At 48.9% G+C, this 70,066-nt stretch overlaps 3 protein-coding genes across 12 annotated transcripts; all 3 read left to right on the top strand.

Moving 5' to 3' along the window:
* The first annotated feature begins 4,077 nt into the window (after positions 1–4,077).
* Positions 4,078–37,814, top strand: LOC119042595 (leukocyte immunoglobulin-like receptor subfamily B member 3). Of its 10 annotated transcripts, none has more exons than XM_053656672.1 (13): positions 4,078–4,204; positions 4,380–4,537; positions 4,658–4,693; positions 4,883–5,167; positions 5,313–5,621; positions 5,845–6,141; positions 6,389–6,691; positions 8,314–8,439; positions 25,506–25,558; positions 26,579–26,687; positions 30,359–30,480; positions 37,497–37,579; positions 37,760–37,814. In XM_053656672.1, the coding sequence occupies exons 2-13, from the start codon at positions 4,435–4,437 to the stop codon at positions 37,785–37,787; spliced, it is 1,854 nt and encodes a 617-aa protein (XP_053512647.1). In that variant the 5' UTR covers positions 4,078–4,204; positions 4,380–4,434; the 3' UTR covers positions 37,788–37,814. The 10 variants fall into 10 exon arrangements, 9 of the variants coding, with proteins under 9 accessions (XP_053512647.1, XP_053512644.1, XP_053512649.1 ...); XM_053656669.1 differs by lacking the exons at positions 25,506–25,558; positions 26,579–26,687; positions 30,359–30,480; positions 37,497–37,579; positions 37,760–37,814 and adding exons at positions 8,792–8,834; positions 8,911–8,948; positions 9,186–9,238; positions 10,039–10,203; positions 10,283–11,507; XM_053656674.1 differs by lacking the exons at positions 25,506–25,558; positions 26,579–26,687; positions 30,359–30,480; positions 37,497–37,579; positions 37,760–37,814 and adding exons at positions 8,792–8,834; positions 8,911–8,948; positions 9,186–9,238; positions 10,039–10,203; positions 10,283–11,507 and having other exon boundaries at positions 4,482–4,537.
* Positions 37,815–43,396: 5,582 nt separating this feature from the next.
* Positions 43,397–54,161, top strand: LOC119052744 (putative killer cell immunoglobulin-like receptor-like protein KIR3DX1). The gene is made up of 9 exons (XM_053656679.1): positions 43,397–43,453; positions 43,597–43,632; positions 44,643–44,918; positions 45,722–46,018; positions 49,663–49,959; positions 50,582–50,632; positions 52,941–53,063; positions 53,503–53,555; positions 53,668–54,161. The coding sequence occupies exons 1-9, from the start codon at positions 43,420–43,422 to the stop codon at positions 53,839–53,841; spliced, it is 1,341 nt and encodes a 446-aa protein (XP_053512654.1). The 5' UTR covers positions 43,397–43,419; the 3' UTR covers positions 53,842–54,161.
* Positions 54,162–58,985: 4,824 nt separating this feature from the next.
* On the top strand, positions 58,986–62,700 carry LOC119052745 (leukocyte immunoglobulin-like receptor subfamily A member 5). Its single transcript, XM_053656685.1, has 6 exons — positions 58,986–59,041; positions 59,206–59,241; positions 59,399–59,674; positions 59,820–60,122; positions 60,416–60,466; positions 62,306–62,700. The coding sequence occupies exons 1-6, from the start codon at positions 59,011–59,013 to the stop codon at positions 62,413–62,415; spliced, it is 807 nt and encodes a 268-aa protein (XP_053512660.1). The 5' UTR covers positions 58,986–59,010; the 3' UTR covers positions 62,416–62,700.
* Positions 62,701–70,066: the final 7,366 nt, after the last annotated feature.

The following is a 70,066-nucleotide window of genomic DNA, read 5'->3' on the forward strand; positions in this document are numbered from 1 at the left end:
AACAAATGTGTATTGTCTATCTTCAAGATAATATCCAAAGCCTGTATGAGTTCTCCCAAGGGCAGAACTAATCAACTCATCGCCATTCCCCTCTGCATGTTATTTTCACTTTCTTGGTTTTACCTAAAATGTAGACAATAATATTCTATGTAATAGATAATAAATCTTTCTCTCATGTAAGACCCCAGGAAAACAATAAAAGGCTGTCTAGGCAAGGGTCGAGGTGCTCCCCTCTTGAGGGAGTGGCCGAGGCACCCATAAGCACTCTCCCCTTGAGAGAGTACTCGTGCCTGTTCCCTTTCTCTCCACAGGATTGTTGTCACCTGTGCATTCATTCTTATCATCAGCCACAACAGGTGGAATCTTCTGGACAGGGTCCGCCACACCTGGGGTCTCTCTGTGTCTACTCAGGGGGGAATTTCCTCCCTATGACTCATGGTTGGTCCCAGTCACATGGGCCATCATTTTCAGTCTCTGTTCTCCACTAGGCTTCTTTCTTCATTTGTGTAAATTTCATCTCTTTCCTAGACATGTCCATGACTACATAATGTAGAGCTATTATGAGTAGTTGTGCTTGGTATTCAGAGAAAACAAGGTGTCAAGTGGGTGCTACCACCCTGCCCTTGACCCTGGACACCTTGATCCTCTCATGTCCCAGCCCACTCACGTCCTCATCTGGTCTGGAAGTGGAAGCCTCCCTCCCATGAACCAGCACCACTGACCCACAGCCTCTGCGGGGACTGGGCTTTGTGACAACAGAATCTAGATGAGGAGACTGAGACAGAGATTGGACATTACCACTCGAGAACACATGGACATTGGATGATGGGTATTTAAGTAAATATCTGCTTTAAGTAAAAATCAGGACTCTAACCCAAATCAATGTCCCCTGAAGCTTGTAGGCAGGACCACAGCTTGAGGAGCAGGTTTGAACCAGGAAACAAGGGCACTGAGGGGGCAGGGGTCACTCAGAGGCTTGTCCCCAGGAAGGTGGGTGGACACTGTTGACAACATAAAACGATGGCCAAGATGGAGACGTAGGTGAAATAATGTACCTTATCGCACAACCAGGTTTAAAAAGAACAAAGAGTTAGAAAAAATACAACCAAAACAGAAAATTGAACTGTACCAAAGTCGAACAACAACGAATCATTCATATGGACTGGTAAGAGAGACAGAGTGGGCGGCTGGCAGAGAGGGATGGCGGCAGGAAAAAGCGGCCAGACGAACTCAGGCTCACAGGCGGTAGTTGGCAGATCCCAGGTTTGGGGTGGCAATGGGCAGACCCAATGAGGGCACAAGGCAGCTGGCTGACCCCAGTCACACATTCACACGGTTTATTATTGCAGATAAACCAGGCAAAGGAACGAGCAGTGAGACAGACCGCATAACCCAGGGCCCCAGCAACGGGAATTAAAGCCTAAAAGCCCAATTGGAGAAACTTTCAGGGGTTGAGGTGCCAGGAGAGGCTCCCAGCCTCACAGGAGAGTGAGTTGGAGAGACCCATAGGGTTGTAGAACATACACAAGCCCACCCACCCAGGAACCAGCACCACAAGGGTCCAATTTGCTTGTGGGAAGCAGCAGAGAAGACCGAAATCTGACAGAGAGTGGACGAAACACCATAGCTCCCTCTCTGACCCGGTCCCCACTCACAAGCCTGTGACTGGGTTGCCCTGCCCTGGTGAACACCTAAGCCCCCCGCCTCTCATATGTAACAGGCACTAACAGACCAAAATATTATGGCTCAAGCAGAAGAACAGCTAAAAGCCCCAGAGCCAATACTTCTAAGTGACCAATAGATACCCAACCTATCAGAAGCACAGTTCAAAACACTGGTGATCAGGATGCTCACAGAACTGGTTGATTTTAGTTGCAAATTAGATGAAAAAATGAAGTCTACACTAAGTGTAATGAAGGAAATCGCACAGGGAACCAATAGTGGTGGAAACACGTCTGGGACTAAAAAGAATGGAGTGGACCAGAAGGGAGAAAGAAATGACCAAACAGGAAAAAATGAAGAAGCAAGAACTCAAGAAAATGAGGAGAGGCTTAGGAACTTCCAGGACAAATTTAAACATTCCCACATTCGAATTATAGGGGTTCCAGAAAGGGAACAGGAAGAGCAACAAGTGGAAACCTTATTTGAACAAATAATAAACGAGAACTTCCCCAATCAGGCAATGGAAATAGACTTTCAGGAAGCCCAGGAAGCTCACAGAGTCCCAAAGAAGGGGAACCCCAAGGAGAAACACACCAAGGCACCTCATCATTAACATTACCCAAGATTAAAATGAAGGAGAGAATTCTAGAAGCAGCAAGAGCTAAGGGGACAGTCACCTACAAAGGAGTCCCCATCAGACTGTCAGCTGACTTCTCAAAAGAGACCTTACAGGCAAGAAGGGGCTGGAAAGAAGTATTTCAAGTCATGAAATCCAAAGACCTACAACCAAGATTGCTCTATCCAGCAGAGCTTTCATTTAGAATGAAAGGGCAGATAAAGTGCTTCTCAGATAAGGTCAAGTTCAACGAGTTCATCATCACAAAGCCCTTATTATATGAAATGTTAAAGGGACTTATCTAGGAAAAAGAAGTTAAAAAAACATGAACAGTGAAAGGACAGCAAACTCACAGTTATTAACAACCACACCTAAAACAAAAGCAAACTAAGCGGACAGCTAGATCAGGAGCAGAACCATAGACATGAAGATCACAAGTAGTGTTAGAAACAGAGGAGTGGGAGGAGAAGAAGAGGGGAGAAGGTACGGAGAATAAGTAGCATAGATGGTAGGCACAAAATAGATAGGGGGAGGGCAAGAATAGTATGGGAAATGAAGAAGCTAAAGAACTTATAACTTAATCTCCAAAATATACAAAGAACTTACACGACTCCACTCTAAGAAGACACCCAACCCAATTAAAAAATGGGAAAAGGACTTGAATAGACACTTCTCCAAGGAGGACATACAGAACATCCAGAGACACATGAAGAGATGCTCAATATCGTTAGCTATCAGAGAGATGCAAATTAAAACCACAATGAGATACCACTTTACACCAGTCAGGAAGGCTATCCTAAACAAAGCAACAAACAACAAATGTTGGAGAGGTTGTGGGGAAAAGGGGTCCTTAATTCACTGTTGGTGGGATTGCAGACTGGTACAACCATTATGGAAAACAGTATGGAATTTTCTCAGAAAAATAAAAATTGACCTGCCTTTTGACCCAGCAATTCCACTGCTGGGATTATATCCTAAGAATCCTAAAACATCATATCAAAGAACCTATGCACCACAATGTTCATAGCAGCACAATTTACAATAGCCAAGAGTTGGAAGCAACCTAGGTGTCCATCAGTAAATGAATGGATCAAAAAATTATGGTACATATACACAATGGAATTCTATGCAGCAGAGAGAAAGAAGGAGCTACTACCTTTTGCAACAACATGGATGGAACTGGAAAGCATTATGCTGAGTGAAATAGACCAGGTGCTGAAAGACAAATACCATATGATCTCACCTTTAACAGGAAGCTAAACAACAAAACAAACAAGCAAGTAGAAAAAAAAAGACACTGAAATAGAGAACAAGGGGATAGTGACCAGAGAGGAGAAGGAAGGGAAGTTAAGGGGGAAAAGGGGGAGGGATTTTGAGGAACAAATAGGAAGGACACAGGGACGAGAACTAAGGGGGGTGGAAATGGGAGGGAGGTGGGGAGCAAGGGGCGGGGGAGGCTGGGATGGGAAAAATAGACAAAAACTGTACTTGAAAAATAACTAAATAAAATTAATTAAAATAAAAAAAGAAATACTAAAAAAACACAAAAAACTTGGATGTGAACTAAAGGGGGGAATGTGGGTGGGGGGAGTGTGCAGGGTGGAGGGGAATGAAGGGGTGGAAATGGGACAACTGTAATGGCATAATAAAATATATTTTAAAAAAGAGAAAAAACAAGAAGTCGATGAGGGTGGCTGGGATAAACAGAAAGCCACACTCTGGGGCCAGGGGAAGGGTGTGTTTCCTTCCCTATCTCCCTGTGTCTGTTCTTTGTGCTCATTGTCACAGTGACACTCGCCTGAACTGCACAGTGAGGAGGGGACAGTGTCTCTGCTGAGCTGAGCTCTGCGGGCACAGGGACCCCCGTCTTCCTGACGCGTCTCCTGTAACTGGATGCCCACTGTCCAGGGGAAGAACCACAAGGAGGTACTGAAAGCTGGCAGAGAATGACGGGGCCCCTTGGGGGAGGCTCTGACCTGGAAGGACATGCTCTGGGTCACCTCACCTGCAAGGAGCCTCTCAGGAGGCTCTGGGTCTATTTCTTCCTCCATCATGAGAATGATGGTGGACTCCTGGGGAGACACCGTACCCTTCCTTACAGGCTACTGACGTGGCAACCTGGTGAGAGATGACCAACCTCCCAGTGACCACGCCCTATGTGTCTATCACCCTCAGGACACCCTGGTCTCTTCCTTCTGCACAGCTTGGTTCAGAGAGGAGACACCATGCCCCCCACCCTCATGGCCCTGCTCTGTCTGGGTGAGATGTGAGGGGGAGGGGAAGCCCTGCTCTGTCAGGACCCCAGGGCTCAGGAGGCTCCTGGGGAGGAGGGTTCTGCTCAGGACTCAGGGCAAATCTCTCACAGGGACTCTCTTGCAGGGCTGAGCCTGGGCCTGAGCACTCCAGTGCAGGCAGGTGAGTCTGTCCCCAGGGATCCCCATGTCCCTCTCCACATAAAGGACAAGGTGTTTCCTCATGAGGCAGCTGTGCATGGAAAACCTAAGTTCTTGGTTAATGGATGGGGACATAAGGGAAGGTTCTGGGGCTGCGATCTGGGCACTGGGGGTGGAAATGTCTTGTGACTCAGGTTCTGATTCCTTCCAGGGACCCTCCCCAAACCCACCCTCTGGGCTGAGCCAGGCCCTGTGATCTCCCAGTTGAGCCCTGTGACCATGTGGTGTCAGGCGTCCCTGCAGGCCCAGGAGTTCCATCTGGATAAAGAAGGAAGCCGAGCACCCTGGGAAGAACGAAAGCTACAGGATCCGGGGAACAAGACCACGTTCCCCATCAGACAGATGACAGACCTCACTGCAGGGAGATATCGCTGTTACTATCTCAGCCAAGGTGACTGGTCAGAGCACAGTGATCCCCTGGAGCTGGTGGTGACAGGTGAGAGGACACCCAGAGGTCATAACTTCAGGCTCTGCCCTCAGGAAGGGGGATGCTCTCAGGGGGCCTCCCCCTCACAGCCCAGCCCTGGCGGACCTGAGGGAGGTGTGAGCCCCATTTAACATGCTGCCTCCTACTCTCCTAGGAGTCTCCTACTACAGCAAACCCAGGCTCTCAGCCCTGCCCAGCCCTATTGTGACCCCAGGAGGGACCGTGACTCTCCAGTGTGGCTCATGGCAGGGATTTGACAGGTTCATTCTGACCAAGGAAGGAGAGGACAGGCTCTCCTGGACCCTGGACTCAAAGCAACACCCCAGTGGGGAGTCCCAAGCCCAGTTCTCTGTGGGTCCAATGACTCCCAGCCACAGGTGGACATTCAGATGCTATGGCTATTACAGGGACAGCCCACAAGTGTGGTCACGGCCCAGTGACTCCCTGGAGCTTGTGATCCCAGGTAAAAAAATTCTTTATTTTGCCTCTTGTGTGGATTGAGTGTCCAGGCAGTTTCCTGGGGTCTTTGCAGGGAGGGGAGCCCCACGGGGGAGGTGGGATGAGTGGAGCAGGGGCTACTGGGCCAGAGACACAGAGAGACCAGGGGATCTGGGGGCCTGGGGGCCAGGCCAGGAGGAGGGTTCATGGGAGGAGCAGCCCTTGTCACTCCTGTCTGGTCCCTGCAGGTGGCTCAGGGAAACCCTCCCTCCTGACCCAGCAGGTCCCCATCGTGGCCAATGGACAGAGCCTGACCCTCCAATGTCACTCTGACATCAGCTATGACAGATTTGCTCTGTTCAAGGAAGGGGGACAGGGTCTCCTCCAGATCAATGCTCTGCAGCCCCAGGCTGGGCTCTCTCAGGCCAACTTCCTCCTGGACACTGTGAGCATCTCCCATGGGGGCCGTTACAGGTGCTATGGTGGACACAACCTCTCCTCTGAGTGGTCAGCCCCCAGTGACCCCCTGGACATCCTGGTGGCAGGTGAGAAAGCAGTGGGATCAATCATGGACCCAGAGTCTGCTCAGGCCTGGCTGGGGGTCTCAGTGTTGCTGGCCAGGACCAGGGGTGTGGGTTTCCCAGTGAGAGAGGCAGAAAGGGAGGGGATGGAAGGTGGAGGGGAGATGCACAAAAAACAGAGACAGAGAGGAGGGTCGTCAGAAAGGGGCCTGGTGACTCTCAGGTCAGGACATGGTGGGCAGCAGCCCCTCACCTGCCCCCCTCTCTCTAGGATGGCTCCCTGACAGACCCTCGCTCTCGGTGCAACCAGGAGCCATGGTGGCCTCAGGAGAGAATGTGACCCTGCTGTGTCAGTCATTGAGCTGGAGGGACACTTTCCTTCTGTCCAAGGAGGGGGCAGCCAGTCCCCCGCTGCGTCTCAGATTACAGTCCCGAGCTCAGCAGCACCAGGCAGAATTCTCCATAAGTCCTGTGACGTCTGCCCACGGGGGGACCTATAGGTGCTACAGTGCAAATCATGATAGTCCCTACCTGCTGTCACAGCCCAGTGACCCCCTGGAGCTCCTGGTCTCAGGTGAGGAGCCCCGAACTCCGCCTTGCAAGCTGTTAGCTCAGGGTCGTATCTGCAGAGGAATTATGGGCTGAAAACGGAGGTAGAGGGCTCTGGGGATGCTCACCAGCAGGACATCTGGCCCTTGGGGACCCTGCTGTACCTGTCCACCCCTCCCCCTCACCTGGGATCAAAGGTGGTAGGTGGGGCGAAGGCATGTCTTAGGGGGCCCATAGAGCAGGTTCATAAAAAGAATCTGGGTGCTCTACTGAACCCGAAGTTAAGTCCCTCACCCTCACACCAGTCTGTGTCCTCACTCCCTGGACCCTGGACCCCCACCCACAGGGCCCATCCCCACAGCGGGTGAGGCCCTGGGAACTCTGCTCAGAGGGGGCACAGAGCAGCCCGGGGAAGTTCTGAGGGCCCATCAGGGGGTCTTGTGACCCCCAAACACTGAGGGTGGGGACTTTGTCCCAGGAGGTTGGAAGTCAGGCAGAGTTTCCAGAACCACAGGAATGCCAGGTCTCTGAGGCTGACAGGTGACAGGAGGGGAGGGCATGACAGATGAACACATTGGGCCCAAGCTGGGGGAGGAGCCAGGCTCAAGTGGGGAGAAGGCAGCCCCTAGCCCTCACCCCCATCTGGAATCAGCCCCTCCCCAACTCAGAGTCAGGCCCACAGAGCAGTAAGTGAGGGTCTCTGTGGGGAGGTGGTGGGTGAGTCCATGGGGACAGGGACTGAGTCCTGTGCAAGTTCAGGCACCTCTGGAGGCTCTGACTTGGACACATCCTTCCCCTCTCTGTGCCTCAGAGTCTCCAAGTGTAAAAGGAGAGAATCGTGGCCCAGAGGTTAGATTTCCTTTCAGTTCTGGCTCAGACCTCCTGGGAAAAGGCCTCACAGGGAGGCCCCCCAGGATATGATGCTATGGGGACTGTCCTCTCTGCAGCAGTGCTGGTGACAGTGCACAGGGAGGGACAAGGAAGAGATGGGTTTAGGGAATCCAAGTCTGTTCCTCAGCTCAGGTGCTCAGCTCAGAAGGGAGAGAGGCCAGGAGTCAGACCTGGGTCAGGTCCCGGGTCTGCTGCTCCCACTGTGGGTCCCGAGGTCCCCTCTCTTCTCTGAGTGTCAGGTTCATGTCTGTTTGTCCCTGGTTCCTTCCTGCTCACAGGCCTGTGGTGACATCAGGTGACACAAGGGGACTCACAGAGCTCAGGAGGGCAGAGCCCCAGCCCAGCCTGATCATGTGAAGGGGGCATCAGGGTTCACCACACACCCCTGCCCCTCCTGTGTCCCTGCTGTGCTGGGGGCAGGTCATAAGGAAGGACCCTCAGCTCCAGGTGAGACAGGACAGGCCCCTGCAGGTGAGGAGCCCAGAGCTCGGAGCTGGTGTCCACCTGGGGCAGCATGAGGACAGCACAGGGAACACGAGTTCCCATGGAAAGTCCCAGCCCTGCCTTGGCCAGTCTGGGTGACCCGAGGCAGGTGCTACCCCCCTGAGCTGCAGTGGACTGGTCGGTGGGTCAGCCACCCCTGGTGCACAAGGGCTCTGAGGTCAGAGGAGATGAAGGACAGACCCCAGCACATGCCTCGCACACAGTAAGTGCTCATTAAATGACACCTTTGGCTCATTCATGACATCACTCCAGCCCAAGGTCTCCAATGGTACTGGAATGTGGTGATCGGAGTCTCAGTGGCCCTCGTCCTACTGCTCTTCCTCCTCCTCCTCTTCCTCCTCCTTCGACACCAGAATCAAAGCAAAGGCAGGACATTGGGTGAGTAGGAAAGGGGGTGACCTGGGTCACAGGAGAGAAGGGCTCAGCACACCTGTCACAGGAAAATCAAATAGATGGGGAAGGTGAGCTGAGAAACAGATTTCTCCAGAATCTCACGTCGGAAAATCTAGAAAGAAAACACTCAACATGAGCATCGATGTAGAAATGTAAAGTCGTCTTCCACCATTTTCAATCTCCTGAAACTTGAAACATATGCACAAGCGTGTTCAGGTTTCCTTCTTTCCTCTGGAATCACACAGGGAGGGGGAAGAAGGGTGGTCCCTACCCTCCCAAAGCTGAGAATGTCGTTCTTGACTAACCCAGAGGAAGGCTGATATCTGACCTCCTGCAGGGGCCACAGACCAGGATTCCAAGGACAGAGGCCTGCAGACCAGGTAATTCCTGCCCTGAAGACTCCCACCCACTCCCCGAGGCCCCACTCTGCCCCTAACTCCCTGTCTCCTCCCCCAGATCCAGCCCAGCTGCAGATGCCCAGGAAGAGCCCCTCTGTGAGAGGAAGGGACAGCTGCCCTGGGAGAGGGGGACACAGGGGTTTCAGGAAGCAATGGGGGGGGGGACAGCCTGGAAGTGTGCAGAGTCAGGGGTGAGAAGGACTAAAATTCATCAAACCTGACCTGACCCCTCACCTCACTCCTGGGTTAGTGACCCATCTAGGACCAGGCAGGTCTGCAGCCCTGAGATCTCGGGGACCATGACAGGAGACACTCCCTGTTCTGCCCCAACAGATGCTTCTGTGAAGGACCCACAGCCTGGGGAGGGCATGGAGCTGGACCCTCAGGTGAGACCCCTGCTCCTGTCCAGGCCACCAAGGACCTTCCTGTTCCCCAGTTTACTCCAGTGGTCACCCCCTTGTCCTCACCTCCCCTGGTTCTCAGCAGCATCTATACTGACCTCTCCTTCTGGGCACCAGGTTGTCCTGCTCTGACTCACTCCTCCCACTTTCCTGTGACCTCATGTCCCCTCCTCAGTGGTCCCCTGTGCTGGCCCATCACCCTCTGTCTGACCTTGCGCAGCTCCAGGTCTCAGGAGGAGGCATGAATGAGGGAATTACCCGCAGGTCCCAGGGTCCCATCACTCACTCATGCAGCAGCCGTGACAGGAGCTCACTGGTTACCAGCTCCATGTCGGTGCCCCAGTGCAGCCCTGAGCAGCCTATCCCCACCCTCCTCGAGCTCACCTGTGGCTGAGGGAGACACCTGCAAACAGGCAGATGGCATCCTGGAGAGCCAAGTGCTGTGAAGGAGAATAAAGCAAGAACGGGGAGTGGAGTCTGTGGTGAGAGGGGAAAGAACAGAGAAAACAGCAGGTGCAAAGGTCCTGAGGCAGGACCTGCTGCTTCAGCCAGATGGGCCCTGTGGCTAGGGCTGAATGAGCAGATATAGTGAGTTAGGTTAAGAGTCAGATTTATAGAAGCACCAGATACCCCAAGGCTCAGGGAGTCCCTGCAGACTCCATCAGGAGAGTGACCTCATCTGATCTGAAGTTTAAGTTGTCATTCTGACACCATGTGGACAGGACTGGATGGTTTCAATTATGGGGTCAAGGACACACTGGTTCTGTTTCACTGTCTCTCTGCAGCTGAACAGGACCCATGACGATCCCCAAGGAGAGACGTGTGCTCAGGTGACCCACTCAACATCAAGGCAGATGCAAAGAATGGCCTCCTCACCTTCCCCCCTGTCAGAAGAATTGCTGGACATGAAGGATAGACAAGCAGAAGAGGACAGAGAGGTGGACAGTCAGGTGGGTCCCGTCCTCCCCAGGCCCCAGGCTTCCCCAACCCTAACCATATTTCACCCCTCTCACTGTCCCCCTGGTCCAGGATGCTGTACCTGCTGCCCCCCAGGATGTAACCTACGCCCAGCTGACCCACTTGGGCCTCAAACAGGAGGCAAGTGCACCCTCTTCCTCCCCATCAGAGGAGCCCCCAGATGTGCCCAGTGTGTACGCTGCTCTGGCCGTCCACTAGCCCCAGAAGGACCCTAACCCCACAGTCCAGGGAGAGGGCCTACAGGGACCCCAGAAGGCATAGGAGCTGCCCCAAGGACACTCACTAGTGACCCAAGTCGGCCTGGAGACCTGACATGGACCCCCAGCAGCTTCAACTGATTTTTCTGTTGAAGATAAATGACACCCAAACATTTTGTAGTCAAAGCAGTAGCCTTATCAATAATCAGAGTGTTAACTGATTATTGAGAGGAAGCGAGAGAATGTTTAAATTAATAACATAAATATTATATACTAAATGTATGAAATAAGAAAATTAAGAAGCACGAGAAATCTGTTAGAAAATAAAAGCCTAAAATAAATGACCTAGTTTGTTTTATCAAGTACATAAAATTAACTGTACACCTGAAACCTCTATAATTTTTATTAATAAATGTCATGCCAATAAATTCAATAAAGAAGAACTTAGAGAAAGAATAGCAAGTTAGTATAAATGGCAGTAGAAGGAGGGATATAATAATGAGCAGATACCAATGAAGACAAACAAACATAGAGAAAAGGCAACAAAACCAAAAGTTTTCATTCTGAAAACGTCAATCACACTTCCAAAGTCTACTCCATTGGACATGGGACAGAGAGAAGACACTTGTCACCTCTACTAGGACAGCATTATAGATCTTACGGACTTGGAATAGCTAACAGAACACTATAAACAATTTGATACCAATGTATTAGAACACATAGTTAAAATGGACACCTTCCAGTGGACAATTTACTAAGGAGACATAAAATTAATGGAAGTTTTGTATCACCTTATGTGTACATTAAATACACTGACTTTGTAATAAGAAACTGTTCTATGACTGATCACTGTGGAATAGAAAAAAAGTCAAAGTAGTAAAAACAAAGAATAGAGTGTGAATTACCAGCAGTGGAAGGGAGGCGAAATGGGGAGATATTGGTTAAAATGTACAAACTTCCAGCTAAAAGACTGACAAATTCCAGGGCTGTAATGTACAGCATGGTGATTGTAGCTACTAACACTGTATCATATTTCTGAGTGTTGTTACTAAGAGAGTAGATAATAAACGTTCTCACCAAAGAAAGAAGTGGCAACTGTGTAACAGGAAGAAGGTGTTAGCTAATGCTGCTGTGGTCATCATTTTGCAACATATAAATGTTTCAGTTCAGGAGGCTTCCTTGGGGATTTCTTCCAAATGCTTCTGCATTTGTAACACACACACACACACACACACACACACACACACACACACACACACATCAAAGTTACACAAACATTTCCTGAGAGTAGAAAAATTAGAAGCACACCCAAACACATTCTATCAGGAAAATATTGACTCCAAAATATTGACAAGGAGATTACAAAATGGAAAAGCACAGGGAGATCATTCTCATGAACTTAGATGAACACCACTAAAAATATTCACAAATAAGATTCAGTGATTTTATATATATATATAAAAATGAAAAAAAAAAAAACCGAAACAAAAACAACAAAAAAAAGAACAAAAGAAAAATTAACACAAACCAAAGGCCGGCGCTCAATCCACTGAGCTACACCAGACAGGGCCTTAGACATCTTTCTTTAAGTTAGGGCCTTGAACTCCTGCTCTCTATAACTGGGAATGAGCCCAGTATTGTCCTTACGATCTATTCTATTTAACAGAGCCCTGGAGGTACCAACCAACTAAATAAAATTAAATTATAAACATGGAGTAGATGGGACTAGTAGATACACTCTCTGAGTGTATCACTCAGAGATTAAACAGTGGTTTGCATAGAACATTCAAAGTAATATGAAGATGTATTACTCAAATTAAACAGGAGTTTTCCAGTATAACTGGCTACATGGTCAGTCAATAGCCATCAACTGCATTTCTGATTTCTGGTTCTGGACCAAGACAAAGTAGTTAAATGTCTCCTTATCCTCTGACTTTACACCAAAGACTCTGACTTTTGACTTTTCACCCCCAGAATTGTAAGATGATACATTGGTATTGTTTCAGGCCGTGAAGTTTGTGGTGACTTGTGACAGCCAATAAATTCAGCCACTTAAATTTCCTCTCGATCGCTGTTTGCATGGTACAGACATCTTCCTTTACCATTGTTCTCTTCTGTTATCGTGGGAAAGTACACATAACACCAAATTTACCCTCTAGCCACTATTCAAGTGTACAGCTCCGGGGTGTTAAGTAATACACCGTGTTGGGCAACGGTCCGCACTATCCATTTTCAAAACCTTCGCATCATCCCAAACAGGAACTGGTACCCAATCAACGCTAACTCTCGTGCCCCCTCAGAACCAGCAGTGGGTAGTCTCTATATCCTGCGCACCGCTTCTCGGAGTCCGTTGATTCTGTGCGGTTCGTATAAGTGAAGCCTCACAACAGGTGGTCTTTTGTGTCTGGATAATTGCACTTAGTCCAGTGTTTTCAAGGTTTAGCCATGTTGCTCATTCTTTTACTTTTTTTTAAATATATTTTTTAAAGGTTTTATTTATTTATTTTTAGAGAGAAGGAAAGGGAGGGAGGAAGAAAGGGAGAGAAACGTCAGTGTATGGTTGCCTCTTGAGTGCCTCCTACTGGGGACCTGGCCCACAACCCAGGCACGTGCCCTGACTGGGAATTGAACCACAGACCTTTTGGTTCACTGCTTGCGCTCAGTTCACTGAGCTACACCAGCCAAGGCTGTTCTTTTGCTTTTAACCTTTTCACATGGTTGCATTTCAAGTGAATTTCTTATAGACCGCACGTAGCAAGGTCTTATTTGATATTTCATGTCAACCCGTCTTACAAGCTGTGTCTTTCAATTATTGTGTTTAGACCCTTTAGATATAATGTACTCACTTATAAGGCTACTATTTAGGTTATTGCTTTATTTATTTTATTTTTCTACCTGTCCCTTTATTGTTGGTTCATCTTCTTTCTCTCCCCTTTCCTTGTCTTTAGAGAATGTTTTTAATATCCCATTTTAATTTCTCTATAGGTGTGTTAACTGTATCTTTGTATGCTGCCTAAGCAGCTGTTCTACATATTCTCACACATCACAATCAACCCAACTCAACACAGTCAAGTGTGGGCTAATAAGTTATCGCATCCAGGGCCATACGGGAACCATATAAACATGCAGCTCACATATTTACATCGTCGTTGTTGTGTGCGTTATATCTACAAACACTTCCGGGGCTCTGTCCGAGCTCATGGGACCTGCTACAGGTGGGCGATCCTTCCCCAGACCTTTTGTTTCAGCCCAATAACCCTGCTTTGCAGTTGGGGAGGGTGCAGCAGATCCAGGCTGGTGGAGATGGGTCAGGGAGGGGACCTCGGGGTGGCAGCTGAGGAAGCCAAAGAGGTGAAGGGCACCCCAGACACTTCAGGCAGGTCTGATTCCTTTCCAAGGGTCCCCGCCCCCAGCCCTCCATCTGGGCTGATGCTCGGAGGAGCCTGTGAGCTCCTGGTGTCCAGGGGCCTCTGCCAGGTAGTGACTCTACAGTTTGTGTAAAGAGAGGGGCTTTGGACACAGCGCTGGGAAGCCCCCACAGGACTCCAGCAACAAGACCAATCTCCCCGTGGGATCCACAAACTCCCACAGTGCAGGGCGGTAGAAGTGTACATGTCACGGCTCAGAGAATAGTGACCCCCTCCCTCTGGCGGTGACAGGGAACAGGGAAAGGAGCCAGGCCCCCTCCCCACTGTGGATTCCTCCTCACAGCAAAAGGGAACAGAGTGTGGCCCCTCAAGGTCCACATCGGGTGCATGCAGGAGAGTGGTTACCCTTTCAACCTCAGGATATTTATTTATTTTGCATTTTTTTAATCCATGCTCCTATCTAGACTACCAACAGAACAAGTAATTGGGGCTTACATTTACTGGGATGATACTTGCTCCTAGAAAGATTGCATGGTGCATTGTAGGTCTTCCGTCCCCTCTTTTTTTCTTTTACATTTTCTTTTTAATTTCTTTATTGTTGTTCAATTATAGTGGTCCCCATTCCCCCACCCCCACCCCAAGACTCTCTCCTGCCCTACACACCCACCACCTTCCATCATGTCTTTTAAATTTAATAGGTAGCCCTGGCTGGTTTAGCTCAGTGGATTGAGTGCTGGCCTGTGAACCAAAGGGTTGCCGGTTTGATTCCCAGTCAGGACACATGCCTGGGTTGTGGGCCAGGTCCCCAGTGAGGGGCACACAAGAGACAATGACACACTGATGTTTCTCTTCCTCTCTTTCTCCACTGTCCACCTTGACTGTGGAGCCACAAACTTTGATGTGCTCATGTCCCAACCCACACATCTCCATCAGATCTAGAAACCAATGAGGACTGATCCCTCCCAGGACCCCAGGCCCAATCCCTCCACAGCCACTCTGAGGAATAAGGTTCATAACAACATGTTTCCCTTGGGGAAACTGAGGCTCAGGGATAGAATATTATTGCTTGATATCAAAGGGATGATGGAGGAGCATTTAAATGAGAATGAGCTTTGTCACCAACATTTGGACACTAACTCCCTCATTGTCCCCAAAAGCAGAAGACCAGAGGGTAGGACCGCAGGACGAGGGGACAGCTCATGTCTAGAAAAAAGGGCTCTGAGGAGGCAGGAATGAGTGAGACTTGCTCCCAGGAAGTTGTGGGTGGACATTCTAAGAAAAAGGAGAAGTGTGTGAGGTGGCTGTCATAGAACGAAAACTGCACTCTGGAGCCAGAGCAAGGAAGGTACATCCTTCCTCATTTCCCTGCATTTCCCCTTTGAGCTCATTGTCACAGTGACACTCGCCTGAACTGCACAGTGGGGAGGGGACCGTGTCTCTGCTGAGCTGAGCTCTGCAGCCACAGGGACCCTCGTCCTCCTGAAGCATCTCCAGGGCCTGGGTGGCCACTGTTCATGGGAAGGACCCAGAAGGAGGTACTGAAAGCCGGGGGAGGATCAAGAGGCCCCTTGGGGGGCAGGTCTGACCTTGAAGGGTGTGCCCTGGGTCAGCTTACCTGCAAGGGACGTCTCAGGAAGCTCGGGATCTATTTCCTGCCCCATCATGGGAATGAGAGGCAGACTCGTGGGGAGACTGTTCCCCTTTCTGAGTGGCTGCTGACATGCTGCACTGTGACAGGGACCGCCAGCCTCCCAGTGACCACATGCTGAATGTCTGTTCACCCTGAGGACACCGTAGTCTCTTCCTTCTGCACAGCTGGGTTCACAGAGGAGACACCATGTCCCCCACCCTAACTGCCCTGCTCTGCCTTGGTGAGAAGTGAGGGAGGAGGGGAAGCCCTGCTCTGTCAGGACCCCAGGACTTGGGAGGCTTCTGGGGAGGAGGGTTCTGCTCAGGACTCAGGGCAAATCTCTCACAGGGACTCTCTTGCAGGGCTTAGCCTGGGCCTGAGGACTCCAGTGCAGGCAGGTGAGTCTGTCCCCAGGGCTCCCAGGTTTCACCTTGTCATTGAGAAAAGGGCTCTGTCCCATCATCTAAAACAGGAGAAAGTCAGTCTTGGCTGGGTGGCTCAGTTGTCGGGCATTGTTCATAATCAAAGTGAAATGTTGTAGGCTCAATTGCTGGTCAGGACCCCAGTGTTTCTCTCTCTTATTCATGTTTCTCACACATACACACACATACACACACTCTCTTTCCCTCCTCTGCCTTTCCTCTCTCTCTAGAAGCAGAGAAAACTGCCCTTTTAAATTAAAGAGAGAGAGAGAGAGAAATAGATCTGGGCTGACAGATGAGAGACATCAGGGAAGGTCCTGGGGCTGAGATGTGGGGACTGGGGTTGAATATCTTGTGACCCAGCCTCTGATTCCTTCCAGGGACCCTCCCCACACCCACCCTCTGGGCTGAGCCAGGCCCTGTGATCCCCTATGGGAGCCCTGTGACCCTCTGGTGTCAGGGGGCCCTGCAGGCCCAGGAGTTCCGTCTGGAAATAGAGGGAAGTCCAGCACCCTTGGACATCCAGAAGCCCCTGGATCCCGGGAAGAAGACTAAGTTCCACATCACCTACATGACAGAGTTCACTGCAGGGAGATATCACTGTTCCTATCTCAGCCAAGGTGTCTGGTCAGAGCGCAGTGACCCCCTGGAGCTGGTGGTGACAGGTGAGGGGACACTCAGGGGTCCCAGCCTCAGGCTCTGCCCTCAGGAAGGAGGATGCTCTCAGGGGGTCTCCTCCTCACAGCCAAGCCCTGGGGGACATGAGGGAGGAATAAGCCCCATTTCACACACACTGCCTCCTTCTCTCCTAGGAGTCTACAGCAAACCCAGCCTCTCAGCCCTGCCCAGCCCTGTGGTGACCTCAGGAGGAACTGTGACTCTCAAATGTTACTCAGACAGAGGATTTGGCAAGTTTGTCCTGACTAAGGAAGGAGAAGACAGGCTCTCCTGGACCCTGGACTCACAGCAAGACCTCAGTGGGCAGGTCCAGGCCCTGTTCCCTGTGGGCCCTGTGACCCCCAACCACAGATGGAGGTTCAGGTGCTGTGGCTGTTACAAGAAGACACCCCAGAGGTGGTCAGAGCCCAGTGACTCCCTGGAGCTCCTGGTCTCAGGTGAGGGACTCCTGACCCTGTCCTTTCTGTGCTCCCTCACCCCTGGACCCTGTCCTAGGAGCTTCAGGGACAGAAATACATGAGGAATGTAGAGGTTCCACAGAGGGGGTCCAGGTGCTGAGAGGTGGAAAGAGACAGGGCCTCCCACCCCTGAGCCCCCTGTTCTGAATCTCAGCAGAGAGAAAGAGCAGGGAGGGAGGAGGGAGGTGTGAGAAGTGAGGAGAAAGGTGATTAGACTGAGCAGAGAGGACACAGATCCCCTCCCCCACTCACTTTCTGCATCTTCATCTCAGAGTCTGAGCCCCTGGGGTCCCCCCTCCCCTGGGAGCCCAGCTCTGCAGGCCCCTGGGCTCACCTGGAGCCTCTAGCACTCAGTGCTCACCTGAGAGTAAGGAGGGGCTGTGCCAGGCTCAGGAGGAGCTGGGGGCTCCAGCCCACACTCAGGGCTCCCCTGTCTGCTCCGTAGCTCTGGGGGCCCCTGTCTGTTCCTGCTCCTTTCTCACAATTCTTAGGCAGTACTTGCATGTATAAATTTGAGGTACTAACATTTCTGCCTTCAGAAAGGAATTCTATTTCTATTTTCACTGGAATTATGTTAAATTTGCCCGTGTATTATGAATGCAAACTTTCATTATTAAGAAGCTCTTTACACATGCTCTAAAAGGTTTATTTTTGACTTTAGATGCATTTTGAAGTTTTAGTCATAAAATGATCTACTCGGAGCCCTAGAATTGTTCGAGTACCACATATATGTCTGTGTGTATAGATAAGACCCACCCGTGGACTCTGAGGCCTTAGCTGCTGAATAAATAAAAGCTCTCATTTCCAGAGGAGTGAGCTTGGATGGTCAGTCTCCCACTGTGAGCAGAGAGATTACAAGGACATCCTCTGATCTGTAATGAGAGACCACATTTCTCACCAAACCTGAATTCTGAGGGCAAAGACAACCTATGTCCCAAGGGCCTCAGGACCAAAGTCTACACTCAGAAGTCCCCAGGAGACTGACAGGACCCATGACAGCAGACAGGACCCCCGAAGCAGACTAAGGATTCGAGAAGGGGCTGGAAACAGTCACATCATGAGGAACAGGAGAGTTTTGAGGACAGTTGGCTTGAGAGGGATCAACTCCTCACACACCCACTTCTTTATGTTTTTCAAGGAGCAGCCGACACCATCAGCCCCTCACACAACAGCTCAGACAACTCTAGTGGTGAGTAGGAGAGTCCTCAGTTGTGGGGCTGGTGCAGAGGGTCCTGTATGTCAGGGGGAGACTAGTGTGCTGGGTGGGCACCCAGGATCTAGAGCTAACTTTGTCTGCTATGACCTCTGTGACGTCTTTGTCCACATTTCCTAGACTCCCACCCCCAGGACTACACAGTGGGGAATCTCATCCGCATGGGCGTGGCTCTGCTGGTCCTGCTGGTCCTCGGGGTGCTGCTGTCTCAGGCTCGAGACAGCGAGAGAATGGCCCAGGCTGCAGCCAGGACGTGAGGACAGGGCATCATTCAGAGTTGGGGAGCCATGGAGCCCCTCTGATGACCCAGGAGGTGGTGAAGGACAGTCTGACCACAGGTGAGAAACTGTCTGCTGACTTGTCCGGGGGAGCAGACGGGGCAGAGGAGGTTTAGGGCAGGAAAATTGAGCCGTGTTCCTGTGGAGACGCCTCCGCCATCCCACTGTGAGGCTGTCCCTCCTCATCCTCACTGACTCCCCTTGACTGTCACCCCTGTGACATGAAGGGCCGCCCCACATGGCTGGTTTGGGTTCACATCCACACACGCCTTCATGCTGGATCCCACTAATACAAACAAATGTGGTGTCTTCATAACCTGGAAGAGCTTTTTAAGCCATAAAAACAAAGTACCAACACCTGCTACCTAGTGGGTGAACGTCAACATCTGCAGCTAAGTGACAGAAGCCACACAGAAAAGATCACGTTTCCTGTAACTGCATTTGTGTGAAGTGTCCAGGAGGAGGAAACCCATAGAGATGGGAGTCAGGTGGGCTGGTCGGGGGCTGAGGAGGAGGAGAGATGAGAGACTGAAGGCTTTGTGTTTTATTTTGACATCATCAGAATCTCTTCAAACTACATGCCAGTGATGGTCCAACTTGGGATTTTACTAAACTCCACTGTTACATGCTTTTAAAGGCTCAAATTTATGTTATATAAATTTTACATCAATATAAAAAAATGCAAGTCAATGGCCATGGTTCCCTGTGGATCACTTTTTACCTTAGAAGTGGCCCCACATCCCCAGGCAGTTTTATAGGAGGCAGGACTCCCACCAGGTCTGAGATGCCCTCAGTGCCCAGTGCTCAGGCTCAGCCCCTGGGGGGATTCCCGCCCTCACTCCTGAGTGTGGTGAGTCCAGGATCCAGGACGAGCAGCATCCTACCTGTCCCCCCTCAGTCTGGGCCCACCTGTCATTCAACAAAATGTGCCCTGTAGCTTCTGATGCCCCCTGAAGGCTTGGGGGATACATATGCAGCTTCCGGGTAGCCCTTCCTCCGACAAGTCTCTCATGCCAGTGTCTTAATCAGGTCCAAAAATGACACAGATGGAGCCTCTCCATGTCTCAGGCTCTGCTGATCCTCACAACACCCGTGAGAGCTGGGCTTCTACCCTTGTCTGCACTGAGGGAAAAGGGAGAGAGGAAGGGACTGACTCAGAATAGACGGTCAATTATGTTTCCCCTCATCTTGGCTTAAAACCTGTGAATTGTCTGCAACTGGTGCTTTTGCCCAGCACCTGGAGATGGAGTGACCTGTGTCAGATGCTTGGTTACCCCTCACAGAGCAGGGCAGTGAGGAGGCAGATGTGCTCAGGGGCCCGGAGGGGACAGATGGAGAGAAGGTCTCCTGCTCACAGACATGAGGAAGTCAGAGAGAGGAAGTGAGAGGGAGAAACCAAACCACACACATGGCCAGGAGGGCAAGTGGCTCTTGCAGTGGGTCAGGTGACCATGTTGTAATCCTCTCCCCACCCCTGTGCCCCTCACTGGGGTGGTCTAGAGACAGCCCCACAGGCTCCCCAGGCCACCCAAACAGATCAGACAAACCCTCAGCTCTTCCTTCTCTTCCCCCCACTGATGAACACACCCACAGCTCTGACCCTGAGACCCTCTTTCTGGGACCCAGTTCCCTTTCACAGCCACACTCACATGGAGACCCAGAACATCATGGGGGTGTGACCCCATCATTCTCCTCTCTGGCCTCCTGTGGTCCCTCACTCCCAGCTGAGAGGTTTCACTCCCATGCACCTGAACTTACCTGTCACAGACCCTCCCTGCACAAAGTCTTTCCACAGGTCCCCACCTCACTCCAGCACATCCAAGTGGGTGTACCTGCTGGTCCATGTTGTTGGAGATGAGGCTGAGCTAAACTCTCCATGCCAAGCAGAGACGACTGGTCCCTACAAAGCAGAACCTTCCTTCTGCCCACCTCCCCTCCTCAGACTCACACACCTGGGTCATGGCCACACTGGGCTTGTCATGGGCGCCCCTGAGCCCATCAGAACAGAACACACTCTGTACACCTCCTAGACCAACATAATGACAAAGAAATGTTCCCACCTCTTTTCATTCAGCTTCAATCATATTTGTGTTCTGGGATGTGTGTTGGGTTACATAAAAAATTCTCATAAACCACACAGAATACTGATCAGCTCATAGCCTCGGTGTTAGATGAGGGCTGGAGTTTTGTCACAGTTTATCATCTAGTCCTCACTCCTACAGCCTATTCCCACAGAACGTCATCTTCTCAAAGCAGCAACCTGCTCACACATTCCTTTACTCAAAAGTGCTCCCTTACCTGAAAGATCAAACCCAGGAGTCCCTGCAGGGAGCAGGGGCCCCGTGGGACCAGGGCACAGCACAGCCTGGTGACTCACAGCTCTGACAATAATCAGCCTCTTCCTGCTCAAGGATCCTCTGACCCCCCTCTGCTGACCCCTAGTGTGTCCCGGACCCTCTCTCACCTGCAGGTCCCCACACTCCATGGCGTCCACCAATATGGAGTCTCTCTGTGCTCCATTTCCTCCTCTGAAACTTACTAACACGACACCCACATCATCCATTGCCTACATATTTGTCCTGCCTGATGTCACTAACCAGCACTGGGTGTGTCCAGGGGAGGAGTCAGTCACCTTCCCCAATGAACTTCATGCCTGGACTGGGCACCGGCTCAGGAAATATTGGCCAGTTTGAGGGATGGAGAAAGGCCGGAAGAAACTTTGCCTTTACGTTGTCTCAGGAAAAGGATGTGAATTGCCCACGGTTACATGGGTTGTAAAACAGGCAGAATCAGAAATGCAACAGGAACTGGGCTGCTCCTGAGTCCTGCCTGGCGTCCTCTGCCCTCATGTTCTGGGCTAGGTGTCACCCTCCGGATTTGGGTGTCACATGAGGTGGGTGCAGGACATGTGGGGTCTGCAGAGACTGAGATCTGGTCTCCATGGTGCCAGGACCTGCTGTCTCCTTCACCACCCCTCAGGGAGGGCAGGTTGCAGCTATAGAGGAAACTGTGATTTGTCTGTCACACAGAGCCAGAATCTTGTCACATCCTGTGTGTTCAGCTGTCCTGTTGGCTCTGTGGACTTCATACATCATCTGCATCACTGGGAGACGCATCATGACCCCGACCCTCATTGTCCTTCTGGGCCTTGGTGAGTTCTGGAGAAAGAAAGGGGTGAGTCCCCTTCTCTCCCAGGTTCCCTTCCCAAAGGGTCCCAGGACCCAAGAGGCTCAGGGGGGCAGAGATTCTAAGGAGAGAAGATATCAGCTCAGCAGGGGCCCAGGCCAGGCCTGGAGCTTCTGTGTGTGGGTGAAGGAAAATCTCACAGGGACTCTCTTCCAGGGCTGTGTTGGGGCCCATGGCACCAGGTTCAGGCAGGTGAGTCCTCCCCTAGAGCTCCTGCTTCAGCACAATGATGCCCCTGGGCAGCTGGGGGACACACAGGGGGTCTGGGCTGATGGTGACCAGTGTGGGAGGGGCCTTGGAATGACAGCCTGGGAAACTGAGGGGACAAGAACCCTCCTGATGCTGCAGGTCTGATTCCTTTCCAGGAGTTCCCCCCAAACCCTCCATCTGGGCTGACCCAGGCCCCATCGTCAGCAAGGGGAGCCCTGTGACCGTCTGGTGTCAGGGGTCTCTGCAGGCGGATGGCTACATTCTGTATAAAGAGAGGGGCTCTGAGCCCTCAGATACGAGCATCCCACAGGCCTCCAGCAACAAGACCGGGTTCCTCATTCAGTCCATGAGCTCACAGTACACAGGGCTGTACCAGTGTGCATACAGCACTGGGGACACAGTGTCTGAGAGGAGTGAGCCCCTGCTCTTGGTGCTGACAGGTAAGGGGGAACCTGGGTCTGCTCCCCACTGAGGGTTCCTCCTCAGAGGATGAAGGGGCCAGAGTGTGGCTTTAGGGAAGCCTCATTCCTCACATCCCACACCTGGGGGAGGTGGGGCGATGGTCCCCTTGAAGTTAGGTCTTCCTTCTTCTTCAGGAGTGGACAGTGTACTCTTCCTCTCAGCCCACCCAGGCTTGGTGGTGAACTCAGAAGGGAACATGTCCCTCTTGTGCAGCTCACAGTCCAAAATGGACACTGTCCACCTGCTGAAAGAGGGAGGAGCTGTGCTGCCCCAATGCAGGAAATCAGAACAGAGATCCTATGAGAGGAGGTGGCAGGCTGTCTTCCCTGTGGGCCCCCTGAGCTCCTCCCATGGGGGGAACCTACAGATGCTATGGTTCCTCCAGCTCCAACCCCAATGTGTGGTCACAGGCCAGTGACCATCTGCACCTCAAGTTCACAGGTGATGGGGTTCAGGTGAAGGTCTTAGCAGAGGCTAAGGTGGGCTGAGATCTAGGGGAGGGGGTGAGGAAGGGGAGTGAGGGGCCTGGAGAAAAAAGACACCCACTCAGACGGACTGAGAGGAGCTGACAGGGTTCAGAGAGTGTCCCTGGGGAAGGACACGGTCCCTCAGCTCAGGGTCAAGGACATGGAGGGAGAAGTGATTCTCTGCACATCACAGCCTTCCTCTCTCCAGGAAACTACAGGAAACCCTCCCTCTCAGCCCAGCCAGGACCCTCAGTGCCCTGGGGAGCTAAGGTGACCCTGCAGTGTCGATCTGAGGTCAGAGCTGACACCTTCCACCTGCACAGGGAGGGGTCCCTGGACCCTCCCCAGCAGCTTCGTCTCCAGGACACAGCTGCCCCCTCTCAGGCCAACTTCACCATCAGCCCTGTGACCTGGAGCCACTACGGGACCTACAGGTGCTACAGCTCACTCAGCTCCTCCCCCTTCCTGCTGTCACAGCCCAGTGACCCCCTGGAGCTCCTGGTCTCAGGTGAGGAGCCCCAGCCCCACCCCTGTGCCCTCATGGTCAGTTCAGGACTCCGTCCCCCATGGAACCTTTAGGATAAGGAGCAAGGAGATTAGCAAAGGGGGGCCAGTCCAAGGGGACTCCTACCTCCCAGAGGGATGGAAAAGCCAGAGCCACCTTCCCTGCCTCATCCTCACCCTCATCCCTGAGGCCCAGACAATTTCCTGGGACCCAGGGAGGCTGGGCTTGGCAAAGGGAGGAAAGACCAGGGGCACCATCCCAATCCCCCTCCTTCTCCCAGAGACTAAGAGGCCGAGACAAGCATGGTGACAGGCAGAGGCCTTGCTCCCCGAGAGAAACAGGTCACCCACTCTGGCACACCTGTCCTCTGGTGGGGTGTGGGGGCCAGGCAGGGATTCTGGGTGATCATGGGGCCCCCAGGGCTGTGAGGCAGGCAGGTGACATGTTGTTTGGTTGTGGCAAAGGGATATTTGGTGGTCCCACCCAAGGCAGAGGTAGACAAGCCCAAATAGGGAGAAGACCACACACAACCTTCACCTCCGATTCCCAGGAGGCTCTGAGGATTGGTCTCTTTCCTCTACCACCAAGCCAGGCCAGCAGTAAGAGAGGGTCTCTGTGGGGAGGTGATGGGTGCGTCCATGGGGGACAGGGGCTGAGTCCTGTGCAAGTTCAGGTACCTCTGGAGGCTCTGACTTGGACACACCCTTCCCCTCCCTGTGCCTCAGTGTCTCCAAGTGTAAAAGGAGAGAATCATGGCCCAGAGCTTAGATTTTCTTTCAGTTCTGGTTCTGACCTCCTGGGAGGGGGCACCTCACAGGGAAGCCCCCCAGGACGTGATGTTATGTGGGATGTCCACTCTGTAGCAGCGATGAAGAAAATATGCAAAGAGGGACACACAGGAAAAGGGTCTGAGAAACCCAGGTCCTTTCTGTCAGCTCAGACTCAGCTCAGAGGAGGGAACAAGGGCTGGAGTCAGTCCTGGTCCAGGTCCCTGCTCTGCTGCTCCTGCTCTTGGGCTGGGTGGTCCCTTCTCCTCTGTGAGTGTCAGGTTCATGTCTGTTCATCCCTAGTCCCCTCCTGCTCACAGGCCTGTGGTGACATTAGTGACATAAGGAGCCTCAGGAACTCAGGAAGGTAGAACCTGAGCCCAGGCTGATCTTCCCAAGGGGTTGTCAGGGTTCACCCCATGCCTCTGTCCCTATGGTGTCCCTGCTGTGCTGGGGGCAGGTAAAAAACAAGGACTCTCAGCTCCAGGTGAGACAAGAGAGGCCCCCAGCAGGTGAGGAGCCCGGAGCTCAGAGCTGGTGACCACCTGGGGGCAGCATGAGGACAGCACAAGGAACCCAGGTCCCAGGGTCCAATCCCAGCCCTGAGCTGCAGTGGACTGGTCGGTGGGTCAGCCATTCCTGGTGCATGAGGGCTGTGAGGTCATAGGAGATGAACAACAGACCCCAGCACATGCCTCGCACACAGTAGGTGCTCATTAAATGACACCTTTGGCTCATTCATGACATCACTCCAGCCCAAGGTCTCCAATGGTACTGGAATGTGCTGATCGGAGTCTCAGTGGCCCTTGTCCTGCTGCTCTTCCTCCTCCTCCTCTTCCTCCTTCGACACCAGAATCAAAGCAAAGGCAGGACATTGGGTGAGTAGGAAAGGGGGTGACCTGGGTCACAGGAGAGAAGGGCTCAGCTCACCTGCCCCAGGAAACAAATAGATGGGGAAGGTGAGCTGAGAAACAGATTTCTCCAGAATCTCACATCAGAAAATCTAGAAAGTAAACACTCAATGTCAGAACTTGTGTACGAATTGAAGGTCTCCAGTCTCCTCAGATATGAAACATCCACTCAAGTGTGTTACAGTTTCCTTCTTTCCTCCTGAATACAACAGGGGAGGTCCTTGCCCTCCCAGGACTGAGACTGTCTGTCCTCCAGCCCAGCTGCAGATACCAGGAAGAGCCCCTGTGAAAGAGGAAGGGACAGCTGCCCTCAGGGGTTGTCACAGGGAGTTCAGGAGGTGACAGGGAAGGGGAAATCCTGGAAGGGTGCAGGGTCAGGGGTGAGAGAAACTGAAATCCATGCAGTCTGACCTGTCCCCTCACCCCACTCCTGGGTTAGTGACCCATCTGGGACCAGGCAGGTCTGCAGCCATGAGATCTTTGGGATCCTGCCTGGAGATACACCCTGTTATTCCCCTCCAGATGCTGCCATGAAGGACCCACAGCCTGGGGAGGGCATGGAGCTAGACCCTCAGGTGAGACCCCTGCTCCTGTCCAGGATACCCACCAAGGACCTTCCTGTTCCCCAGTTCACTCCAGTCCTCATCTCCCCTGGTTCTCAGCAGTGTCCACATTGACCTCCCCTTCTGGGCACCAGGTTGTCCTGCTGTGACTCACTGCCCCATCTTTCCTATGTCCTCATGACCCCTCCTAGGTGGTCCCCTATGCTGGCCCCTCATCCTCTGTGTGACCTTGTGCAGCCCCAGGTCTCAGGAGGAGACATGAATGACTGAATGACCTGTAGGTTACAGGGTCCCGTCACTCACTCATGCAGCAGCTGTGACAGGAACTCACTGGTTACCAGCTCCATGCCAGTGCCCCAGTGCAGCCCTGAGAAGCCTGTCCCCACCCTCCTCGAGCTCACCTGAGGGTGAGGGAGACACATGCAAACAGGCATCCTTGAGAGCCAAGTGCTGTAAAGGAGAATGAAGCAAGAGCAGGGGATAGAGTGTGTGATGAGGGGGCAGAACAGGGAAAACAGCAGGTGCAAAGATCCTGAGGCAGGACCTGCTGCTTCAGCTAGATGGGCCCTGTGGCTGGAGCTGAATGAACAAGACACAGAGTGTTAGGTTAAGAGTCAGATTTATAGAAGCACCAGGAGCCCCAAGGCTCAGGGAGTCCCTGCAGACTCCATCAGGAGAGTGACCTCATCTGATCTGAAGTTTAAGTTGTCACTCTGACACCATGTGGACACTTGACTGGAGGGTTTCAACCATGGGGTCAAGGACACGCTGGTCTGTCTCACTGTCTCTCTGCAGCAGAACAGGACCCATGACAATCCCCAGGGAGTGACCTATGCCCTTGTGACCTGCTCAAGATCAAGACTTAGGCAGGGAATGGCCCCCTCTCCTTCCCCCCTGTCAGAGGAATTGCTGGACATGAAGGGCAGACAAACAGAAGAGGACAGACAGATAGACAGTCAGGTGGGTCCCATCCTCTCCAAGCTGCAGGCTTCCAAAATCCTAACTCATCCTCTCACTGTCCCCCTGTTCCAGGCTGCTGCATCTGTTGGCCCCCAGGATGTGACCTACGCCCACCTGACCCACTTGGGCCTCAGACAGCAGACAAGTGCACCCCCTTCCTCCCCATCAGAGCGGCCCCCAGGTGAGCCCAGTGTGTATGCTTCTCTGACGGTCCACTAGCCCAGGAAGGACCCAGACCCCACGCTTCAGAAAGGGGGCCTGCAGGGACCCCAGAAAGCACAGGGGCTGCCCAAGGACACTCACTAGTGACTCCAGGGAGCCTGCTAACCTGACATGGACCCCCAGCAGCTTCTGGGACCCTCTGGGAGTCCCCTGATTCTGCAATCACAGATAAGTCCTATCCCTACACTTTGGAATCAGAGCAACAGACTTCTCAAGCATCAACATGTGAATTTAGAATCAAAAGAGAAGGGAGAGAATGCTTTCAATGAATGTAAATACTACATATCAGTCCTACAAAATGGAACATTAACAACCATGAATGAACATCTTAGAGGAAAAAAAAGGCGAAGACATAGAAACCACCTAAGTGTCCTCCCACACGTGCTGAGATGAAGCTGTGGCAGCCTGTGCGATGAAGTGTCACTCGGTCACAGAGATGAAATCCTGTCAGTGGGGCAACACGGAGGCACCGTGAGCGTGTCCTGCTACGTGGGGTAAGTCAGACCACACAGCACAAGGTCCGTGCTACTTCACTTGTATGTGGGTGAGATCTGAAAGTCTGCACTGTCTATGGACTAACTGTATTGACCTTGTAATTAAAAATTTCCCTGCACTTCTGGCCAAGATGGAGGTGTAGGTGGAAATATTGTACCTCCTCGCACAACCAAATTTAAGGACAACAAAGATTTAGAAACAAAAACACAACCAGAACAAACAGAAAATTGAACTATACCAAAGTCCGACAACAACGAACCATTCATCCAAACTGGTAAGAGGGGCAGAGTCAGCAGCTGGTGAAGATGAGTCCTGGCAGGAAGAGGCAGTGGTTGGCAGAACCAGGTGTGGGGAGGAAATGAGCAATCCCAGTGAGACGCACAAGGCGGTTGGCTGACTGCGGACACACATTCCCGCGAAGATAAACCAGGCAAAAAACATGCAGTGAGACAGACCAGTGCAGAGAAATAAAGGGCCCCAGAACAGGGAAATAAAGGGCCCCAGTGCAGGGAAATAAAGCCTAAAAGCACTGATTGAAAGAACTTTCAGGGGTCAAGGTGCTGGGAGAGGCTCCCAGCCTCACAGGAAAGTTTGTTGGAGAGACTCACAGGGTCCTAGAACATACACAAGCCCACCCACCTGGGAACCAGCACCAGAAGGGCCCAATTTGCTTGTGGGAAGTGGCAGAGGGGACCAAAGTTTGAGAGAACACAGAACAAGCACCATTGCTCCCTCTCTGGCCCCACCCCATATACAGCATCACAAACCAGTGACTGGGTTGTCCCACCCTCGTAAACACCTAAGCAAAAATGGGCAGTAAGATGGACTGTGCAACCCAGGGCCCCAGCGATGGCAAATAAAGCCTAAAAGCACCAATTGAAAAGGTGCCAGCTTGTGGAAAGTGGCAGAGGGGACTGAAATCCGACAGAACGTGAAAGAAGTGCCATTGCTCCCTCTCTGATCCCACCCCCAGCAACATGGGTTACCCCTACCAGGTGCACACCTAAGGCTCCACCCCTCATATGTAACAGGCACGATAATACAAAAATATATATATATGGCCCAAATGGAAGAACAGATCAAAGCTCCACAGCAAATGCAACTAAGCAACAAAGAGAGCCAATCTATCAGATGCACAGTTCAAAACACTGGTGATCAGGATGCTCACAGAGCTGATTGATTTTACTTGCAAATTAGATGAAAAAATGAAGGCTACACTAAGTGAAATGAAGCAAAATGCACAGGGAACCAATAGTGATGGAAAGAAAACTCAGATTAAATCAGTGGAGTAAACCAAAAGGAAGAAAGAAACAACCAAACAGAAAAAAATGAAGAAACAAGAATTCAGAAAAATTAGGAGAGGCTTAGAAACCTCCAGGACATCTTTAAACATCCCAACATCCGAATTATAGGGGTACCAGAAGGGGAAGAGAAAGAGCAAGTGGGAAATTTATTTGAACAAATAATAAAAAAGAACTTCTCTAATCTGGCAAAGGCAATAGACTTCCAGGAAGTCCAGGAAGCTCAGAGAGTCCCAAATAAGGTGGACCCAAGGAGGAACACACCAAGGCACATCATAATTACAATAACCAAGATTGAAATGAAGGAGAGAATCCTAGAAGCAGCAAGGCATAAGGGGATAGTCACCTACAAAGAAGTTCCCATCAGACTGTCAGCTGATTTCTCAAAAGAGACCTTACAGGCAAGAAGGGGCTGGAAAGAAGTATTCCAAGTCATGAAATCCAAAGACCTACAACCATGATTGCTCTATCCAGCAAAGCTTTCATTTAGAATGGAAGAACAGATAAAGTGCTTCTCAGATAAGGTCAAGTTCAAGGCGTTCATCATCACCAAGCCCTTATTATATAAAATGTTAAAGGGACTTATCTGAGAAAAAGAAGGTAAAAAAGATGAACAGTGAAAGGACAGCAAACTCACAGTTACTAACAACCACATGTAAAACAAAAGCAAGCTAAAAGGACAGCTAGATCAGGAGTAGAACCATAGAAATGAAGATCACATGGAGGGTTAGCAATAGGGGAGTGAGAGGAGGAGGGGGGAGAAGGTACAGAAAATAAGTAGCATAGATGGTAGGTAGAAAATAGACAGGGAGAGGGCAAGAATAGTGTGGGAAATATAGAATCTAAAGAACTTGTGACACATGGGCATGAACTAAAGGGGGGAAGGTGGGTGGGAGAGGGTGTGCAGGGTGGAGGGGAATGGAGGGGGGAATGGCATAATGGCATAACTGTAATGGCATAATCAATAAAATATATTTTAAAAAATATTCCTGCAAAGTGAACTCGGAGTCTGAAAAACTTCACTGGTAAGTGCTTCACAACACTCATGCATGTATGAAACACACACACGTACACTTAGATATAGAAACATACACACAACACCCCTACATGCATTTCTCCTGAGAACAGAGAAGAAAGGCACATCCCACAACAGAGTTTATCAGGCCAGAAATCAGTTGATGACGAAACTAAACGAGGGAGCTACCAAGAGGGAACCTCACAGGAAGCTCTCTCACCTGCAGTCAGGTGCAGAGTCCTAAACAAAACATCACCAAGATGCATCAAAGCAAAAACTGCATCATCCAACCCGACTAGGCAGGTATGTGTTTGTGGAGATGCATGCTTGGTTTCATATTTTTAAAAAATCAATCGGTAGAATTCAAATCTTAAAAAAAGATATCAACAGAGGCAAAACTTTTGTTGAAATATGGCACAAATTTATAGTGAAAAAACTCTTAAGAAATAACAGAAATTTTGTATCATTTATCAAAGCACCTTTCAAAAGGTTTATAAAGGAAATAATGCTCAAAGGTAAAAACTTGAAAACGTTTTGCCTGTAACTGAGCCTATGGAGCTGAGCCTGCCCACAGCCTCGCCAGCCCGGCCCCTTGCCCAGGTTCTGTGGGTGGAGGAGGAACCACTCAGCAAGAGAGAAATGACACCCCCACCTCCACGCCTTCCTCTGCGGGTTCGCAGAAGCCTGGCCATCCTGGGCCCCGCCCATCTACAGGCCACGCCCAGCAGCCATCCCCAGAGCCCCAGCTGTGGGGCAGGTCCCACCTCCACCCCTTTCTGCATCCCACTCACACTCCCGCCCCTGCATCTGTCCCTCTAGCGTCCACCACAGCATCTTCTGAACCTGCACCTGCTGGTGCCACCAAGCAGGAGAACCAGTGGGAGCTCCCATCAACAGACAGGACATCTGGACATTCTTCCCCGTCTAACCTTGTTGAACAGGTCAGTCCTCTGAGAATATGGTCACTGAGGTCATGTTGATGGGCTATGAACCAGGGCAAGTGACAGCAGCCCTGCAAGCCAAGTTCAACCACCCTGACAGCCCCACTGTGTATCTTTAATGGGAACTCTGGAGACAGAGAAAGTCAGGCTGTGCTTGCTCCCCCTCCAGCATCTCCTTAGCCCAGGGACCTGTCCCTGCAGAGTCTGAGTCAGTAATAAATGTTGGGACCCAGGGCCTTCCACCGGCAGGACACTCAAGACCCCCTGACACCAGTCCCTCCCCCATGCACCCTGGGTCCCCAGCTGTAGGCAAATAAGTTCATGAGTTCTGTGTCTCCCACTAAATGCAGAACACATGGCTCTTACTCACTGCTGAATGGACACCATTTTTATCCCTCATCCTGAACCTTCGGATACAGCTCCTAACAAAGTGACTCAGAATGAGTTCTGAATCCAGAGATGCCAGGCAGGCTGAGATGGTCCAATGAGGAGACAGAGACCTGGCAGAGTCATGTCCAGGCTCATGACATGCCCCTGTGAAACTCACAGTCTGAGAAGTGGGGCATCGGGGAGCACAGACCCCAGGAGGGAGGCTCATGTCTCCCCAGGTCCTCAGTCACACCCTCATTTCATGATCCTCAGGGGCAGCTGATACCATCAGCCCATCACAGAACAATTCAGTCCCCAGGAGTGGGGAGCGGGAGAATCCTCAGTTATGGTGCTGGGTGCAGAGGGTCAGGTCCTGCCAGAGGGAGGCAGGTGTGCTGGGTGGACATCTTGGATTCTGGGGTGACTTTGGTCTTCCTGACCATGGTGACTTCTGTCTCCCCACTTTGTAGACTCCCACTCCCAAGATTACACTGTGGAGAATCTCACCTGTGCATGTGTGGCTGGTGGTCCTTGGGGTGCTGCTGTTTCAGGCTCAGGACAGTGAGAGAATGACCCAGGCTGCAGCCAGGATGTGAACACAGAGGGGGCAGGGCACTATTCATAGAGAGGGGGAGCCATGGAGCCCATCTGATGACCCAGGAGAAGGTGAAGGACAGTCTGAACACAGGTTGGGAAACTGCTGATGTGTCCAAGGGGGTGAACAAGTTTTGGGTGCAGGGAGTGTCTGAGTGCTCCCTGTGCAGGGCTCTTCCTCCCTTAAATATCTGTTTTTCTCTCCCATTTTCTTTGCTGACTCCCTGTAACAACCCCCTTCTTCCCTCACCCTTATGCCGTGAGGGTTCTTCCCACATACCTGTTGGGGTCCATGCATCTAAAACCTCATTCTCCCTTCCACTTTTATGTAATAAAATGTTCTTTATTTGTAATCACTACATGACCCAATAGGCATTACTGAGTCTTCATCTCCTCAGTTCACAGGAGTTAACCAGGAATCAATCCAATTTTTTTTAAAAAGGGCTCAATTAGATGTGACCCTGGAAAGATGAATACAAAGTGATCCCACCCCCCCTCCAACCCCATTATCCTTTACGTCTGTATCCAATGCCACGCATCCCATTTCCCCAGAACTGCCCTCACTTGGCATTTGAAGGGACAGCTGAGTGGAGGGCTACCTCTCAAAATAACCATTTTCATAATGATCATATACATATATGTATATATACTTATACCTAATGGAATAGTATTCAACCACGAAAAAGAACAAAATGGGAGCAGAGGCATGGACACCTCGGAGCAGACAGAGGGCAGGGAGGAGGGGCCAGATGAAGGTAGGTGAGGGGACTAGACAAAACACATACATGCATGAGCCACAGACACTGGCAGCAATGCAATGAGGGCCAGAGGAAATGGGGTGGGGGCTCCGTGGAGCTGGGTAAATGTGGGGTGCTGAAATGGAGACATCTGCAATAGGGTGTCTCCAATAAAAGTAAAGAAAACAATCCTGACATTTGAGACAACATAAATGAATGGATTTTTAGGACATTTTGTTAACCCAGCCAGATCGCAGAGAGAGAGATCAAGACTGCAGGATCTCACATATACGTGGAATCTGTAGCAGCCGAACGTGTAGAAACAGAGGGTGGGATGGTGGTGACTACGGGGAGTGGGGATGTTGATCAGAGAGCATCGCCTTTCAGTTATGAGATTGGCACATTTTGGGGGTCTCACAGACAGCCTGTTGATTATCATTAACAAGACTGTCATATACTGGAAAGGAGCTGCGACAGTGTGTGTGAAATATTCTCACCACAAAAAGTAAATGGCAGCGATGTGACTTCTCGATTCTATTGCTAGCTAACGCTAAAGTGGTATCATCATACAACGTATAAATGTATATGGTCAACCCACTGCACACCTTACACTTACACAATGTTATATGTCACTTATATGCCAATCAACCTGGATAAAATGAACTCCATTTTTAGGCTTCTTTTTTGCTTTTTTTAAAATTGTTGCTCTATTACAGCTATCCCACCATGTTCCCCCGTGCCCTCCTCCCCTCAGTACGCCCACCTCTCCCAACAGTCTGAGGTAGGACACACCTACAATAGGCAACATGCAATGAACTGTCACAACAGCAAATGCAGAGTTTGTGAGTCTCTGTACCTATGTATTCCTTTGTCTACTGTCTGTGTGTCCGTGTATCTGTGTGTCAGTCTCTCTATCTATCTATCTCTCTACCTATTTGTCTATCATTTACCTACCTATCTATCCATCCATTTTTCTTCATCTGTCAGTGATCTCTCTGGCCTCCAGTTCAGAAAGAATATAAAATTCCTGTTGTGTGAAGCCATGCAGTTCATTGTAATTTATTATAACAATTTTACCAAGCTCTCTTTCCTTCCCTCTGTGTGTGTGTGTGTGTGTGTGTGTGTGTGTGTGTGTGTGTGTGTGTCCTGCTCTCTTCATAGAGAAGGAAGGAACTGGGTTTTTACTCACACACAACAAATGACTTCATCTAAAACAAGACCTTGCAAGTTTTCTTCTCTTCTAAAAATGCAGAATCAAATGGTCTGGTTAACTGTTTTTTTTTGGGGGGGGGAGTGTTTTTTTTTCTCATAGCAGACTACAAAATATGCAAGTGACTCTAGATCTAATAAATATGAAGTGGGAGACAAATTTCATATTTCTTCTGAAAATAGTTTTATATCATTAACCACTTTCATAGATTAGATTGGCCCAGAAATAAAGAATATTATAAACAGAATAGTGAACTATGACTTTCCAATGGTAGCAAGCTATGTAAATCCATATGTGATTGTGGGGTTCAGGAAAACTAAGCGTGACAACTTTAGACGTGTGGGGTATTGAGTAACGTGACTCAGGTCAGTCCCTCAGCACCTGCTATTTTTAGGGTGAGCAGAGCTGGTCCTCTTTCTACGTGACAGGTACCTTGTGCCCTGTACAGACTGTGGTGTGGGGACCTTGCCCACCACATCTTGCCACTTTGTCTTCAATTTAATAACTAAATAAGAAATCATCAAAAGCTCTGCTATAACAGGTCCACAGAGATTTTAACCCTTTTCCTAATGTAAGAACAGCACAAACCTGATACTGCAAAGTAAATTCACAGTAGTCATCACAGAATCCCCAAGTGAGGACGGCTCATCTACTGTCCAGAGATCCTGCTGGACCGAGTCCAAACTGAGTCCAGCTTTGGACAAAAATGTGCACGTGTATCTAGGAAGTTTTCCTCAAAACCGTGGACCATCTACATCTTCCCTGATTCTGTCCTATTTTGTTTGTGAATCTCCATCGATGGTGTAGAATTCAGCACTGGGTCATGGACAGCTCCACCCCCCAATCAAACACACCTTGCTCTCTCTTTTCTGCTGTTTCTTTGTGTCAATATTTTATCGTGGTTTTATTACAGTGGTCGCAAGTTATGCCCCTTGGCCATCCTCCACCTGTTCCACACCCCCCCACTCCCATGAGAATATAGCTAAGAATCCCGAACCTCCAATTCAAAGGAAATTATGCACCCCTATGTTCCTAGCAGCACTATTAAAAATAGCCAACTGCTGAAAACAGCCCAAGTGCCCACCAGTAAATGAGTGGACCAAGTAAGTGAATCTTCCATTTACGCAATGGAATAGTACACAGAGGAAGGAAGGAAAGAAAGAAAGAAAGAAAGAAAGAAAGAAAGAAAGAAAGAAAGAAAGAAAGAAAGAAAGAAAGAGAGAGAGAGAAAGAAGTCCTGCTTTTCACAACAGCACAGATGGACCTGGAGAATATCATGCTAAGTGAAATAAGCCAGATGGTGAAGGACAAAAACCATATGATCTCACGTATAAGAGAAATCTAATGAGCAAAATTAACTAATGAAGAAAATAGAATCCCCAGCATGGGAACATAGACCAGACTGGCAGTGACCAGAGAGGAGGGGGAAGGAAAATAATAGTGGAAAAAAAGAAAAGGACTAATCAAAGAGCATCTATGAATGACCCACAGACATGGACAACAGTGTACCAACTGACTGGGAGCAGGGTAGTGGGATAAGCAGAATGAGGAAGTGGGGGAAACTTGAGACAACTGCAATAGAATAACAATAAAATTAATTTTTAAAAAGCTTCCCACAAAGAAAAAATATTTTCTACATTTTTTTTGCTAAAATTAGTAATTGATTTACTCTTCAGTCTGTTGTGAATCTAGGATTGATTGTGTGTATGGTTTGAAAGTGAGTGTGAAGTTCACCCTGTTTCATCAACTCCCCCAGCTGTCCCAGCACCCATGAAGGAAAGACTGGGATCTGCCCACTGCACTTGCAAGCATCTCTGTTGTGATCATATGACCCTGTGCTGTGGTCAGAGTCTGATCCCTCCCTCTGCTTCATTGGACGAGGTACCTCTGCTTTTTCAGTTTCACAAACCTCCAACGTCTCCACCAAAATCTGCATGTCTGGTTCCCTTTCCCCCTATATCTCAAGTAGAGTGAATTCTGGCCAATGGGGTTAGTATCACGGGGCTCTGAATGATGGAAGTGAGAGCAACAGAGGAAGCAGGCTTCTCCAGGGTCCTTCAGCCATTCAGGATGTGGTATTGCAACAACTGACATTTAAAGGGTGGAGGCTGGTGTTCTGCCTCTCACAGAACTCCCATGAATCACAATTCTTTCCTAAATCCTCAACAACGTCCACAGTTTGAATAAGAGAGTGTCACCCAGCAACAAAGTTGCTCTGAGGAGGATGAAATGACCCAAACAATTTACAAGGAGATGGAGAAAGAGAGAGCCCACATCTCACAAAAACACAGAGTCAGGTGGAAACAGTGTGAGATGCAGCCCCTGTGTTCCAGAACCAGGAGGGAGCACTGAGCTCTCCTGCAGGTGCAGAGTGTTTGCACAGACCTCGGGCTCATCCCTGCCCCTCCTGTTGGCTCACTGTCATGAGAGCTCCTTGGGGTCTGCAGTCAATGGGGAGGCAGAGAGGGAAGGCCACTCTTCATGTCCCCACGGCAGCAGTCACATCTACCTCCTTTCTGGGTTCTAAGCTCTAAGTCCTCACTCTTTTTCAGTTCACCTGCTACATCAGTCTTTGAAACCCTTTCAGAATCTGTCCATTTCTGCTCAAAATTCTTTAATGGTCCTCACTGTGTTAGGGTAAATTTAGACTCTTCTGAACTCACAGCTGTTCATAATCATCCACCTGTGACCCTCCATCCTCAGCTCTCACTGCTGCTTCCCTCAACCAGACGGGTGCAGTTATTCTGTGAACGCACATACACACACTCACACATATACACTCACACACATATACACTTACACACAGAGACACACTCACACCACCTCCTATGGACCATCTGTTCTCCTCCATCTCTGCTATCTTAGAGTTCTATAGGACTAGCAAATTCCTTCCCATGTTTCCAGCTAAAAGCACAGGATTAGAAGCAACACTGAGATTTCTTCTAATTTCCCTTCTCTGCATGTGTTGTGACAGCTAAAAATATGTATGGATTGTGTGATGAATCCATGGAAGCCTTTCATCTAATACTGTTAGACACACAGGGCTGAAGTTCAATTACTGTTCACATTACACATCATGACACACATTGCACTGCTCTAGTTCCTCTATGACACATGGCACATATGAGATTCATAACCCAGAGTGACTGTAACAGTTCATTCCTGTAAACGTCTCTGCCTCACAAGCTTAATCCATTAGCCTTGGGTGGGGGAACCATGACCATGAACAACCTCCACTTCAACCTCCCTTTCTGCTATCAGACAGTCTCTGTCTCTAGAGTTCCCTATGATATTCTTTCCTCTCCAGAGTATTCTCACTCCCACCTCCTAGGGTTCCACCTCATTCGTGTTGAGGGCCCCTTCCCTCAGCCCTGGCCCTGGCAGCTTACTTGCTTGGAGTGTTGTCCAATACACCAGAGATTGTGAGTTCAATCCCCAGTGAGGTCATGTGTAAAATGCAACTGATCAAGGGTTCTTCCCCAATGTCTCTTTGTCTGGATCTCCCATCTTGTGTCTATAAAATCAAAGAATACTGCTTCAATGAGAATTAAAAAGCAAACAAACAGGTGTTCCTCAACCAAAATCTAGTCATGATCCCAGGTGTTCTCACATTTTTTCTCATTTCTCCTTTGAAAGCACAGTCATTTCCACTTTCAACTCAGAACCCTCATTATCTGCCAAGAAGAGTTCTCAAGATACATAAAATCAGTCTCCTGGATCAGAGATTCATTTCTAGCTCTGACACACTCGGCTTTACTAGGTGATCAGTAAACAAGTAAATGCTGTTTGTGGGAGGCTGAGACAATGAGTAGCGAGTTCTATTTAGTGTCAGCCTGTGGAGGGTGGGCTGAGGAACACAACCTGGGTCCTGCCCTCTCTGACAGGAACACAGACCAGGTAGAGGGTCCTGGTAGGGAGAAGAGACCCAAAATCTGGGCTGAGCATCTCCAGAGGACAAGGAGTCCTCCGGAGCTGTCGTCATGGAAAAACCCAGAGCCAGGCCCAGGGCGGGGCCATCCCCTTTGCTGTGGGTCCACAGGGGTGGGAACCCAGAAGGGTGGCAGCAGCCCCTGACTCACCACATCCTGTGCATCTCTGTCCTCCAGGCCCAGGGTCTCGTCCACCAGAACAGCAGGAGCAGTCAGAGCAGACAGCACCATGTCCATCCTCCCTGCTCTTCTCTGCCTTGGTCAGTTGTGGGGCATGGGGATGGGGCAGCAGGAGGGGATGAGGCAGCAGGAGGGGATGAGGCAGCTGCACGTGCTTGTTCATGGGGACCCTCAGGTTCAGGCAGTTAAAGCAGATGAGGCCCCGAGTTAAGGGAATCAGCTCAGACATCCAGGTGCAAATCTGACAAGGACTCTTTCAGGGCTGAGTCTGGGCCAGAAAACCTGTGAGCCAAATGGTGAGTCCTCCCCAAGATGCCTGTCCCTCCTCCTACTTTTCCCTTGGGGTTCAGGAGGGAGCAAGAGGTCCTGGGTTAGAAGAGGAGGGACATGGGCTGAGCTGGCAAATGTGGGGCAGGGAAGGTCTGTCTAATGCAGCTTCTGATTCTTTCCAGGGATTCTCCCTAGACCCACCATCTGGGCTGAGCCAGTCCCTCTCACACCCTGGCTGTTCTCTGTGACCATCTGGTGTCAGGGGGTCCTCGAGGCCCAGGAGTACTGTCTACATAAAGAAGAGATGTGCACATCCTGGGACAGAGAGAAACTTCTGGAGCCTGGAGACAAGGCCGTTTGTCATTGACAGTTTCCATGCAGGGAGATATTGTAAATACCACAGCCCCACTGACCGGTCAGAGCCAAGTGACCCCCTGCAGCTGGTGGCTTCAGGATCACAACCCCAGGCTCTGCCCTCAGGAAGGGGTTCTCCTCCTCACAGCCCAGCCCTAGGGGATGTGAGGGAGGTGTGAGCCTCATTTAACATGCTGTCTCCTTCTCTTCCAGGATTCCGTAGCAAACCCAGCCTTTCAGCCCTGCCCAGCCCTGTCGTGACCTCAGGAGAGAACGTGACCCTCCAGTGTGGCTCATGGCAGGGATTTGACAGGTTCATTCTGACCAAGGAAGGAGAAGACAGGCTCTCCTGGACCCTGGACTCACAGCCTCACCCCAGTGGGCAGTCCCAGGCCCTGTTCCCTGTGGGCCCTGTGACCCCCAACCACAGGTGGACATTCAGATGCTGTGGCTGTTACAGGAACAGATCCCACATGTGGTCACAGCCCAGTGACTCCCTGGAGCTCTTGGTCTCAGATGTGTTCCACTATTGTCCCATCCAGGGATTAAGGCTCCAGACAGGTTCCTGGGGTCTTTGCAGAGAGAGGAGCCCCATGTGAGAGGTGGGGTGAGGGGAACACAGACACAGAGAGAGAGAAAGAGGGATCTAGGGGCCAGGCAGGAGGAGGGTTCATGGGAGGAGCAGCCCTGTCACTCCTGTCTGGTCCCTGCAGGTGGCTCAGGGAAGCCCTCCCTCCTGACCCAGCAGGGCCCCATTGTGGCCTGTGGACAGAGCCTGACCCTCCAGTGTCGCTCTGACATCAACTATGACAGATTCGCTCTGTCCAAGGAGGGGGCACAGGACCTTCCCCAGAGCTCTGTCCTGCAGCCCCACTGGGCTCTCTCAGGGTGACTGGAGCCCAATGGAGGAGATGAAGGACAGTCTGACCACAGGTGGAGAATCTGTCTGCCGATTTGTCCAGGGCAGTGAACAAGCTTTGGGTGCAGGGAGTGTCTGAGTGCTCCCTGTGCAGGGCTCTTCCTCCGTTAAATGTCAATTTCTCTTCCTTCTTGTTGACCTCCCTGAAATGACCTCCCTTGTTTTTTTACACAAGGGTCCATCCCATATGGCTTCTTTGAGTCCATATATCTAAAACCTCACACCCTTCTCCACTGTTACGTAATAAAATGTTCTTTGTTTATAATCACATTACCAAATGAGCATTATTGAATCTATATCTCTTCAGCTCACAGGGTTAACCTGGGTTCAATAACTGATTAAGTGTACTAAGTCAGATACAAGCCTGGGAAATACAGATCCAAACCCATGCCACCACCCTCTCTGCTCCCACAGTCCTTCCCATCCCCATCAGATGCCACCTGTGCCATTTCCCCAAAACGTCATCGCTTGAAGGGACAGCAGGTGGTGCTACTCAGAAAACACATGTGTTAGAGAGCCCTGACTTGTCACGCTTACCAATTTCTGTGGTATAAATTCTCCTTTCATGGCCAAGCCAAAATGCCAATGTGACTTTCTTGAGTGCAGAGTTGGGAGATTACAGAATCATCGTCACCACTGAGTAAAAGCCATCTGCCCCAAACTTCCTCACATGCCTTCTGTTGACCTGCATTTCATCATCTTTTAGAGGTGATAATTTCTACTACAGTGTGAGGGCGCAGTGTCAGTGAAATTGTGACAACATAATCCCAGAACATTCACATAAAAGTCAAGAGAAAAGGTATCAAATCTGAAAAGAAATGGACTCAGAATTCAAATAATTGGTGTTGGAGGTAAAACTTACTTCAACCCATTTGAGGAGTACATTGGAATGATCTAGGTAAAAGGAGGAGAGACAGAGTTATGACCATAATGTATACATTATATGTATATGGTCATATCCCCATAATGCTGGAGAAACTGTGTATGCAGGCACCAGCTACACTCACAAGAACATGGACCAGTGTGACCCTCATATTATAAAGCAAGCACACATCACAAAACCCCATGAATAAAAAAGAAAGACAGGTTCTATTTGTTCACCATGACCTACCACATGGCAATGCAAAAGCACGAATTAAATGCATGTCAATCTTCAAACATGCTGATGAGTCAATAAAAGAAGATTCTCAAAAGAAAGCAGGCAGGGCTGTTCCATTACTCAACCTTCAGAAAGAGACATCATTTGTCACTTAGGCGGGCACACCTAAGAGAAGCCCTATGAACAAAAGTAGAAATGGATCCCATGTGATCTGTTCGGGGGTTAAATATAGTGCAGTGTTGAAAGTTTGTTCAAATGTCCTTCATGACTATCATTTTCTGGCTTCTAAATCCAGTTGTCATTATAAGAAAATGCCACCTTTCTATTTGGTGACTTATCTACATCCTCATATAATTTAGTGAGCTGTCATGAAGTTGGATGATAAAATCCACAGGCTAACCTAGGTGATGCATTTCCTTCAAGGTGGCCCTGGCCATGTTAGAGGAAAAGTGCCACCTTGGCAATACAGTTGCCTCAAAACTTGATCAGCACCTGCCCCACCAGCTGCACTAAGTCCAACCAAATGAGGAGTCCCTGCTGAGGCAGATGCTGGATCTCAGAATCTGACAGCCTGTGCATCACCACCTGACATGCAACTGACTATGTTAAACGTCCAACAAGGGTTGGATCCCTGGTTGCTCCAACCATCTGGATGCTTGTAGGTCAGCAGTATGGATGTGTGGGTTATTTCACAGAATGAGGGTCAACTCCATCAGGCACTCGTTTGGGATTTGGTTGCAGTCCAGGAGGACTCCTCATCTCCTCCTGGACCCTACTGAGGAGGACTCAGGGGCAGGCAGCTGGGTGCATGATGTGCTTGTCTTGATTCTACTCCCAGATGGAAACTCACTGGGTTCCTGACCTTGAAAATCAAACACACTATCAGTAAGACTTGTTGTCATTGACCAATGGTGTTGGATAAACGAATGTACAAAACTGCAAAAGAATGAAGCTGGCTATGTACCACACACCCCACACCAAAATGACCTCAAAAATGGTTCAGTATAACAGCTCATCTAAAACTTAGGATCAAATGGGTAAATCTTCATGAGTGTGGGCTTACTTATGTTTCCTTAGAAATGACACCAAAGTACAATAAACCCCCCAAAAAAGTTAGATTTTATCAAGAAAGTATGTGAATCAAAGAACACTATCAAGAGAGTGAAAAAATAACATACAAAACTGGTTGGAGTATTTGCCAACTATATCCAATAATGATCTTTACAATATGTAAAGCAGATGTATGACTCAACTATCAAAAATCAAAAACTCCTATTCATAAAAATGGTCAAAGTACTTGAGTAGGCATTTCTACCCAAAAAAAATATTCTGCAAAGAAGACAAGTTCTGTAAATAGCAAGATGAGCTCAGGAAAACATGCTCCCTGTGGTCAGTGATTAGAATGACCATGAAAATGACAGCCACCTGACCTACGTCATCAAGATGGTGGTGAGATAAGTCCCAGCTCTGCTCACACACAGAAGCCACGATTTAACCACCATCCATGAACAAAACTACATTCACACTCTGGGGTGAAGGTGTGAAGTCCCAGCACCCTGTGGAGCTAACAACTCAAGGACAATCCCGTTGAAAAGGGTGAGAACAGCTTCACTTTACCACATCGACCCTCCCACCCGCTGGTCCAGCTCTGCACAAGGAGACGCCCTCCACCTGTGATTTCTTCTCAGGGGCAGAGAGAACAGGAGCCTCCACCCCACAGCCTTTCCAGCACTGCCCAAAGGGCCAGCCTCTACCTGGCTGAGGGCTCTGCAGGCTGGATCCTCTGGAGGCAGCTGAGAATGAGGAAATGGGGAGGGTTCCAAGTAATTGATGTGTCGGTGTCAACAACCAGTTCTCCCACAGACCCTGCAGCTGGCATTGAGTTCCTCACAAAAAAAAAATTAAATAGAACTTTCTTAGGAACCAGTACTTTCACTCTGAGTGTCTGTTCAGAGCACATAAAATCAGGATCTCTCAGAGATATCGGCACTCCCAGGTTCACTAAAGGGTTATTCATGACAGCGAATATTTGCAAAACACCTAAGTGTCCCTCAGTGGAGGATGGATGAAGCAGCTGTGGTGTATGGATACACAACGGAATACTCTTCAGCCATAAAAAGCGTGAGGTGCTGCCATTTGAGACAACACGGAGGCACCAGGAGGACATCATACTGAGTGACATGAGCCAGACACAGTGAGGTAAATCACACATGGTTTCCCTTATATGTGGAATAAATTTTTTAGAGATCTGAACTCAAGTGAAATTGGGGGAGTGGTGATTACCAGAGGCTAGGGATTGCGAAAAGAAGAAAATATTGATCAATACATGCAACTTTCTGTTGTATGACAAATATGTTCTGGAGACCAAATGTACAGAGTGTTAATTATAGTTAAAAGTAATGAATTATACACTGGAAATTAGCTGTGTTCTCACCCCACATGCTGAAAAAAATGGAAATGGTGTGAGGTGATGGGTATGTCAGTCATTTGACTTTGGTAATCTTTTCTAAGTGTACATATATAACAAAACACCAAGATGTACATCTTAAATATACACAGTTCCCATGTGTCATTATTCCTCAAAAAGCTGGAGGAAAGAATGTTTCTGGTCAAATGCCTATTTTCAAAAAAGATTTTGTTTATTTATTTTTACAGAGGGGAAGGGAGGGAGAAAGAGGGAGAGAAACATCAATGTGTGGTTGCCTCTCCCATGCCCCCTACCGGGGACCTGGCCCACAATCTGGGCATGTGCTGTGACTGGTAATTGATCTGGTGACTATTTGGTTCACAGCCCAGCACTCAATACACTGAGCCACACCAGCCAGAACTGGTTAAGTCCCTTTTTGAACAGAAGTAAAGCATCTGCAGCAAGCATGAGCCCTAGGGAATATTAACCAGGTCACGCATTAGATATTCCTTCTGCAAAGAGTTTTTTAACAATAATATTTTACTTATTAGCTTGGGAAGGGAATAGGGCATGTCACACATTGAATAGCGACTACAATGTAAAGGGGCAGTAAGAGGATATAACACTCTCACATGATTGTGGATTCTGGGCAAACAAACATGATACTTTAGTCATTGAGGGTGTTTTGTGATGTGGTTTGAGTCAGACCCTCAGCACCTGCTGTTCTCATGGTGAAAAGATGCTGGTCAGCTTCCTGAGTGACGCGCACCTTGTGGACAGTACAAACTGGGATGTGGGGACCTGCTCACCACATCCTGTGACTTTGTCTGCTTTGCTTAACTCCTGTCTCCTGCTCAACAGCAGCAGCAGCATGTTCCCCAGATTCCTCAGCCTCCTGGGTCTTGGTGAGTTCCAGAAAGGAAGGGAGGGGTGGGTCATGGAGGAAATCTGGGCTTCCACGTGGTACAGGAACCAATTTCATGAATGGGGTGCATGCGAGCACGGGATCCACTGGGAATCAGTCACCTCTCCTGTGGTTTCCTTCCAGGGTTCTGTCTGGGCCAGAAGATCTGGACACTTGCAGGTGAGCCCTCTTCATCCCCTCAGTACAGTGTACAGCAAACTCTCTGGGTGTCAGCAGGGATTTGGGGGAGAGAGGAGTTGGGGCTTCTGTGGATGACACTGGAGGGCAGGTGGTGAGACTTCTGGAACCACGAGGAGAGCGGCAAGCCCTGTGTGATCCCAGGGTCTTATTTCTGCCGGGAGAACCATCCTAGTCTCTGCCTGAGGCTACGAAGCTCGGGTCTGTGTTCACATGAAAGAGGCTGTGGATTTCCAAAGCTGTGGTCTGAGGCAGATGGCTGGCATCTCCATAATCAGGGAATGAGATGCCTGTCCTCATACAACTCTCTTAGGACCAGGGGTCCCATGCCTTCTCTAGCCTGCTGTTGACCATAGGAACTGCAGGGCCTCCACGGGACCTGCCTCAGACCTCTGGCAGGGCCTCCTGGCCCTTGGGGCAACTCTGATGGGGGAGAACTTAATAAAAGATCAAGGTTCTGTTTCACCTTATTTTCACCAAGTAGAACTTGCTCCTTTCTCTTGTGTTTATTTCTTTTATTCAAATTGTGTCTTTTTAAAGATTTTATTTATTTATTTTTAGACAGGGGAAGGGAGGGAGAAAGGGAGACACAGAAACATCAATGCGTAGTTGACTCTCATGTGGCCCCTATCGGGGACCTGGCCCACACAACACAGGCATGTGCCCTGACTTGGAATCAAACTGGTGACCCTTTGGTTCACAGCCCACACTCAATCCACTGAGCCACACCAGCCAGGGCCACTTGTGTTTTAAGTTAACTTGTACAAACATGTTATAAAAACTCTAAGAATAATTCTTGTTGTGGGGAGACCTACAGGTCTATGTGGGGTTAGATTGTGTCCCTGATTTCCCACCAGGCCAATCTGGGCATTAGGAGACTCAGTTTGGGAGGAAGCCTTGGGAGAATGAAAAGGAGGAAAAGCCCCATGAAAGGGTAAGAAGAGGGGCAGCTCCCCATTCTGAGCTCTAAGGCAGTGATCCCTCTCTTCTAGGTGGGCATGACAAGCCCTCCCTGTCAGCCTGGCCAAGCCCTGTGGTTCCCCTAGGAGGGAGAGTGACTCTTCAGTGCCATTACCATCCTCCGTTTTCCTCAGTCAAACTAACAAAAATAAAGGGGACCTCCCCTGAGCCCCGGAGAGATCACATCACCACCTTCACCATGAGCCCTGTGACCATAGAGCATGCAGGATCCTACAGATGTTTTGGACGCCACAGCCGCACATCTAATTGGTCAGCATTCAGCGACACCCTGGACATCGTGGTCACAGGTAGGTAGCATCCGGCCCAGCCCATGACCACGCTGCACAGTCAGTCAGATTCCCATGGAGCGGAGAGTTATTGCTGAGTTCCCAGTCAGGACGAACCTGACTGGGAGAAGGAGAGCCTGCTCTGAGAATGCCGAAACAGGGTGTGTAATATAGGGAATGGGGAGCCCAGGGAAAGGACGAAGCACCAACAAGCAGGAGAGTCAACTCAGGGATTAGCAAGAGCAGGATGCTGCTGCCTAGGACAGGCAGGGAAGACCCAGCAGGGGTCATGTCACCTGATCCCAGCCCCAGAGACCCTCCAGGGGGGTTGAAACCCTGTCGTGGAGGAGCCAGAGTCTCAGATTAGCCAAGGTCACCTTGGGAGTGGTCTCCAGAGGCACTGGGCTAGGGAATGGATTGGGAAATGCCCCTTTGGTCTCCACGTTCTTCCCTAGTCTCCTGACTGCTGTCTTTTTTGCTCTAGGAGACGTGTGCAGGGAGTCAGGAAACACATTCTGCATGGTCACCCGCACCCCACACATGCAGAGCAGGGGTCGCACAACCATGCAGCTTTGAACCAGCCCTGAGAGGTTGGGGCTTTTAGTCAAGAGAAACAGAAAAGCAGGTGGAGGGGAGCCTGTGAGATCCAGGCTGTGAACGTCATGAGCCAGGGGATGGACCAGAATGCTCAGGGGAAATGCAGCACAAAGACTTAGGAAGAAAAGGAGATATTGCTGGGCTGAGGGAGGAAGAAATCCACTCCTGGAATATCAGGAGAAGAGGTGAGGGAGGCAACACACAGAACCTACTCTCTTCCTTCCTAGGTGTGTTAAAAAAACCATCCCTCTCAGCCCAGCCAAGCTCTCTTGTGAACGCAGGAGAGGCTGTGACCCTGCACTGTCACTCAGAACTCGTGTTTGACCAGTTTATCCTGTGCAATGAGAAGGATACATGGCATTCCTGGCAGGTTGTGGAGAAGCTCTGTGCCAGGAACAGACAAGGTCACTTCTCCATGGGCCCCATGACACCTGCACATACAGGGACCTACAGATGCTATGGCTCTAGTCACTCCTCCTATGAGTGGTCAGCCCCCAGTGACCCCCTGGAGGTCATGATCACAGGTGAGTGTGGCCACACCAACCCTAATTCTCTTTGTGTTCTGGAAGCTTCAAGGGGTGATGTGGTGTTGAGTACAACATGAGTACAGGGAGAGAAAGGCAGATATACAGAGAGTGCAAAACTCAGGAGAGAAAGCTTGTGTGGCAGAGTGTCAAAGGAAAAGAAGATAAAATGGAGAATGGATAAAAACAGTGCTGTAATCCAAAGAGAAAACAATTGACACACTGAGGTAGAAAGGGGGCCACATATTAAACTTGACAAGCTCAGGGAAGGCCCATGTGGCACCTTACAAACTCAGAGACCTCAATTACCCACATGGGATGGTCTGAAATTAAAAACTACCTAACTAGAAGCAGATCATGATGGATAGTCGTGTCCTAGGCTTGTGTTTCTCCCTAAAAAAAGGCCAATCTTTACTTCAACTGAGCCAGTCTGTTCTCTTTTTGCATCTGATAACATACCTTTAAAATATCAAATTTCTTTTTATTTTCCTGCTTTTATTTTTTATTTTTTAATATATTTTATTGATTATGCTATTACAGTTGTCCCATTCCCCCCCTTCACTCCCCTCCACCCTGCACACCCTCTCCCACCCGCATTACCCCCCTTTAGTTCATGTCCATGTGTCACAAGTTCTTTAGCTTCTACATTTCCCATGCTATTCTTGCCTCTCCCTGACTATTTTCTACCTACCATCTATGCTACTTATTCTCTGTACCTTTTCCCCCTCTCTCCCCTTCCCACTCCCCTGTTGCTAACCCTCCATGTGATCTACATTTCTGTGGTTCTGTTCCTGTTCTAGTTGTTTGCTCAGTTTGTTTTTGTTTTCATTTTTGTTTTAGGCATGGTTGTTGATAATTGTGAGTTTGCTGTCATTTTACTAGACATGTTTTTTATCTTCTTCTACTTAGATAAGTCCCTTTAACATTCCATATAATAAGGGCTTGGTAATGATGAACCCCTTTAACTTGACCTTATCTGCGAAGCACTTTATCTGCCCTCCCATTCTAAATGAAAGTTTTGATGGATACAGCAATCTTTGTATAGGTCCAAGATTGCTTTCATGACTTGGAATACTTCTTTCCATCCCCTTCTTGCCTGCAAGGTCCCTTATGAGAAATCAGCTGACAGTCTTATATGAATTCCTTTGTATGTGACTGTCCCCTTCTCTCTTGCTGCTTCTAGAATTCTCTCCCTCATTTTAATCTTGAGTAATGTAATTATGATGTGTCTTAGTGTGTTTCGCCTTGGGTCCACCTTCTTTGGGACTCTCTGAGCTTCCTGGACTTCCTGGAAGTCTATTTCTTTTGCCAGATTGGAGAAGTTCTCCATTATTTGTTCAAATAAGTTTCCCACTTGTTGGTCTTCCTCTTCCCCTTCTTGTATCCTCATAGTTCTGATGTTGGGACATTTAAAGATGTCCTGGAAGTTCCTAAGCCTCTCCTCATTTTTTTGAATTCTTGTTTCTTTATTCTTTTCTGTTTGGTTGTTTCTTTTTTCGTTCTGGTCTACTCCATTGATTTGAGTCCCAGTTTTCTTCCCATCACTATTGGTTCCCCATACATTTTTCTTAATTTCACTTAGTGTAGCCTTCATTTTTTCAATTAATTTGTGACCAAATTTGACCAGTTCTGTGAGCATCCTGATCACCAGTGCTTTGAACTGTGCATCTGGTAGGTTGGCTATCTCTTCATTGCTTAGTTGTATTTGTTCTAGGGCTTTAATCTGTATTTCCATTTGCACATTTTTTTGTCTTGACACACTTATTACATAGTGAGGGATGGAGCTTTCACCCAGGAGGAGTAACCCATATTGCTGGGCTGTGATGCCGTATGTGGGGCAGGGGTCAGAGAGGGGACAATGGAGCTTGCTTTGCTCTCTGTTGGATTTCAGTCCCATCTGCCACTTTCCCCAAGCAAATTGGGTTCTTCTGGTGCTGATTCCTGTGTGGGTAAATTTGTGTATGTTCTAGGACCCTGTGGGTCTCTCCAACAAACTCTCCTGTGAGACTGGGAGTCTCTTCCAGCACCTCAAGCCCCACAGGTGTTTTCAATCAGTGATTTGAGGCTTTATTTCCCTGCACTGGAGCCACTTGTGTGGTCTGTCTTGCTCCCCAGTTTTGCCTGGTTTATTTGCGTGTGAATGTGGGACCTCCCAGTCAGCCAGCCGCCTTGTGCACCACGCCCCTCCACAATCTGCTGACTCACTGGGTCTGCCCTCTGCCAGCCTGTGCCCAGGGTCTGCCAGTTGACACCTGCACAGCTGGGGCCCACCATCTGCTGCCTTGCCCACCCAGGGTCCACCAGCCACCACTTTTTTTTGCCACGACCCTTCTCTGCCCAGACACCCAACTCTGACTCCGCCCCTCCTACTGGTCAGGATGAATGTGTCTATTTTAACTCCTTGGTTTTCGAACTCCCGTACAGTTCAATTTTCTGTCAGTACTGGTTGTTTTTGTGTGTTTGTTTCTAAATTTTTATTGTCCTTATTTTGGTTGTGCAAGGAGGCACAATGTGTCTACCTACTACTCCATCTTGGCCAGAAGTCCAAAATGTCAAATATCTCTTTTCTAGACCCCTCTAAGCACTGGCACTGCATCAGAGGGAGACCTCAAAATCCCTCATTGTTACTGTTATCATGTTAATTGTTGACTGTTAACTACTTGTACCCATCTATGTGAAAGATGTGTCTATCGTTTTATTTTTTATATAATCCCAGAGGTTCTCACTCACTTCCTCCCATCTCTCTAAGCTATCACCAATGGATTTTGTTTTCTATTTATTTGTGACCTATTTGTTTCTATTTTTCACTGTAATTTATAAAGTAAGGTGCAAACCGTCATTCTTTGTAGCATTTTCTCAACATGTTGAGGTTTTGTTTCCTGCCAATTGTCACCTGTTTGTCTCCAGTAGAGTCACAGGTTTCTCTACAGGTTTGGACGTTTCTTACATTGATGGCACTGACAGACAGACAGACAGAGAATGAGAAAGTTGAACCAGAAGACCCATGAACATAGGGATGAGGGCTATTTCCCCAGCTCAGAAACAGAGAGTTCCCATTTTGATACTGCAACACCTTTCTTCTGCAGCGAGAACACAGTAACACACCAGACACCCCTCAGCCAGCTCTGTGAAAGATCTGATTAGAGACTAGGACCCAGAGAAGTCACTCAATTACGTGATTTAACAGGTCCTTTTGCACAAAGAGAGAGGAGTGATCACTCCCAACACCTGGGTGCAGGACCACGCTGGCCTGTCCCTGCAGAATGAGGTGCTCACAGGTCCTGGGAAGATTCTGACACTCTTCACTCCATCATCTCTTCATTTCAGATGAGGAAACCTAAACTCAACCCATGTTCTGGGGAATCCATGAACTGTGCTCAGTTCCACTATTCAAGACAATCCCATGTCTCATGGCTGTGAGGAATATTAAGCGCAGAGGTACATGCAGAAAACATCATAGGTTCAGGGAAAGACAGAGTCCAACACACATGCGCACAGCAGTCAGCACTGCAGGAATCAAAGTGAGACTGAGAGACACTAGAAGACACACAGAGTGGACACTCCAGGGCGGGAAGAGAGAATTCTTCCTTCTCTCCCAAGGACAGTGTAAGTTGTGGGCTAAGATCAAGGTCTGTTTCTTCTAGGAATGCAGAAGAAACCCACTCTCTCAGCCCAGCCAGGCCCCACGGTGATGTTGGGGGATAATGTGACCTTGTTCTGCCACTCTGAGAGTCGAAATGACCTGTACCACCTATGCAGGGAGGGTGAGGCCCATGGGTGCTGGCTTGCTGGAGGACAGAGTCACCATGGTGTGTTCCAGGCAGACTTCCCTCTGGGCCCTGTGACCTCAGCTCACAGAGGGACCTACAGATGCTACAGCTCTTTCAATCACTCTCATGTATGGTCACACCCAAGTGACCCACTGTGCCTTGCCATCACAGGTGAGGAATCTCCTACCTGTTCCTGTCTTAGTAGACACTGAATCATAGAGCTACATCTGAAGGTTGCCCTGCTGGTGACGGGCATCCTAGGGACTCTGGAGAAAAAGAAGCACTGAGAAATACAGGGAGGAAAAGAGCGGACGCAGGGTAGAGCCCTTCAGACCTTTCTTCACCTCCTATATAAATGCCCACATGGGGTCCTATGTATCGAGGCAGATGAAGAAAGGGGTCAGGGTATACCTGGGAGTGGAAGGGGCTGGATGCAATTTGGGGAGCACAGAGGTTGCATCAGCCTCTCACCCTTGTTTCCCAGAAGCACCTTCTGTCATACAAGTGATTTCCCCATTGAGGGGCATAGATATATATCACCCAAGATGACATGTCTCCTGACCACAGCTGTCTGTTGGTCATCAGGCTTATCTTACTTTGCCCCTTTCCACTGTCACCTCTCAGGTGGTCACTGCTCAAAGTACTCATGTGGAAGGACCAGAAGGCCACATGTGTCTTTAGGGGGAGGGCAGAGTAAAGGGTGGGCAGGGAGCCACTCTTCCTAGGAAAAAATGGTGCGACTTTAGTGGGGTAAGGAGTACACCTGATGATACTTCTTTGACCCTTTTCCTAGGATCTTCTACAAGTACTTTCCTCTCACCCACAGAGTCAAGGATGAGAAAAGGTGAGTAAGGGGGCCTCTTAATTTGGTCCATGGTCCCTGGAAGGCAAAGTCTCCTGTGTAAGTGTTGTCTCTCTGACCTTGGCCTTGACCTAGTGAAATTCCCAATTTGTTCATCGACATTCGTGATGGTGGTCAGCACAGGAAACAGAAAAGGCATTTAGCCGGTCATGCTTCTCAACTGGGACTAAGGGGTAACAGTGACTGTGACCCCATGCTCAGCGATGATGTCCATACTCCCACCATAAAGTTGAGTGGAGATAGGCATGATCAAGGGTAAAAAGGTCATTTTTTACCCTTAAATGAAGGCATTTAAATGAATGCCTTCAATACTTACTGTCCATCTGTTAGGAATCTGTGAATTCAGTACTCCACAGCTAAAGTGTGTTCATGCAGATCATACTGAGGGTTTCACTGTCTGTCATCAGGTGGCCTATGTGTGTGGGAGAAGGAGAAATAATGTGATGAATAAATGAATGACAATTATTTGATTCAGTCATTCAAGTACATTGAGCTAAGCCATGGGATAGAGAAAGCAGAATTGGACAAGTTCGAGTGAGTGGCAAGGAAGACCCTTTTGACAGTGGCATCTTCAGAGGCCACCTAATGACAGTGAAAGCTTGGCAGAAGGATATTCCCAACCCATGGGACAGTAAATGTCATGAAACCAACATGGCAATGAGGTTGGGATGTTCAGAACACCAGCACAGAGGTAGAGTGGAGATGGGATAACTAGGAGCAGATTTGGGAAAGGTTGATAAGCAATAAAGGAACATGGATGTTTCTCTCTCTGAAACCGGAAGACATTCAAATGCGTGTATCAAAAAAGTGTCATGGCACGCACGATATTTTTTTAGAAGAGACAAATTGCAAGCATGAATATAATTGATTCGGAGGAATGTGAGTTGAAGCCATGAGGGTGGTGAGAGGCTTGGCCAGTTCTGGTGGGGAAAACTCTCGTCAGCTTAGCCATGAAGGTACTGGGGAAGGACTTGAGGAGGAGGATTCCAGACGGACTCAGAAGTAGCTCACCAGGAAAGACCTTGCAGAACATAGGTCTCATATTTCTCAGCTGGGGCAACTTGGTCATATTTATTCTTCTCTGCATCACTGGGTGGAAACTCCCACCTGGGCTGTCAGAGAAAGGAACAGCTGGGCGGGGAGCCTAGCATCCTTCAGAGATGAAAGGGAGGAGTCAGATTCGGGGGCTCCGCTGATAGCTGTTCTAGTTGTAGGGAGTAAATTTTCTCAGCTGGAACATTAGGCTTATAATGCCAGTGAGGACAAGATGAACTCATAAATGTGACAGTCCTTTGGCCCTAGAAGGTCACAGAAAAGCTGCTCCACACCATGATGTATCCCTTTTGGGCTCACTTCTTCATATCATGATTAGCTCCACCAACCCCAGTGTTAATTATTTTGGGGAGAGTGATCAAGATTCTTCAGAGCAAGTTCCACATGTGGACCCTGGAATAAAGTCAGGACCCTCTTCCACCTCAGGCCCCACCTTCTCAGGTCTCAGAATATGCAGCTGGAGTGGGGCAAGGAGGAATCCGAGAGAAGTGGGGTCAGCTATGGTGATGCGAGGGGATTCCTTTCATGCATAAGAATAATGTCCAATTGAGGGTCAACAATCAAAAGCATGTTAGAGCCTGGTAGACCTGGGTTCAGATCTCTGCTTGTCTAAAATATGGGGTACTCTTTGCTTTGGACCACTGTTATCACTTCTCCTGGGTTTTTTATACATGTTGGAACATAAAGAAAGTGATTGGTCAGGGTTAGGGAGGTTAGGAATCCAGTGTGCATTGGCACAAACAAGAAACCAGTAAATGGAGTTGCTATCATTTGGTTTAGTTTAAATTTTATTTTATTTTTTAAATATTTATAGTTGTTTTATTGTTGACCAACTACAGTTGTGTCAGTTTTCCCCCTATCACTCCCCACCACCTCAGCCATCCCCACTTCCCACCCTTGACCCTACCCCTCTTTGGTTTTTCCTATATGTCCTTTATACACATTTCTGAAAACCCTTCCCCATTTCTCCCCACCTCGTTATCCATTTGGTAATTTTTAAAGAGTTTATTTATGTATTTTTAGAGACAAGGGGGAGGGAGGAAGAAAGAAGGAGGCAAACATCAGTGAAGAGAGAAACATTGATCAGTTGACTCTCACATGTACCCTGACCAGGGACCAAATCCACAACACAGGCATTTGTCCTGATCAGGAATTGAACCAGTAGCCTTTTGCTTTGCATGATGATGCCCAACCCACTGAACTACACTGGTTAGGGCTATCCTATGCTTATTGACAGAGGCATCGCCTCCTCAAGAAAACTCCAGCAAGCTGTACATTCTCATTGGACTCTCCGTAGCCTTCCTCCTCATTGGTGTTTCCCTCGCTGCTCTCCTGTATTACTGGTGTTTCATCAAAAAACGTAAGTCTGAAGGAAGAGAATAGAGTGTCACCTGAGTGGGGTGGAGGATGTGACTGGAGCACAGAGATGCATGTTCACTTCCTGTGGGTTGAACTGTGGTTTTTGTTGTTGAGATCCTTGATGTTTTCCAGAAGGACCAAGGGGTCCCCACTTTTTTCTTTAAATCAACAATCACCCTTCCCCAACATCTACCACAGCAATGAGGATTCCACTCTCTTGAGGATGGTCTACAAGACAGTGTGTAAGGTGGGGGTGATGGGTTAGGACAGGACCTGGGGACAGTCAAACTGTGCCCGGTTGTGTTGATGGGACAATTCTGGAATTAGTTGGGTAGACATGCTAAGCACACCGCTCCTTATTTTTGGCTTTTGTGTCCTAACCTGTGGTGAGGATCAGGCATCACCCTCCCAAGAGTTCTGATGCACTCTTCCACTCACAGGTGCTGCCTTGAGAGAACCAGAGCCCAAGGAAGACCAGATGATGAATGGCGAGGTGAGTTCTCCCTGCCCAAACTCTGACCACATCTTCCACTCCTCCACACATCCCATAATCCTGCCTGCAACCATTAAGCCTTGGCCCATTGTTCTTACCTTTCTCCTCTTAGGACCCAGCAGCAGAAGACACACACAGTGTGATATATGCCCAACTGGATCTCCAACAGAGAGGACTCACGCCGTCTTCCCTGAGTACTAAGGATGTTTCCAATGAGCCCAGTGTCTACATGGAATTCAGGGTAAACCAGGCCCATGCTGAGGCCAGGCCTGGCCCTGGGCTCTGAGCACATACAGTGTTGCCAGGCAAGGACCGGGGTCTCTTTCTAGGAGGAGACCCCCCAGGAACACTCTTCCTTCTTCTCAAACCCAGCCTGACACCTCCACATAACAGCAGAAGAACTTTGGGCTTGAAGGAGCATCTTCAGAATCACACAACCTCTTCATAATGGCTCAGCAGTTGTAGGACTGTGGAAACTACCCAACCACATCCAGAGACATTATGCACTCACCTGTACATCCTGTGAATCTGATCACTACCACCCTACATTTTTCTGAAATTCTACTAAACCAAACTCTACAGAGCCTGATGTATGTACTCCGCCAGTTACTTTGTCTGATTCTTCAATAAAATTCTACAGAGATGAAGTAGATTCCATCTGTGGTGTCCAGGATTGTAGACACAAGAAATCTATGGCTACTTCCATTGAAATTAGAGTTAATTAAATTATTTTAACATGTTTTACTTTATTTTTTAAAGATTTTATATTTATTTTTAGGGAGGAGAAAAGAGAGAGGAAGAGAAACATCAATGTGTGGTTGCCTCTTGCGTGTGACCTACTAGGGACCTGGCCCACAACTCAGGCATGTGTCCTGACTGGGAATTGAACCGAAGACCCTTTGGTTCATGGCCAGCACTCAATCCACTGAGCCATACCAGCCAGGGTTCTTGGAATGTCTTATCACGTCTTAAATTCACAAAAATTTCTGTCATATATAGTTTTATCCGAATTCTGATACTACCACCTGCTGCTTGTGCATTTTCTTTTTTGTTAACCACTGTCTTTCAGAGAACAACCAAACATCTGTTCTTAGTAGACAGTGCACCTGGGAACATTGGCTTCTGTTGACCTCTCCTTCTTACCCTTTTTTCCTTTACTTTCTAATTGAAGCAGCATTTACAGAAACAACCCACAAACTACCACATGCAATAAAACTCCCGCTCAGCTCTTGGGGTTAGAATGTGCTATATTCCTCCAACAGACACATTCCTAGATTTCTTGAGCATTTCAGTGTAGATGTCACTTTCACTCCAGGGTCACTATCTCATGGTCTCAGTTACTCTTGTCCCCAGAAGCTTCGTGCCACCATGCTCACATGCCCAACAGACTGATTTCTAATTGCTGGCTCTCCACGCTCCATCACGCTGGACCAGAAGGAGCATGAAGCAGCAGCAGGACAACTCTCCTGGATGCTGTGATCCTGGCACAGCTCTGCTTGTGAACCCTTGTGGTGGGTCCACTCAGGGGTCTCTGGGAGAACAAAGGTCATCATGGGAGAACAAAGGTCATCTCTTTGTAGAACAAAGGTCATCATGACCATGGTGCCTCCAGAATGTTCCAGCCCAAAGCGGAGTTACCAGATGCCCTAAAAGTCTGTAGAAAGAAAACCCTTTAAAATGGTCCCTGGGGAGCGGACCATGCTGACAAGCGCAAGTTTGTTACCAGCTGCCCGGAGACAGAGTCTTACTTATCCCTTCACTCATCTCTTGTAAGTCATGATGCTATTTTTACTTTGACCCCATTTTACTTTTTTGTTGGTTTATTAGCATATTTTCTAGAAAACATTTGGGACCTGTAACTGTTTTTGGAAGATGTTGGTAATCTTAACATATTTTCCCATCCTTTGCTGTAAAAGAGCATTTGAAGAAACTCACCGAGTGCATCCTGTCCAGGAACAACAGTGCTTGTCCTGGGGGCTGACCAGAGCTCTGAGCTTAGGACCAAGCATCCCATGACCTGAAAACCCACCCCAGCTTGGGTGACAAGCCCTGCTCGACTCTGTGTTGTATGAAACTTGAGGAAAGTGCACACAATTCTGGGACTTGAGTAATTTCATCATCACAGGCAGTTATGGAAACTTATTGTCCCTGACAGTGCGCACTCCAATACCTTGTAAATGACGAGTGACTTTTTCAAAAATGGCAGCGTCCCTTATAAGGTCACCGCGGTTTGCTCTCTGCATGCTCACACAGGAAAGCCCACAGAGACAACTGTCCGCAAACCCCACTGTTGTTATTCTAACGTTCATACCATGGAAAAGGTGAATGTGCTGTTTCCTGGACATGGGTGCAGGCTTGGGGGTTGGGTGAGTATGTCTGGGTTTCTGTCTGTGTTTGTGAGCATGGGTATGTGTGGAATCAGTGTGTGAGTCCAAAGACAACCAGGCAAACGACTGTGGGAAAGCAGGACTCTCTGTCCAGGGGACCACGTGGTTAGGGAGACCCCGATGCTTTAGGACATCAAGCCTGGGAAACGGATATTGCTGTGAGACACCGTCACCCCCTTCTCTCACCCAGATCCTGACATCCAGGGCTGCAGTGGGTGGGGGACTGGGAATGAACTCCATTCAATGCCTTGAAAACACAGTGTTACTGGGGTAAAAACATGGAGTACCTTGGTTCCACCTCCCCCCGGATCCAGTACAGGAAACCCCTGCAGCTTCATTCCTTTAAAGAACAGGCTGGTCCTGGATGGGTGGGATGCCCCTCACAAAGCCATGTCTTCCCTCCTCTTACCTCCTTGATATCTGGCCCCTGGGCAGGTGTCCGGCAGGCTGCAAACATGTTGGAAGATACTAGCTTCAGTAAGTTTTCAAGAGTATTTAATGAGCAATATATACATTTTAGACGTAAGTACAGCTCACCACGGCAGGGTTGGAGGTAAAGAAGAAAGGTTAATGGAGTGAGGCAGGTATGAAGTCAGTTGTATTCCCCAGACTGCCCCCCCAGCTGGCCCAGCACCACTGCACTGTGAGGGTCTCTGTTGTGGTCACGTGACCCTGCACTGTGGTCTGGGTTTTAGTCTTCCTTCACTGGACAAGGCATCTCTGCTTTTCAGTTTCTCAAACCTCCAACATCTCCACCTAAGTCCATGTCTGGTTTCTTTTCCCCCATATCTCAAATAGGGTAAATTCTGACTTCACTTGCAGGGGTGGGGTTGGTATCACCGGGCTACGCATGAGGGAAGTGAGAGCAACAGAGGAAGCAGCATGCTCAAGGGTCCTTCAGCCATTCAGGATGTGGTATTGCAACAACTGATATTTTAAGTGTGTGTGTGTGTGTGTGTGTGTGTGTGTGGTGCCTTCTAACAAAAACATTCATGAATATCATCTTGTCTGAATATTGAAGATTCTACAGAGTTTGAAGAGGAGAGTGACCTCCAGCATCAAAGGTGCTTTGCAGAAGCACAAATGACTCAAATAATTGACCCCAAGGAGAGGGAGAGAAAAAGAGCTCACGTCTTACAGAAACAGTCAAGTGGAAATAGTGTAAGATGCAGCCCCTGCATTCCAGGGCCAGGAGGGAGCACTGAGATTTCCAGCAGAGGCAGAGTATTTGCACAGACCACAGGTTTATCCCTGCCCCTCCTCCTGTCTCTGTGTCATGAGGGTTCCTTGGGGTCTGCAGTCAATGAGGAAGGAAGGGAAGGTTACCCTTCTCATCCCCCTGCAGCGGTCACATCCACCACCTGCCTGGGTTCTGCAGTTCACCCTCCTCACTAGTCTCTCCACCTCCTTTTCAGAATCTGTCCATTTCTGCTCAAAACTCTTCCATGGTCCTCACTGTTTTAGGGTAAATTTAGACCCTTTCTTCTGAACTCACAGCTGTTCATGATCATCCATCCAACTGTGACCCTCCATCTTCAGCTCTCACTGCCGCTGCCCTCAACCAGACAGGTGCAGTTACTCTGTGAACATACGGTCACACTCACACATGCACAAACTCACACACATGTATATCACTGACACCAACTCACACATGTACACTCACAGACATATACACTTGCACACACAGACACACACTCACACCATCTCCTATTGACCATATCTGGTCTCCATAGCTTCTTGCTTAGAGTTCTATAGAGCTAGAGAATTCCTTCCCCAGCCCCCAGCTAAAAGCACAGGATTAGAAGCAACACTGAGATTTCTTCTCCTCATTTCTCTGCTCTGCATGTGTCCTAAGAGCTAAAATATATGCATGAATTGTGTGGTGAATCCATGGAAGCCTTTCATCTAATAGTGTTGGACACACAGGGCTGAAGTTCAATTACTGTTCACATTACACATCACTTACACACATTGAACTGTTCTAGTTCCTCTGTGACACACAGCACATATGAGATTCATAACCCAGTGTGACTGTAACAGTTCATTCCTACATATTCCTCGGCCTCACACACTTAATCCAACATCTTTGGGTGGGGAAACCAAGACCATGAACAACCTCTACCTCACCCTCCCTTTCTGCTGTCAGACAGTCTCTGTCTCTAGAGTTTCCTATGATATTCTTTTCTCTGCAGAGTATTCTCACTCCCACCTCCTGGGGTTCCACCTCATCTAACAGCCCTTCCCTCAGCCCTGGCCCAGGTGGCTTACTTGCTTGGAGTGTTGTCCTATACACCAAAAGGTTGTGAGTTTGATCCCCAATCAGGACATATACAGGGGCAGGATTAATCAATGTTTCTCTCTCTCATCAATGTCTGTCTATCTGTCTCTCCCTTCCTCACTCTATAAAATCAACAAACATAATCTATTATGAGGATTAAAGAAACACGGCTATTCCCTCACAGTCTACTTATGGTCCCAGGTATTCTCACATTTTTCTCATTTTTCCCTTATAAGGAAAAGTCATTTTCACTTTTAAATTAGGATGCTCATTTTCTGCTAAAGACAGTTCTCAAGGTACAGAAAGCCAGTCTCCTGGATTACAGATGTATTTCTGGTTCTGACACAAGTACTCAGCAGCACTAGCTGATTAGTAAATAATTGTCTGTGGACAAGTCAGAGACGAAAAGTAAATGCTGTTTCAGGGTGGTTGAGAAAATCAGTAGCGAGTTCTATTCAGAGTCAGCTTTTAGAGGGTGGGCTGAGGACCACAGTCTGGGTCCCACCCTCTCTGACAGGAGCACAGACCAGGCACAGGGTCCTGGCAGTGAGAAGAGACCCCAGATCTAAGCTGAGAGTCCCCTGAGTGCCTCGTGTCCACCAGAGCCCTCGTCATGGAAACACCCAGAGCCAGGCCCAGGGCGGGGCCATCCCCTTGCTGTGGGTCCACAGGGGTGGGAACCCAGAAGGGTGGCAGCAGCCCCTGACTCACCACATCCTGTGCATCTCTGTCCTCCAGGCCCAGGGCCTCGTCCACCTGCAGAGCAGGAGCCCCCAGAGCAGACGGCACCATGTCCATCCTCCCTGCTCTTCTCTGCCTTGGTCAGTTGTGAGGCATGGGGATGAGGCAGCAGGAGGGGATGAGGCAGCTGCACATGCTTGTTCATGGGGACCCTCAGGCTCAGGCAGTTGAAGCAGATGAGGCCCCGAGTTAAGGAAATCAGCTCAGACATCCGGGTGCAAATTTGACAAGGACTCTCTTTCAGGGCTGAGTCTGGGCCAGAAAACCTGTGAGCAGAATGGTGAGTCCTCCCCAACCTCCCTGTCCTACCACATACTTCACCCCTGGGGCTCAGGATAGAGCAAGAGGTTTTGGGATAAAAGAGGGGGGACATGGGCTGAGCTGGGAAATGAGGGAGTGGGGAAGGGCTGTCTAATGCAGCTTCTGATTCTTTCCAGGGACCCTCCCCAGACCCACCATCTGGGCTGAGCCAGGACCTGTGATCCCTCATGGGAGCCCTGTGACTATCTGGTGTCAGGGGACCCTGGAGGCCCAGGAGTACTCTCTGTATGATGAAGAAATGAATACACCTTTGGACACACAGAAACTGCCGGAGCCCAGGGACAAGGCCAAGTTTTTCATGAAAGACGTCTATGCAGGGAAATATTATTGTAAATACCTCAGCTCTGTAGGCTGCTCAGAGGACAGTGACCCCCTGGAGCTGGTGGTGACAGGTGAGAGGACACTCAGGGGTCCCAGCCCCAGGATCTGCCCTCAAAAAGGAGGATGCTCACAGAGTGTCTCCCCCTTACAGCTCAGCCCTGGGGGAGGTGGGGGAGGTGTGAGCCCCATTTCACACACTGCCTCCTTCTCTCCTAGGATTCTATAGCAAACCCAGGCTCTCAGCCCTGCCCAGCCCTTCTGTGACCTCAGGAGGGAACGTGACCCTCCAGTGTGGCTCACAGAAGGTATTTGACAGATTCACTCTGACTAAGGAAGGAGAAGACAAGATATCCTGGATGCTGGATGCACAATCAAACCTCAGTGGGCAGTTCCAGGCCCTGTTCACTGTGGGCCCCGTGAACCCCAGCCACAAGTGGACATTCAGATGCTATGGATATTTTAGAAATCATCCCCAGGAGTGGTCTGACCCCAGTGACCCCCTGGAGCTTCACATCTCAGGTGAGGGCCCCTGACCCCATCCTCTCTGAGGACAGTCAGCTCAGAATTCTGTCCCCAAGAGACATCTGAAGTTGGATGAGGAGAGACTCTGAGTGGTGGTCACCTAGCAAAGATCTGCCCACATAGACTCCCCTGGTCCTGCCAACCCATCCCCCTCACCTGCATCAGGAAGGTGGTAGGTGAGCTGGGGAGTGTCTTGGGGGCCACAGAGTAGACATAGGAGAAAAGTCTGGGTGATAAGCTGACTCCAGGTTTGGTCCCAGACCCTCATCTCCTTATGTCCTCATTTCCAGAACCCATTGGAGGCTCTCTACCCCGACCCACAAGACCCATCTCCAGAGATGGTGAGGCCCTGAGAACTCTGCTCAGAAGGAGCACAGAGTAGCCCCAGGAAGTTCTGAGGGTCCATCAGGTGTTCTAATGTTCCCCAAGCACTCAGGGATGGACTTGTGTCCCAGGGAGTCAGGCAGAGTTTCCAGAACCACAGGGTCCCCAGGACTCTGAGGCTGACAGGTGACAGAGGGGGTGGGCATGGCAGAGGGACATGTTGGGTTTCAGGCTGGGGAAGGAAAAGCTGAATCAAGTGGGAAGAAGGCAGCCCCTGGCCCTCACCCCCATCCTGAATTTCCAGAAGGCTCTGAGGATCAGCCCTTCCCCAACTCAGAGTCAGACCCACAGAGCAGTATGTGAGGGTCTCTGTGGGGAGGTGGAGGGTGTGTCTGTGGGGGCTGGGGGCTGATTCCTGTGCAAGTTCAGGCACCTCTGGAGGCACCTGACTTAAACACGCCCTTCCCTTCTCTGTGCCTCAGTGTCTCCAAGTGTAAAAGGAGAGAATCGTGGCCCGGAGCTTAGATTTCCTTTCAGCTCTGACTCTGACCTCCTGGTAGGAGAGGCGTCAGAGAGAAGCCTGCCAGGATGTGTTATTATGGAGACTGTCCCCTTTTAGCAGTGACAGTGACAGTGCACGGGGAGTGATAAGCAGACAATTTCTGGAGTTTCGGGCACTTTTCTTCAGTTCAGGTGCTCACTCAGAGGAGGGAACCAGGGCTAGAGTGAGACCTGGTTCAGGTCCCGGCTCAGCTGCTCCGGCTGAAGGGCTGGTGGTCCCTTCTCTTTTCTGAATGTCAGGGTTCATCCCTGGTCACCTCTTGCCCACAGGCCTGCATTGACATTAGGTGACAGAAGGGGTCTCACAGAGCTGAGGAAGACAGAACCCCAGCTCAGCCCAACCCCCTCCCTCTAGGAAGGCTCCATGACAGACCCTTTCTCTCAGTCCAACGGGGCCCCACAGTAGCCTTAAGAGAGAAGGTGACCCTGATGTGTCAGTGACAGAGACCAAAGGACACTTTCCTTTGTCCATGAAGGGGTCAGCCATTCTCTCTTCTGCTGATTATTTATGCGTCCTGTGACCTCAGCCCATGGGGAGACCTACAGGTGATACAACTCACACCACACCTCCCCATCACTGTGGAAAACCCTGGAGCCCTGGTCTCAGATGAGGGGACCTCAACCTTGTCCTCTCTGAGCTCACACAGCTCAAGTCTCTGTCTCCTCAGAGTCTGAAACAGTAATAAATGGGGGGATTTAAGGGGCTCCATAGAGGAGGTAATTCAGGAGTCCCTCACACCAATCCCTAATCCATTGACCCTGGTTCATCAGCTGTTGAGTTAGTGGATCTCTCAGCTGTAGGGGAATGAGCTTCTGGGGTCTGCCTCTCAGATGGAACCCAGAACACAGAACTGCCTTATTGTGACCATTTATTACTAATCCTGAGGTGTGGGGCACAGTAAACTCTGATCCAAAGTGAATATGTGCAGGTTCAGGAACCACAAGGGGTTGAGATGATCCAAGGAGTAGACAGAAACCTGGCAGAGTACAGTCAGGGCTTATGACACCACCACGTGAAACTTACAGTCTGAGAAGTGGGGCATCAGGGAGCACAGACCCCAGGAGGAAGGCTTGTGTCTCCCCAGGTCCTCACTCACACCCTCATTTAATGATCTTCAGGGGCAGCCAACACTATTAGCCTAGGGGTGGGGAGTGGGAAAACCCTCAGTTGTGGAGCTGGGTGCAGAGGGTCAGGTGCTGCCAGAGGGAGGCAGGTGTGCTGGGTGGACATCCAGGATCCTGGGGTAACTTTGGCCTGCCCTGGTTTCTGTCACCTCTTTACCCACAATTCCTAGCCTCCGACCCCCAGGACTACACAATGGAGAATCTCATCAGGTTGGGCTTGGCTGGACTGATCCTCATCGGGTTCAAGGTGCTGCTGTTTCAGGCTTTAAACAGTGAGTGAGGACCCATTATAAAACTGAGATGTGAACACAGAGGGGACAGGGCACTGTTCAGAGTGGGGGGAGCCGTGGAGCCCATCTGATGACCCAGGAGGTGGTGAAGGACAGTCTGGACCACAGGTTGGGAAACTGCTGAGGTGTCCAGGGGAGAGAATAAGCTTTGGGTGCAGGGAGTGTCTGAGTGCTCCCTGTGTAGGACTCTTCCTCCATTAAATGTCTTTTCTCTCCCATTCTCTTTGCTGACTCCCTGTAACAACCCCACCCTGCTCTCACCCTTGTGCCATGAGGGTCCTTCCCACATGCCCATTGGGGTCCACACATCTAAAACCTTATGCTCTCTTCCAGTTTCATATAATAAAATGACCTTTCCAATCACTACATGACCTGATGGACATTATTGAGTCCTAATCTCCTCAGTTCACAGGAGTTAACCTGGAATCCGTCATTAAATAAATGGGAAAAATTAGATGTGACCCTGGAAAGATGAACACAAACTGACACCAGCCCCCTCTCCAGCCTCATCATTCTTCCCATCTGTGTCAGATGCCACATGTTCCATTTCCCCAGAACTGCCCTCACTTGGCGTTTGAAGGGACAGCCTAGTGGGGTGCCACTGAAAAAGTAATCATTCTTAATAATGATACCATTTGTGGAATTTTCCAAAGTCCAAATATATATAAAGTTAAATACTATTCAACCACAAGAAAAAGAACAAAGTAGAAACAGAGGCAAGGACACAGGGAGCAGCCTGACATTGTCAGAGGGGAGGGAGGAGAGAGGCTGGATGAAGTCGTATGTACTCCCAAAGGGCATACATGCAATATTCACAAACACAGACAACAGGTTGCTGAGGGCCAGAGGGATGGGGCGACAGAGGCTGGTGAGACCAGGCACAGGTCAGGGGAAACAGGGATATCTGTAATAATACCAAGCCTAAAAATGAAGAGAAAAATCCTGCCATTTGAGACAACATAAATGGGCCTTGAGGCCATTTTGTTAACTCAGCCAGATCACACAGAGGAATATAAGTACTGAATGACCTCACGTATGTGTGGAATCTACCAGAGCCAATCATGTACAGAGGGTGGAATGGCGGTGACCATGGGGAGGGGGGGAAAGGAGAGAAGTTGTTCAAAGAGCATAGACTTTCAGTTATGAGATTAGCACATCCTGGGGCCTCACATACAGCCTGGTGAGTACAGTTAACCAGACCGTGTCATATACTGGAAATGGGCTACAAGAGTGTATCTGAAATGTTCTCATCACAAGAAGTAAGCGGCGGTGATGTGACTTCTTGATACTATGGTTACCTAAGCTGAGGTGGTAGCATTCTGCAACATATAGATGAATCCAATCAACCTACTGTATACCTCACATTCACACAATGTTATATGTCAATTATATCTCCATAAATCTGGAAAAACTGCCTGTATTCTTGATTTAAGAAAAACTTACATAAAGCAAAAAAAATGTAATGTGATGTGGCAAGAGCAAATGTTGGAGAGTTTCTTGGTCTATCTACATATGTATCCATTTACCTATTATCTGTGTGTCTATGCATCTGTGTGTCAGCCTCTAACATTATCTCTCAGGCTGTTTAATCTACCCATCTATCTATTCATTTGTAGATCTGCAACTGTCAGTTATGTCTCTGGCCTCCAGAACTTAGTCAATTTAAAAAGTTTTTGCTGTCTGAAGTCATGCATTTAGGTGTAATTTGTTATAACAACTTTACTGAGTTCCCTTCTGTTCCCTTCTCTTTCCTTCTCTTTTTCTCCCTCCCTCCCTCACTTCTCTCCATAGAGAAAGAAGGACCTGGGTTTTCATTCATACACAACAAATGATTTCAGCAAAAACAAGTTTTTCAAATTTTATTTGGTTTTAAAAATGCACAAACTGTCCAGTTAACTGCTTTCACTTCATCAAGAGAGTGCAAAATATACAACTGATACTAGACCTAGTAAATATTAGGTAGGAGACAAACTTCATATTTCTTCTGAAAATAGTTTTATATCATTCGCTAGTTTATGAACTTGGCCAAAGAATATTGAATGCCATAATCTGTACAATGGATGGGAATTGAAAATGGTAGCAAGCCATGTTAAATCAATATGTGATTGCAGAGTTTAGGAAAACTCAATGTGTCACCTTGGACACGAGGGGTGTTGAGTGGTGTGGCTCAAGTGAAACCCTTGGCACCTGCTATTTTTAGGGTTAAAAGCAGTCAGTTCTCTTCCTGTGTGAGAGGCACCTTGTGCCCTGGACAGGCTGTGGTGTGGGGACTCTGCCCACCACATCCTGTCACTTTGCCTCTTGAGCTTCACTTTAACAACTGAAAAACAAACCTTCAAAAACTCTGCTACAAAAAATGTCCACTGAGACTTTACCCCTTTTCCCAATGTAAGAACAGAACCAACCTGACACAGCAAAGTACATCCACAAAAGTCATCACAGAATCCACAAGGCAGGAGAGCTCATCCACTGTCCAGAGGTCCTACTGATCCAGAAAGAGTCCAGCGTTGACCAGGAATGTGCACGTGTATGTAGGAGGCTTTCCTCAAAACCATGGGCCACCTGCATCTCCCCTGATTCTCCCCTATTTGTATGTGAATCCCCAGAGTTGGATAATTCAGCACTGGATTGTGGACAGCTCCACCCCACATCTGGAGCCCATGGAGGTGTGTCTCTTGTCTGACGTTTCTGTGTGTGTGTGTGTGTGTGTGTTTAACTTTATTTTTTATTTTTATTTCCTAGCAGTTTTTTTTCAATTATCCTCTTTTACTTTCCTTCACGCATCCCACCCCTCTCTCTCATGGAAATATACCTAAGAATCCCGATTCACCAATTCAAAAGAAATTATGCACCCATATGTTCATAGCAGCACTGTTTACAATACCCAAGTGCAGCAATAGCTCATGTGCCCACCAGTAAATGAGTAGATAAAATGATTATGAAATATTTATGCAATGGAACACTATGCAGCAGTAAGAGAGAAAGAACTCCTGCCTTTCACAACAGCATGGATGGAACTGGAGGATTTGATGCTAAGTGAAATAAGGTAGTCAGTGAGAGACAAATACACCAGATCTCACCTATAAGAGGAATCTAATGAATGAAATAAGCTAGTAAAGAAAATAGAACTGCAAGCATGGAAACAATGAACAGATTGACATTGAACAGAGGGGAGGAGGAAAAGGGATAATAGTGAGGAAAAAAGAGAAGAAACTAGTCAAAGAACATGTACAAATGACCCACAGACTTGAACAACAGTGTGCAAATTGACTCTAGTAGTGGGAAATGGGATGGGAAAATGAGGGAAAGGGGGACCATTGGGAAAACTGTACTAGAATAATAATAATAATAGATGATTTTAAAAGAGCTTCCCACAAAGAAAAAAGGTATTTTTGCTAAAGAAAAAGTGAATAATTTACTCTTCAATCTGTTGTCCATTGAAGCATGAGTTTTGTGTATGGAGTAAGGCAGGTGTGAAACTTACCTTGTTCCACAGACTCCCCCAGCTGGCTCTGCACCCACAACCAAAAGACCAGGAGCTGTCGACTGCACTGGGAGGGTCTCTGTCATGCTAGCATGGCTCTGCACTGTGGTCTGACTGTGACCCTTCTTCAGTTCCACTAGATGAGGTATCTCTGGTTTCCACTTTCTCAAACTTCCAACGTCTACATGTAAGTCTGAATGTCTGGTTTCCTTTCCCCCATATCTCAGACAGGGTGAATTCTGATCACACTTGTGGGGGTGGTGCTGGTATTGCTGAGCTACAAATAATGGAAGTGAGAGCATCAGAGGAAGCAGGCTGCTCCAGGGTTCTTCAGCCATTCAGGATGTGGCATTGCAACAACTGACAAAGTGTGGGGGTGGTGTTCTGCCTCTAACAGAGCTCCCATGAATGACAATTTTTTTCCGGACCCTGAATAGTCTCCAGAGTTTGAAGAGGAGGGTGACACCCAGCATCAAAGTGCTCTGAGGACAGAGGGATGACTCAAATGATTCACCACAAGGAGAGGGAGGGAGAGAGAGAGGAAGAGAGCCCATTTCTCCCAGAGAAACAGAGTCAGGTGGAAATAGCGTGAGATGTAGTCTCCACTAAAGGAAGCACTGAACTCTCCTGTGGGAGCGGAGTGTTTGCACAGACCCCAGGCTTCTCCCTGCCCCCCCTCCCGTGGCTCCCTGTCATGGAAGCTTGGGGTCTCCAGTCAATGAGGCAGGGAGAGAAGGTCACACTTCACATCCCCAAGGCAACCATCTCATCAACCACCTGCCTGGGTTCTGAGTCCCATACCCTTAGTTCCTACTCCTGCTCACTGTCCACATCAGTCTTTCCAATTCTCCTTCAGAATCTCTCCATTTCCACTCAAAATTCTTCCATTTTCCTCTCTGAGTTTAGGGCAAATTGAGACTTTCTACTGAAGTGATGGTTGTTCATGATTATCCACATGTGATGCTCAAAACGCAGCTCTCCCCTCTGTTTCCCTCAACCAGACAACCAGGGTAGTTACTCTGTGAACACACAACCACACACACACACACAATCACACTCACTGACACACACCTACACACACTCATTCACACACATACACACTCAGACATACTTATACACACTCTTGCAACACTCACTCTCATACACATACACTCAGTCCCATACATGCACAGTCACACAAATACAAAGACACACATACACACTCATGTATGCACTCATACACATATGCAAAGTCACCCATACTCATACACAAATACATATGCATGCCACACACTCACACACACACTCACACATACTCGTAATGATATCCACTCATATATACTCACACATATACACAGTTACACAGACACACACACACACCATCTCCTGCTGACCATATCTGTTTTCTTCCATATCTGCTTTCTTAGAGTTTTAAGAATGAGGAGATATCTTTACAAACCCCCAGTTAAAAGCACAGGATTAGAGGTAATGCTGAGATTTCTTCTTCTCATTTCTCTTCTCTGCATGTGTTGTGACAGTAAAAAATATGAATGAGTTGCATGGAGAATCCATGCACGTCTTTCATCCAATATTGTTGGACACACAGCATTGGAGTTCAATTACTGTTCACAGTAAGTGTTATTTACACAGCCTGCACAGTTCTAGTTCCCTTGTGACACACAGCACCTATGAGATTCACAACTCCGTGTGACTGTAACAGTTCAGCCCTACATATGCCTTTCCCTCACACACTTAATGCAATGTCCTTGTGTACTGGAGAGCTGGCCCATGACCAGCCCCCACCTCACCCTCCCTTACACCTATTAGTCTGTCTCTAGAATTCCCTACAATACCCTTTCCTCTCCAGAATATTCTCACTCCCACTTCTTAAGGTTCCACCTCATTCAACAGCCCTTTCCTCAGCCCTGACCCTGTAGCTTACTTACTTGAAATGTCATTCCATACACTGAAAGGCTGTGAGTTAGATCCCCAGTCTGAGGATCCCCAGTCTGAGGAAGTATGACAGGTAGCCAGCCAACGTTTCTCTCTCTCATCAATTTCTGTCTCTCCCATTCTCTGTCTATAAAATCAATAAACATATTCTTCAATGAAGATTTTAAAAAACAGCTGTTCCCTCAAGTACAGTCTAGCCATGGTCTCAGGTCTTCTCATATATTTCCTCATTTCTCTTTTGTAAGTAAAGTCATTTCCACTTCTTTTTATTTTTATTTATTTATCTTTAGAAGGGAAGGGAAGGAGAGAAGGAGAAAAGTATCAATGTATGGTTGCTTCTGGTGCATCCCCTGCTGGGGACTGTCCCCTGCTGGGATCTAGCCTGCAACCCAGGCATGTGCCCTGACAGGGAATCGAACGTCGATCTTTTGGTTCGCAGGCCTGTGCCCAATCCACCGAGCTGCACCAGCTAGGGCCTCATTTCCACTTTTGACTTAGAATGCTCACTTTCTGCTAAGAAGAGTTCTCAAGATAGAGAAAACCAGTCTCCTGGATCACAGATGTATTTCTACAACAAATACTTTCCGGCTCATAGGTGATCAGTAAATATTTGTTTATGGATGAGTCAAACACTGAAAGTTAATTCTGTTGGTAGCAAGTTGAGCAAATGAGGAGTCAGTGCTTTTGAGAATCAGACTGCTGAGTGTTGAATTAGGACAAGGACCTGGGTCCCACCCTCTCTGAGCAGGAGCACAGAACACGCAAAGGGTCCTGGCAGAGAGAAGAGATCCCAGCTCTGGGCTGAGCATCTCCAGAGGGTGAGGAGTCGTCCTGAGCCCTTGTCATGGAAACACCCAGACCCAGGCCCAGGGTGGGGCCATCCCCTTGCTGCGGGTCCACAGAGGTGAGAACCTAGAAAAGTGGCAGCAGCCCCTGACTCACCACATCCTGTGCATCTCTGTGCTTCAGGCCCAGGGGTTCGTCCCCATGCAGAGCGGGAGCACTCAGAGCAGACGGCACTGTGTTCATCCTCTCTACTCTTCTCTGCCTTGGTCAGTTGTGGGACATGGGGATGGGGCAGCAAGAGGAAAAAGGGAGGCTACACCACCTCGTTTGTGGGGAACTTCAGCTTCAGACAGTTCCTGGGTTGGGGCCCTGAGGGGACAGAATGAGCTCAGATGTCTGGGTGCAAATCTCTCACAAGGACTCTCCTCCAAGGCTGAATCTTGGTCATAGTACCTACGTGCCGTCAGGAGAATCTGTCCCCAAGTTCCTTGTCCCATCCCTACTTCAGCCCTTTTGCCTGAGGACTGTTTCTCCACTGACTGTGTATTTTCTCTCCCTGCCATGGCTCCCTTCATTCTCAGTCCTGTGACATGAAGGTCCCTTTCACATAGTGCTTTGGGTCCACACATCTAAAATCTCATGCCCTCCTCCAACTTCATCTAATAAAATTTTTTTAAATTTCTAATGATCGCATTACCAGAAGAATGTTATTGAATTTTCAACAGTTCAATTCACAGGGCTTTACGTAAATTCAGTCACTGAATACATGCAGAAAGTAAGACACATGTGTGGAGAAAATAAACCTAAAGTGATGCCTACCACCCTCTGGACCCCACAATTCTTTCAATCTCCTCCTAGGTGCCATCAGCCTCATCTTCACAGAAATCCCATCACTTGGAACCAACACAACAGTGTTTGAAGGGACAGCTGGGAGGAGTGTTGCCTTGGAAGAAATCACTTTCACAACACTCTCATGATGGCGTTTGGGAATGTCTGAGTGTCCATGGAATGAAATGTGATTCAGCCACAATAAGGAAGGAAATGCTGCCTTTCATGAGAAAGCTGCTGGAACCTGAGAGCATTATGCCAGGTGAGATCCACCACACAGATGAGACTGAGTCATCTCATGAATATATGGAACCTAAAGAGTCCAAACGTGTAGAAACAGGGTGGAATGGTGGTTACCATGGTGACTGGGGGAAAGGAAAGAAATTGGTCAAAGAGCATCAATTTTCAATTATGAGGTTACCTTTTCCTGAGGGCCTAATGTACATCCTGGTGAGTAAAGTTAAGAAGACTGTGTCATACACCCAGAAGGTGCTAAGAGAATGTATCTCAAATATTCTCATCACAAACGGTAACAATTAGGTGACTTTTTTTCTCATACCTCATTTTTATTTTTCTTATTTTTTATTGTTATTCTCTTACAGTTGTCTTAA

The sequence above is a fragment of the Artibeus jamaicensis genome, unplaced genomic scaffold (genome assembly GCF_021234435.1).
Source record: "Artibeus jamaicensis isolate MK-2021 breed Jamaican fruit bat unplaced genomic scaffold, CSHL_Jam_final scaffold_2693, whole genome shotgun sequence".
In the NCBI taxonomy this organism is placed as follows: domain Eukaryota; kingdom Metazoa; phylum Chordata; class Mammalia; order Chiroptera; family Phyllostomidae; genus Artibeus; species Artibeus jamaicensis.

Bases quoted from the DNA above. Each gene is read 5' to 3' on its own strand.
- LOC119042595 (XM_053656669.1), top strand. From the start codon at position 4,435: ATGTGTCTATCACCCTCAGGACACCCTGGTCTCTTCCTTCTGCACAGC. The intron at 5,168-5,312 runs GTGAGAGGACAC...CTACTCTCCTAG, and splicing joins CCTGGAGCTGGTGGTGACAG to GAGTCTCCTACTACAGCAAA. The intron at 10,204-10,282 runs GTGGGTCCCGTC...CCCCTGGTCCAG, and splicing joins ACAGAGAGGTGGACAGTCAG to GATGCTGTACCTGCTGCCCC.
- LOC119052744 (XM_053656679.1), top strand. From the start codon at position 43,420: ATGTTCCCCAGATTCCTCAGCCTCCTGGGTCTTG. The intron at 43,454-43,596 runs GTGAGTTCCAGA...GTTTCCTTCCAG, and splicing joins CCTCAGCCTCCTGGGTCTTG to GGTTCTGTCTGGGCCAGAAG. The intron at 50,633-52,940 runs GTGAGTAAGGGG...GCTTATTGACAG, and splicing joins AGAGTCAAGGATGAGAAAAG to AGGCATCGCCTCCTCAAGAA.
- LOC119052745 (XM_053656685.1), top strand. From the start codon at position 59,011: ATGTCCATCCTCCCTGCTCTTCTCTGCCTTG. The intron at 59,042-59,205 runs GTCAGTTGTGAG...ACTCTCTTTCAG, and splicing joins CCCTGCTCTTCTCTGCCTTG to GGCTGAGTCTGGGCCAGAAA. The intron at 60,467-62,305 runs GTGAGGCCCTGA...CACAATTCCTAG, and splicing joins AAGACCCATCTCCAGAGATG to CCTCCGACCCCCAGGACTAC.